The 60,948-nt window shown below is 32.0% G+C and overlaps 6 protein-coding genes across 7 annotated transcripts; 5 read left to right on the plus strand and 1 right to left on the minus strand.

Moving 5' to 3' along the window:
- The first annotated feature begins 9,526 nt into the window (after positions 1-9,526).
- LOC111318062 (uncharacterized) lies at positions 9,527-14,737 on the plus strand. Its single transcript, XM_022920696.2, has 10 exons — positions 9,527-10,004; positions 10,095-10,232; positions 11,076-11,264; positions 12,745-12,882; positions 13,006-13,124; positions 13,233-13,365; positions 13,463-13,592; positions 13,733-13,812; positions 13,928-14,062; positions 14,239-14,737. Exons 1-10 carry the CDS (start codon positions 9,546-9,548, stop codon positions 14,437-14,439), a joined length of 1,722 nt encoding a protein of 573 aa, XP_022776431.2. The 5' UTR covers positions 9,527-9,545; the 3' UTR covers positions 14,440-14,737.
- A 2,092-nt stretch (positions 14,738-16,829) lies between these two features.
- NDHL (inorganic carbon transport protein-like protein) lies at positions 16,830-18,151 on the minus strand. The gene is made up of 5 exons (XM_022920697.2): positions 17,949-18,151; positions 17,762-17,857; positions 17,555-17,662; positions 17,347-17,441; positions 16,830-17,169 (listed from the first exon to the last, which is right to left on the minus strand). Exons 1-5 carry the CDS (start codon positions 18,081-18,083, stop codon positions 17,019-17,021), a joined length of 585 nt encoding a protein of 194 aa, XP_022776432.2. The 5' UTR covers positions 18,084-18,151; the 3' UTR covers positions 16,830-17,018.
- Positions 18,152-19,083: 932 nt separating this feature from the next.
- LOC111318064 (ARM repeat superfamily protein) lies at positions 19,084-27,602 on the plus strand. The gene is made up of 9 exons (XM_022920699.2): positions 19,084-19,527; positions 20,609-20,959; positions 21,050-21,265; positions 21,884-22,530; positions 23,196-23,292; positions 23,382-23,435; positions 23,799-23,908; positions 25,084-25,274; positions 26,795-27,602. Exons 1-9 carry the CDS (start codon positions 19,246-19,248, stop codon positions 27,430-27,432), a joined length of 2,586 nt encoding a protein of 861 aa, XP_022776434.2. The 5' UTR covers positions 19,084-19,245; the 3' UTR covers positions 27,433-27,602.
- A 1,965-nt stretch (positions 27,603-29,567) lies between these two features.
- On the plus strand, positions 29,568-36,937 carry LOC111318065 (putative clathrin assembly protein At2g01600). Of its 2 annotated transcripts, XM_022920700.2 has the most exons (15): positions 29,568-29,841; positions 29,944-30,013; positions 30,159-30,256; positions 31,921-32,059; positions 32,209-32,336; positions 32,444-32,536; positions 32,664-32,714; positions 33,886-33,951; positions 34,057-34,122; positions 34,296-34,376; positions 34,472-34,552; positions 35,357-35,515; positions 35,595-35,676; positions 35,782-35,903; positions 36,330-36,937. In XM_022920700.2, the coding sequence occupies exons 1-15, from the start codon at positions 29,752-29,754 to the stop codon at positions 36,687-36,689; spliced, it is 1,686 nt and encodes a 561-aa protein (XP_022776435.2). In that variant the 5' UTR covers positions 29,568-29,751; the 3' UTR covers positions 36,690-36,937. The 2 variants fall into 2 exon arrangements, with proteins under 2 accessions (XP_022776435.2, XP_089610295.1); XM_089754169.1 differs by lacking the exon at positions 34,472-34,552.
- Positions 36,938-44,098: 7,161 nt separating this feature from the next.
- LOC111318066 (myosin-binding protein (Protein of unknown function, DUF593)) lies at positions 44,099-48,200 on the plus strand. Its single transcript, XM_022920701.2, has 4 exons — positions 44,099-45,706; positions 45,802-45,963; positions 46,037-47,450; positions 47,572-48,200. The coding sequence occupies exons 1-3, from the start codon at positions 44,290-44,292 to the stop codon at positions 47,413-47,415; spliced, it is 2,958 nt and encodes a 985-aa protein (XP_022776436.2). The 5' UTR covers positions 44,099-44,289; the 3' UTR covers positions 47,416-47,450; positions 47,572-48,200.
- Positions 48,201-54,530: 6,330 nt separating this feature from the next.
- On the plus strand, positions 54,531-59,636 carry LOC111318067 (cysteine-rich receptor-like protein kinase 43). The gene is made up of 6 exons (XM_022920702.2): positions 54,531-54,772; positions 54,879-55,018; positions 55,629-55,839; positions 58,014-58,248; positions 58,381-58,546; positions 59,062-59,636. Exons 1-6 carry the CDS (start codon positions 54,709-54,711, stop codon positions 59,485-59,487), a joined length of 1,242 nt encoding a protein of 413 aa, XP_022776437.2. The 5' UTR covers positions 54,531-54,708; the 3' UTR covers positions 59,488-59,636.
- Positions 59,637-60,948: the final 1,312 nt, after the last annotated feature.

Here is a 60,948-nt window from a genome sequence, read left to right on the forward strand (position 1 = left end):
AAGAGAAGTGTGAAGGCATTTAGAGAAAAAGGAGTGTGAACTTGTCAATAATAATATGATCATTGAATTTGTAGTGTCAATAATGAAATTTAATCTTAATTGATCTCAAATGCTAAAAGAAAAAGTGTAAAACTAAGGAAAATTATATAAGTAGAAATTATTTCATCAAAGGGGGCTCCTCTAGACTTAAGTTTTCACAAAGATTTGATGTTCCGAATGATTGTGAAACAAACCAAAGTTATGGGCTGTCACCCCACCTTGAACTCAGACAATTTCAAGCTGATATCTGAAGCTTTTTAACAAGATATGACCGCTGTTTAGCTCAAAATAGCCAATCTTTTCAATAATTTCTACCACTATCTGACGATTGACGACAGAGTTTGCTAGCCAATCTTTTCATGATTGCAATTCGTGATTAGAGAAATGCATGTGCATGTTGTCTACCTTCGTTTTGTTTACTCCCCAATTCCCCCACAGTTAAGTGCCGTTTGTTGGCCACAATCAAAATCCTACATACTTAAGATTGGTCGACTATTTATGTTGATTAAATGTCAATAATAACTATATTTACCTTTTTAAAATTTATAATATAATTTAATTAATTTATATAATTATTTTTAAAAAATAATACGTAATAATTTTTAATTTTTTTATTCTCACCCACTTTATAAAAAAATATAATCTACTTTTATGCTCACAGCAAACTAGCAATACTCAATGACTTTTATAACGGCCGGCCGTCTCCGTCAGACGGTCCCCCAACCTTGGACCGCATGTTGTTAACGGAAAATCAAAGGCGGAAAACTGCCGTTAGTAACGGCCTTTTGCCTTGTAATCCTCACAGTCACAGTTCAGGGGAAAAAAAGACACTTTATATTAAAAATATAGGGGCCCCTACAGCCCTACTGTTTTTTTTCCCCTTCTCTGCTCTGAGCACTGTAGTTTTTCAGGGGAAAAAACTAAAAAAGTCCTTTGAACAAAACTTAACTGACAAAACATGGCACCACGTGATTCTTACACGTGTGATGGCCCACATCTTGATGGGAATTGGTACTTGGTGATATTCTTGTTTGGTAGGACCCACCCACCATGTGATCCTGACACCTGTTAAGATCCCATCCTGAGTGGGGTCCATCCCAACCTTGGAGGTCGTTCACTTCTTTGCCTGGAGGGTCGATGTTTCTTCACTGACTCCTGGTTTCATCTTCCATTATGTTTGTGATTCGACTTATTCAATAATAATAATAATAATAATAATATCAACGTAGAAGATGTAGTTGCAAAACTGCAGATCATTCTAATAAATTTTACGTCATGTTTAAGGCTAGCTGCTTGGCAATTTCCTCTACGCCTTGCTTTTAGGTTTTGTTGCCCTTTTTCCTTATAAAGTATATCCCTTGCAAGTTGTAACTCATCAAGTCCAAGTCATTCAAACAATATTTATTTCCACTTTCCAGCCATATAGTTATAAAGGTTACATGAAAAAATGCCATAAATTTCGTAACTATATTTCCTTTTTATTTACAACAAATTTCCGCCATATTACTTTTTTTTTTATTATTTGTAAAAGGGGTGGAGATATGATACCCACCTTTGAATTAATGTTCGGTGCAATTTCAGCCGTAGTCCCAAACTGACAACAAGAAAATTTGGTCAAGATTTTCTTCTCTTTGCTGTTTAAACAAAAGCGAAAACAAGGCACCATGATCTAGTTGTCTGCGATAATCCTAAGTCTAAAACCTTCGTATACGGCTAAACTCTTAAACAATAATTCAGAAATAAATTTATGAATTTGGTTTTCTTAGCCAACTTAGGCATAGGCTTTCGTGATCTTGCCAACTTTGCTTAATCTCAATTAACATAAATTAATCCTTCTACTCAAATTGTTTAAAGTTAACATCAATAATGAAATTCCCATGTAAATATGATATTATGTCATCTCGTACTTTAATTATCAGTTGTCAATTTCATGCAAGTCAATTATTAAAAAATAAAACTTTAAAATTTAATTATATTATTTTATATAATTATTTATAAAAATTTATATTTAATAAATTTAAAATTATAATTTAACAGTATAAGGATCCTAATTAAAGCTAATTAATTTATGACTTGCGCTGGCAAGCTATAAAAACAATGTACAAGTGCAAAATTACGTGGAACGGGCTACCCTGTTCTCTCCTATTGGCTTCTCTACTAGAGAGGGGCAGAGGGCGGTTTACAACTTTATGGCTTGACGGGGTGCCACCTCGTTAAATTTAAGATCTACGGCTCTAAAACATTACACGTCATCAAACACGAACTACATTTTAGCTTCACCGTTTTCTTCTTCTGTTAATATGCTTCAAATTTTCGACTACATATTTTTTTCCTCTCTTCCATACTTTCTTTTCCATGATTTCTTTTTCTTATTTGAATTCATGCTTTCCCAAATATTTGAAAAAAAAAAATTTCACTTGGTAAATTCTGCCAGTGAAAATTAAAGTCAAACATAGAGTTTACTACTTCTCCAATGGGTTAGTAAAAGCATTTCATTTATAATTATTATAATATACTTAATTAATTAATTATAATTTAAAATTACGTGAAATTTATTAAAATTATATTTATAAATAATGAATTTTATATAAAATTTTATTATAATTAAATATTTATAAAATTATAAATAATTATAAACCATCCACGTCAGCCATCAATATTACAAAAAAAAAAAAAAAAAGGCCACAGTAAGTCTGTAACGAATAAAAACCAAATGCTTCTAAAAGGTGCAACGGCTGCTCCTTCGAGTGCTCTTTCGCTTCCCGCAATTGAGTACTGCTCAGAGTCTGGTGTTCTGCATTTTATCATGGAAAATGAATATGTTGTCAAATCAAACGCCATAAAAAAAAAAAAAAAAGACAAAAGGAGCTTGGAAATTAGGAACGTACCTTCAGCACCCACACAAAAAAAAGAAAAAAAACAACTTCAGAGTTCACAGTTGTTTCCACATAAATATCTTGAAGCTTTAGCAAAATAGGGAGTGTGGTGGTTATCAGGCCACCGAAAGTTGGTGGGTCAATGTAGTTTTAAGTTTGTGGAAGAAATTTGACAATGAAAATTCAAATTCAACATTATTAATATTATTCCTAGAATTCGATTGTTTTCAAAGTTTATAGTACATCAAATTAACACAAAAAATATTATGCATGTATATCACTTGCCCTACCCTAATTTTCCCGAAGAATAATATTAACCATATTATTTGCTCTATCCTAAAGTTTTGATAGATGTCCAATATAGTATATAAGCATTTTAAATTATCAAATTTAAAATAAATTAACAGTAAAAGAATAAGCTCGATTTAAATATAAATTTATAAAAATTATAATATTTAATAGATATGATATAAGATGATATTATTTTAATAAAAATTTTTCACGTGTAAACAAAGATAAAAAAAAATTATCATATGATAAATTTAAAATGAATGTAAGAACAATGAAACAAAACTTGAGCTTTTATATCATGTTAAGTATTTAATAAAAAATTAAATGACAATAAGTAAAAAAATTTAATTTAAATATAAAATCATAAAAAATTAAGTATTTAACAAATATAAAATAACATCATTTTAATATATACGAAGATAAAAAAAAATTTACCCCATAACAAATTTAAAAATGTTAACATGAATGAAATCTTGACTCTATAATTATCTTAAGCATTAAGTCTAAAATCAATTAAAAATAAGTAAAAAAGCTTAATTTGAATATACAATCATAAAAAAACTCAATATTTTAAGACATATCATGTAACATATCACTTTAACAAACATAATAAAGTATCTTACAATTCTAAAGCTGACTGGAAGAGGAATGATAATCAATAATTTTTATTTTTTTTGCCAATCACGGCATGTCTCGATGCCAAATAGGATGTTTTAGAATTTTAAGTCATAGGCTAAAGTTTGTATGTATGTTTAGTTTAATTTGATATAGATTTGTTAATTTATTTATCAGTCAATTGGTTATTTATTTATTTATTTATAGATGTTATATTTGATATCTATGAAATTATTTGATTGCAATGAAAATTTCTACTTGTAATTGAAACGAAAAAGGTGCCAAAATTATATTTATGTTGTGTAAATTATTGTTTTATCTTAATCATTCACTAAACTTGGATTAAGTGGGCGTTTAGCTAAGGGAAATCCATGCATTTTCTTTCGTAATTTTACTGTTGAGTATTTGATTACATTGTTTGATTTAAAGTAATTTGATTTTGAAAGAAAGTGACAGATTTTTGACAGTATCCAAAGTTTCGAAATAAAAAACTCACTTATTCTTGTGACATTCTAAAATTCTGTGGGAGAAAATTGTGTTATTTCTAAATTTGACACGAGTAAAAATTATGAAATAGCTATTAATATTTTGAAAAGTATATAAAAAATGATTGTAAATCAATTATAGATTTTTGTTGCTAAATTTGTTTGTTTATATTGCAAGTAATGGCGTTTGGCATGAAAAATCCTTAAATAATTATGTTCAATTTTTTTGGATTATTTAATACGTTTTTTGTCAATAAATATCTTAAATAATTATTTATAAAAAAATTGAATGAGATTATTTAATGCGTTTTCTGACAAAAATACTTTAAATAATCCACTAAAGATTTTGATTAGCATTATTTAAGGTATTTTTTTTTATAAAAAATGCCTTAAATAGTTCCTAAATAAATAAACATCAAAATGAGAGGTAAAATCTACAACCTTATAATTAATAATCATATGCTCTAACCAACTGAGTTATTATATTTTTTTTATATTTTATCTCTTAAATTTTATAAGTAATGAAATAGATTAATTAATGTATTTTTAGTAAAAAACACCTTAAATAATATAGTTTAAAAATTTGAAGGGTATTATTTAATGTGTTTTTAGTAAAAAAAAACCTAAATAATCATCTTAAAAAAATTAAAATGTTAAAAAAATAAATTAAACCTATAACTTTTATGATTAATAACCATATACTCTAATCGACTAAGCTACTAAATTTTTTTTATAGTTTATATTTTAAATCTTATAAGTAATTAAAAGAATTATTTAAGATATTTTTTTATTAAATATACCTTAAATTATTATTTTTAAAAAATATTAGAGATTATTTAAGATGTTTTTGACAGAAAATACCTTAAATAATTATTTAAAAAAATAAAAAAAATATTTAAGACATTTTTTATTGAGAAATACATTAAATAATCTCTACTATTTTTTTATTGATGATATTTTATAAATAAAAATAACAATTAAATAAAATATTTATCTTCTTTTATTATTAAAGGTATCATTTTTTCTTTTGGTATTTATTATTAATAAAAGCTAATAAAATGTTATTTTTATATATGTTAAAGAAATTATGATAATTATGTAAGAATTAATATATATGAATTTTTTTTAACTAAAAATGAATGAATCTAAATACAAAATCTTTTTAAAATAAAAAAAATTGAATATTATATATTTTCAAAAATATTATTTTTTTAAAATTTAAAATTTCACCAATTAATTACCTTAAAAATAAAATTGTAGAAAGGCGGGAAACTGCTGTTACTAAAAATTTACAATTTCAAAAGCGCGTTACGTGCACTTATTTGGAGAGAGAGTGATGTTGGACAGAACGACAGCCTGGTGCTGTAAAAATAGGAGCATTGAAACATGAAAGTTAGGGACCCATTGAAATAGATGTGGTCTGCCGGTTTGTACTGAGCTACAGGACGTGGGTGGAGAGTGGAAGCAACGCGTTAAAATGATTTGCACAATTGCACTTGTCTGACTAAACAAGAGTGGTCCATTCCAGCATAGACTCTGGTTGGGCCCATAACTTTTTCGATGGGTCATCTCGATCCATCATCTTACTTACTATTTTTCTACACACTTGCACCTTAAAAATCTGAAAAGGACGCTTCATGAACAAAAGATTTATAAGTTCTTTTACTAGGTCCATGCATATGCTAGATTTTAGGTTCCAAACTCACCGCTGCCCCTCCCATTGCCTATATAATTCTTTTTGTATTGCCTTCCACTACTCCTCTTTCTACATAACTTCAAGTTTTTTTTTTTTTAATTTAAAATTATTAAAAGGGAAGAATCGAATAACATAAAAAAAAATTTCACATTTTTTTACTCATTAATTTTAATAAACCATAAAAATATTACATAAATATAAATTCAAATTTATATATATCTTACTGGATATTTACAATATTTCGACGAAAGATTTGAATGTTACATTGTTAACATACTATATTACAAAAACAACACGTACTACTGATATAATTTACTCATTGATCAGTCTTCATTTACAATGTTTTCAAGTTACTTCGGTGGTCACAAACTAATTAAGACTATTGTTATATATAAAATGTTATGAAAATTAAAATTGAAGAATAGCAAACAATGGGTATAGTAGACGATGCATTTCAAAGATTGAGATATTTTATGAGATGAATAATTTGCAAGAACGACAAAGAGAGTGATGGGACAACACCAACAACAAAACAGCACTTGAAGATTCATTGTTCACTTGTAGACTATTAGTAAATAAAGCAGAAAAAAAAAAAAAAGAAAGTTTTTCACTCGAGCTGTCAGGATCCATCATCCATGCACTATATCTCACCAACATGATGACACCCTAAGTCTATCCACTAGTTTTGATTTAACTTCACCTTCTCCTTCAGGATAAAACCAGACTGTAGCTCATTATTATTTGAGCAACGACCAGTAAAAACAAGAGATTCAGTTTATATGATATATTTACATGTTAGATACATATTAGTTTTGTTGTTTTCTAAGTTATTATCAAGGTTCGAATTAGACACCTTCAACGAAACCGAGTCTAATATATTAAATTAAACAAGCAGCTGATAAATATACGTTGAAATATTGTCGGCAATGGCGTTCCATTTTTATACTAAGTCGAAAGAAGCAAGATCTCAAAAAATATGGAATGATGGTCCATCACACGAGCCTCAGCACATGATAGCTGTCATAATTTCAAAGGGGGACCACCTTTGCTCAGCTGCGATTTCAATTTCGAATTTCTAATATTCCGTAGTGACCATGTGCATTATATCCCCACGAAATTTTTTTGTGGAGGGAAGATTGCTAATGCTTGGTGTGTTTGGGGCAGGCTTTGCCCTCGGGAAAGGGCTGGCTGCCTCTTTCTGCTTCAGTTTATGTTTAATCCACAGCATCTCCCACATGCCTTTGCATGTGACTTTGGGACCCCGATATCTTGCCCAACACTTCCTAGGTTACATGGCTAGATCATTGTAAATGTGGGAGAAATCATATTACTTCTACGGCAATTGTTTGATTTTTTTAATATAGGAAAAAAAATTCAACTCAAGTAGTTAAAACACATTTATTTATTTCACACCCATGTCAAATTTTGTGAAAAATATTCAACCTAAAAATAATATGGTATAAAAATATTCATCATTTTTTAATGTAAAAATTTTATCATAATAAATTTAATTTATATAGATAAAATGTATATATTTTTACTCTAATTCTCTTTGATTGATGAATATTCATTTTTTTATTTTATTATATAAAAATTTAATAAAAAAATGAAATTTTGTGTGATTAGAGGCTGTTTAATGATATAATGGTTCTGTTATTAATCCAACTGTTATTTTCGCTTAGAAAAAAAACAGTCTGCTGAGTTGCTGACATTCATGGCAAAGCAAAAGCATCCCAAGCTCTGTAATAATAATCTAAAATTCCTTGCATCCATTTAAATACTGATGGGATCTTTGCAAGTTGATAAAAGAATAAAAATTAAATATAAAGAGATTAGTCAAGTTTCATATGCTTGCTTGCAGGTGCAGAAAACATGGCATCACATGGAGGTAGAGCTATATCCCATTGGAACTTCCCAAAAATATTGTTCGGTAGTTGTTGTTGGCCTGTAAAATGTCAGCCCCGATTCTCTCCAACTACTTCTTCAACAATCAACACCAGTCAGCCAGCAGCATAGGCCTTCTTGCATCGAACCCTTTACCTGCCCAAGGACGGTCTAGATTCAAAATTTATGATTATGGGCCTCCTCATGATACTGAGCAATCCTATCCACGATCTGTGCCATTCATATTCGGCTTGGTTTTTTTAACTTTTGGTGCGAACTGCAAAGTGATAACTAGACCTATTGGTGGAGAAATCGCAGCCCAGCCACGGTGTCTAGGATGGGTTTGGATCCATTAAATAATTTGATCATACTTGAGTCCAAACGTTCATTTCCATTGGGCTCAAATTTCATTCATTATGACTTTTGAGTATGAAATTCCAACTCAAATTAAAACTGAAATGAAAATTTAAATTATGTAAGTAAACGTTTGTGTTTTATTAAACATGTATAAAATATTTTAAAAAATTCAATGATGTTAACATAGCATTACAACATTCAAATTCGATTTGATTTAATTACTTAAATTACTTTCAACTTATATATATATCCTCACTATTATACCTCATTTTATAACATCTTTATTGTAAATAATTTTATATTACAATAACTCATTGTCATTTTTAATCTTATCTCATTCAATAGAATCCTAAGTATTCAGGCATAATCTTATGTATTTGATAACATTAAATAACTTTTGTTGTGCCTATATTTGTTTTAGTTGGTATGAGATTTCTAATAATACTTGGAGGTTAAAATGATTTTTTACGCTTAATATCTTCTTTGATCATATATAAATGTAAAAATATAAAAAATTAAGGGTAGATTATAAAATTTTTAAAAAAATTTTAGTATAATTTAAAATATTCAACCATTAAAACAAAAAAAATCAATTTTGTATTTAATTTAAAATATTATATATATATATATATATATACACGAAATAATAATTTTTTGTAAAAAATTAATCATCATATTTAGTGTAAACAAATTAATAAAATAAACTTATAAAACAAACAAATTAACGGGTCAACATATAGCTAAACTAAACACAACATAAAATTAAACCAAATTTGTTTTTATAGAATCTGAATTTTTTACCCAAAATTTAAAAGCATAATTACGAAATTTCAAACATTGAACGAACCTTAAAATAGGAGAAATTGAAGTTTTATCTATACACTAAAAAAAAATCATAGTTTTATATGTTTTTCTTTAAAAAGATCTACGACTGCTATTATTTTTACATGAAAAAATTAAAAAATAGTTGAAATTAAAATGAAAACAGTGTCAATTTTTTTTCCTTTTATATGAAATTATATAATGTAATTTGAAATTGTATTAATTTATTTTTAATAATTAAAATTATTAGATATCGAATCCGGATATATTTTCAATTTAGCAGATGACTTAATCCGGAGAAAACCTTTTACCAAAGCGATAATTATGTCAAATAATGGTGGTTCGCATCCCTATGTTCAGCAAAAGAAATTTACGCGCTTTGAGCTGCTTTAATTCCTAATAATCCAATTTCCAACCCTTTATATAGTTATTATTGTTATTATCCTCCGATTTTCCATCCTGTCTCCATCGTTTCCCATAATGGAGTCCGTCGATCTCAACGAAACAGCGATTGCCAACGCCAACCACATTGACCATGGCTGGGAAAAGGTTACATATCCTAAACGCCAACGCAAGACTAAGCCCAACACCGATCCGGAAAAGGCTAACCTTATCCGTTCCAACGGAACCCTAACTAACGGCGCCCCTAACGTTTTCCTTTCCGTAGAGCAACAGTCTGAGGATCGTCGCCGTCGGATCATCGAGGCTCAAAGAGCTTACGCTGCTGTCGTTGATTCCAATACGAAGGCTAAGCATAACAGATCCGACCTTGATTACGACGATGATGACGACGACAGTGATCTGGAAGGCGTTAAACCTAACGGAAAGCCGGCAGAGGGGGAAAAGAAGGTGAAGCAAAAGAAGCCGAAAAAGCCTAAGGTTACGGTTGCAGAAGCCGCATCAAAGATTGATGCCGCTGATCTCTCTGTTTGTCTCGCTGTAAGCGCAGAATGATGATAAATTTCATTTCTTTTTTGGGTTTGATAAATTGGTTGATTAAATAATTTTTGATTGGTTTGGGGAAATTAGGAATTGAATGGTGAACAGCAGGAAATTCAAATGCAGAAGTTTGCGAATTACTATGGCAAGGCATTTCAGGAAGTGGTAGCGGGGCAGTTTCCTTGGGTGAAGATGTTTAGGGAGACTACCGTTGTCAAGCTTGCTGATGTGAGTTTATGTTGTTTATTTATTTTATTTTGTCGCAATTGGAAGTTTTAATTTGCACGCTGGATCGGTGAGAGGAAGGAAATTTGGAAACATTACTTTCTTAAATGTTTGAATGTTCAAATTGGAAACTTTTACCAAAGCTTGGTTTTTGGATTGACTGGATTAATGCTCTATCATCCATGATTTTTCTAGGAAATTTGATTGGAATTTTTTTTTAGCTTTGTTTGCATGATTGTAAATATTTGGAACTGATTTGTTGATTTTCCATTGCAACATCTCAATTTCGTTGTCTTGTTAATTTCACATTTTAACTTATCCTACACCCTTTTTAAGGGAAAAAACCTTGTCCTCCTCTTGAAGTGAAACTATTTGAATTGATTTAAATACGAGTGATTAGCATTTTGCAAAATTTTGTGCATTTATTGTGGCTTTCAATGCTTTGTAAGGAGGTAGTCAAAATCCTTTTCTTGGTTACTGGTTTATATTATTTTCATGTATTATAAATTCGTAGAATGGTATTGAAAGGATCCTGAATCAGCAGCTTGAGATAGTTCTTTGATTCCTATGCTGATGATATAAAAAATTAAAGGATTATTTAGCAGTTCAATTTAGAAACAATGAAGCAGTTAAATAAGGCAACTATAATTTGTGAGTAAAATGACTTTATATATGTTTAATTGTTTATTAACTTGGTATAAGAAATAGAAAATAGCCGTTCAAGGTGAACAAGATGCTGTTTATCCTTCTCAGATGTCAATTAGATTCCTTTTGGTCTCTGTTGATCTTTGCAGAACTTTCTAATTTTTTTTTTCTGACCAAACTGTTTAATTTCTCCTTTGACAGATACCTCTTTCGCATATCTCTGATACTGTTTGTAAGACATCAGCAGATTGGATCAGCCAACGATCCCTTGAGGCACTTGGTTTCTTTGTATTATGGTCTTTAGACATCATTCTTGAGGACTTGGTGGCCCAGCAAGTAAGTTCTAGTGGCTCCAAAAAAGGTGTGCAGCAGACGTCATCAAAGTCTAAGGTAACTTTATTGGCAGTTTTGCTGTTGAATTGGTTATCATCTTTTGCTTTTCATCCATTATTTTGATGTCTGATGCTGTTGACTTAGTTATTTGCTTTCAGATATCAGATGTCTATTGCTTTTTTTTTTTTCTTATTTTATGCATCATTCTGCTGGAGTATAGCCCCTTTGAGGTTTTAGTAAGATTACACTTAAAAATTAAACCCCTATTAGTTTTGAAAACACAATGCCCCCCCCCCCCCCCCCTCAAAAAAAAAAAAGTAACAGTGTTGTTGTTAAATATCATGTTAATATTGAATGAAACTAGAAGTATACCCTTTGTTATTTATTTCTCTACTTATTTTGTTTCCTTTTTTCTTTTGCCTGGGTCTTTTTTTTTAATTATAAAATTGTAAGATTTAGTTAGTTATAAATTAGTTTGTAAGATTTGACTAGTTTTAAAATCATTTTTAATTATTATCAAATTAAATTTTAGTTAAGCTAAATCATAATTCAATTAGTTAGTATTAATTTTGAGACGAATATATCATCTTGTCTTGGGTTAAAACAAATTATCCTAATTGCTATCAAATTAAAAAAAAAAAGGTTTGAATGACAAAGGTCAAAGAGATTGATTAAAAAAAAAGGGAATGAAAAGGACAAAGAGAAAAGAAAAAGGAAAAAATAATAACAAAGTGGGTGCTATTAAGTGTGTCTGGTATTTGAAGCTAATTTTGACCAAACATTAGTTTAAATGATAAAATCTTAACTTCCATTACTTTTTGAAGGTGGATAGAGGGTATTTTTCAAACTAATAGATGGTAAGGGTATTTTCACTAAACCCTCAGGGGTTAACAATTATTTTCCGGGGTAACCTTAATCTGCTTTTAGTTGTCATTGGTTGGTTTCCCATGAAATTACTTCTTTTCATTTATTTTAATAATATGCCTAGGTTAGGATTTAATTTGTGCAGGCAAAAGTTATGGGTTCTTTTAATTTAAGTTTGATACAAGAGAAACAAACAGATAATCTATAACATATAATACCCTGTGAGTGATTCTAACATGTCCATGGAAAGAATTGAATATCATGAAATTGTGAAGGCTTCGGTCTTCTTGTTCCATGGAGAGCAGGACTATTTCCTCTTTAATTTGTCAAAACAATTTTAGATGGGAAGTTTCCCTTACTGATGTGCAAGCTGAGCTGCACTGAGTATCTATTATTTTTTTAATATCCTGGTATATGATAGATCTGGAAGTAAAACTGTTTATGCTTTGACAATTTCTTTTATTAACTATTGGGAGCTTGAATTTCATTTCATTCAATGAACTCTAGAAGCCTTTTCTTCATTTTTTTTTTTTAATTTCTTTTGCATGTGCTCCATAGAGGCTTTCATATCATGCATAGTTTTGTAAGTTCAATAGCATCTATCTACGTCAAACTTTTGGCAAGAATAGGTATCCACCTCAAATTGGGTTTGATGTAGAAACATGTTATGCAGGCTGGAATATTTGTGGCATTAGCAATGGTATTGTGGCGTAAACCTGATGCCTTAATTAGTGTATTGCCAAAGCTGAGAGAAAATTCGAAATATCAAGGACAAGATAAGCTCCCTGTTATTTTATGGATGATAATTCAGGTAAGTGGATGGCAAAACATCGCAAATCTAACTGATATATGAATTTGGAAGGCAGTTTACCTTGTGTTATTCTTTCCTATGTAATATGCTTCTTATTTCATACATCAATGTCGAACTGTCTAGGCATCCCAAGGTGATCTTGCTGTGGGGCTGTACATGTGGGCACATCACCTCTTACCTATAGTTGGTAACAAAAACTGTAACCCACAGTCCAGGGATCTAATTTTACAGCTAGTGGAATGGTATTAGAGCTTCTATAGTTTGTGCTTTTTTCCTTTCTGGTCCATTTTTCATTATTTTCCTTGACTTTCATATTTGTAAGGCTTATTGAATTCTTTTCCTTGGTGAAGGATCTTATCTGCCTCAAAAGCTCGGTCAATTTTAGTAAATGCAGCTGTTAGAAAAGGGGAACGTTTGGTGCCACCAACTTCATTTGAGATACTAATGCGAGTTACCTTCCCTGCATCTTCGTCTAGAGTAAAGGTAGATTAAGAGTTTGACTGTATGCATTGCTGTGTCAGCACTTAGATTTAAATCGTTATATTTTCTCACTTTCTTGTAAGTCATGTTATTGGTGCAGGCAACCGAAAGGTTTGAGGCCATATATCCTGCAGTAAAGGAAGTGGCTCTTGCTGGTTCTCAAGGAAGCAAAGCAATGAGACAAGTGTCTCAGCAGATATTCAACTTTGCTGTCAAAGCAGCAGGAGAAAGTAGGTTTTGTATTTTATAACTTCTCTGTTTTGCAGTTACCTCTCCTTCCCCCTCCCCTTTCCCCTTCTTGCCGCATTCCATTGTCTGCTCTGAATGGCAGTTTGGACCTCAATGCTTGAGCTTTATCTTCTTTAAACAGGCTATCCTGAGTTATCCAAAGAAGCAGCTGGAGTAGTCATATGGTGTTTGAACCAGAATGCTGACTGCTACTTGCAGTGGGTGAGCTATTTTAGTTTTTTACCAGGCCCTTTTATGACGAAGAACTAGGAGGAAGGTTTAGTTTTCTAATGGACTTCTTACTGATTTATTCTCATCTTCTGTTTGGTGTGAACAGGAGAAGATTTATCTTGACAATCTAGAAGCAAGTGTTGCTGTTCTTAGAAAACTTTCGGAGGAATGGAAAGAACACTCTGTAAAATTTACTACCCTTGACCATTTGAGGGAAACCGTCAAGAATTTTAGGAACAAGGTATTTACCGTGCTACAAATAAACCGAGGCCATATGACTTTTAGGCCGACATCCTTCTAGTTATTGACAAAAATACATGTTATGACATCATTTTTATCCCAAATTATTAGAGGATTTGCCTGGTCATATGGTAGGCAAACATTTCAAGTTATATATTTCCTTTTGGTGATTTTCAGAATGAGAAATCAATGGCCAGTGGATCAGATGCCGCTAGACAGGCAATGTGTCAAGATTCAGAGAAGTATTGTAAGCATATATCTGGGAAGCTATCGCGAGGCCATGGGTTGATGAAAACTTTGGCCATTGTTGTCGTTGCATTTGCTGTAGGTGCTGCTGTTGTATCTCCCAACATGGACACCTGGGACTGGAAACTTTAAGATATTTTGTTTCCTCGGTCAAGAGTTCTTTTTTAATGTAGAGTTTCTAACTGGAAAGGAAAAAGAAAAAAATGTCTTTTAATATGGGATTTAGGAGGATAGTATCAGAATACAGGCTGCCGTCTTAAAGAAGCGAAGGCTGGAAGAGGAAAGTCTTGCAATGAGTTGGGTTTACTACATTTACATGTATTTCCAGTAATTTGTTTTCATGACTTATAGATTCAAATAATTTGAGGATTAATCTGCTTGGTGGAAACCATTAGAATACTTTTGAGAAATGAGAAGTTTCTTCGGTCAATTAGTTTTCCTTATATTTGCTTGTGTTTTTTTTTTTTTTTTTGACAATAAAAGCTTTAGTCTGAGGATATAAGGGGGAAAAAAAAAGAGGTAGTTTGGATTTGAATTTCAAAATAATTCAATGGCATGTGCTTAAAAATCTAAATTCCCTAAATAAGGTATTTTTATTCTTATTTCTTAAAATAAGGTTTTTTTTTAACACATAAGCATTTAGTTGCCACATCAGCCATCCGCTTTCCCCATGATTGGTTTTTTTTTCTTTCTTTCCATCCTAGTTCACTCTCTCAATAGTTTCTTTGCCCAGTCCGATGAAACCCCAAAAAATTAACTCCTTTCACGCCCTCCCCAAGGTGAAATAAATCTTATTTGACTAGGTCCTGCGATCTCGTGGCTGAACAATCCGCATCCCAAACTCTAGTTACCTTTGCAAAAAAATCCTTCGTTCGAGTAAGAAATGACAAGCGAAGCATGCCCATAGGACTTGAGATCGAAACAACGTCAATAAGGGAAGCATCCCATAGCTGAAAATTTTTTACAATTTTATAAAAAGGCTCTGCATTTACTAAATCATTTGCATCAAAAGGTTTTTTTTTTATCTTGTTCTTTTTCCTAACAATCGAGTTTGTATACAGAGAACCACGGGCCCCAGGAACAACCGGAGCCGGAATGAAACTAGCCAGAGATGAAAGATGCGCCCTGATCTTATAATCAATCCTCGGGCATTTCCTTGAAGAATGAAAATTGCAATGCTTTTGGAATCTATTGCTGCTAAGGTACTAACAATTAATGAAAGGAATGAGTTGTGATTAATGCATGGTTGTGGCATTGAAACCTGAAGATTGATAAACAATTAAATTTGTGATTAATGCTGTAATCTTCAATGGAACCTTAAAATGCACTAAGGAAAGTTCAATCCTCAAATTGGGTTTGTTTTCTTAGAATTGGTGGCGCTTTCTTTTACATTTTTTTATTCTTTACGATAACAATAGTAGTTGAGTCCAAATTATCAGAGTTCATTATAAACATGAGTTTTTATGTTTGCAAAATATAGTGCAGGTTGCAGATGGAGTATTGCAATAATGAGGATCAAAATGTTCAGAAATAGGAGACCTGGAAAGGTGATCCCTTTAAGTATAATATATATAACTTTGCTCAAGTCCCTGATGTCTGCTACCGTTCATTTTAAGAAAAGAATTCATTTCAAAGTGTATATCGGTCAGACTGTCTATAACTACATTATAAATTTGCCGAATCTGAATCATCCGCCGAAACGGCCGCTGATGAGGGGAAGATTTCTAGCAACCTTGTTCTCCATTTTGAGTCTTTTGGCTCGTTTAGAAACGAGGACTCTTTCAAATCTAAAACTTATAAAGCATCAAATGAATTTGGACTGTCAATTCCTTCACAAAGCCAACGATCATCATAATTCACCCAAATTTGGTTAAATCCCATTTGAATCCAACTAGCTTTTTCAAAATGTTATTCACTAAAGCACCCAAAACGACAAAGACGCTCTTGGAACAACGCCTCTGAAACAGCTTGGCTCCCTGATGACATCTCTCCTAAGAACAGAGCTATTTGGGAAGCTTACGTTAACTTTCCTTTCAATGAGAAGTTAACCAAAATGGTGCTTTTATCGGATTTTAATTGATTTGTTGAATTAGCGGGATATCTTCGTTGGGTTTTTAGTTCGTGATATATTTTTTAAAACTAAATGGATTACTTGGCATATAAATTTTTGAAATGTGGATGAGTGTTGATTTTTATGTTAAAAAAAATTACAATTGAATACTTATGGTTTAATTGCTTAAAAAGGTGTAATCTGCCAATTTTGTTTTCTTGGAGGCTCAGTTTTGGTTTAATTCGCTTAGCAAAGTTTGAGTTGTCGAGCCTTTAAACTTGTATGGGTAAAACCAAAGTTCAATAGATAAAAGCAGAGAGAAAAGAAATGATGAAGAAGAAAGGAAAGGATGGAGGGGGAAAGAAAACAAAGGTAGAGAAGAAATTAAATGCCTACATAGCTAAAAAAATACTCTGTTTTGTGAAATAAGAATAAAAGTACCTTATTATGGGAATAAAGATATTTAACTATATTATTTTAAGAAAAAACTCGCTTTCTTTGCCATTTCGTTGCAAGCCCCTCTCCATGTATGGAATTGATATCATCAACAAGTCAGTAAAGTTAAGGTTCAAACTGTTTACAAACTTAAGAATTAAATCTGGAGGAAGCTATATAGGGTATAAGCAAGACCCAAGGTGAATATTGGTAAATATTTCATAAATTACAAATCATAATCTTCAGGCTTGGCAAAGGGATATTTGAGATACGCATTTTTAACTTGTGAGGGATCTTTAGGTGTGTCCCAGGGATACTTCAAGGATGGATCCCGAGGGAATTTCCTGAAGTTCAAAAATGGTGCCCAAAGCATTACTCTGCACGTAGGAAGGGGAAGAAAAGATGAATTTACAGTTGAACAAATTCAATGAAAACATGAAGATTTCCTGAACCTAGCATGCCCTAGATTATAAGAAGACATTTTTGGCTTAGCATATATATATATATATATATATTTAAAAATGACAAAAGTTGAAGAGAATGTCCAGACTCACCCTGGAAAAAACAAGAAGACACACATAAACTGCAAATACATCTCCAAAAGGTTTCTTCTGTACCATCTTATCCTAAGCCAATTCATGATGATTGGCTGCCATTCATCAAACCACAATCACATGGAAACAAATATTCACAAATTAAGCAAAACCAAAATACAGAGTATTATCCAATTCAGATCAGAGAAGGAACAGCGGTTCTACTTACTGGCATGATAAGGAAGTACCAAAAAGCAATAATTCCTAGTTGAATTATCACAGTAATAAGATCTGGCTCGTTATTAACCCCTGTAACAGCTAATGCTGGCTGCTCAAACTGGTAGAAAAATCTCCATTATCATTTACATATATCTCTCACGGTTAGATAACTATGGACTAGAACAGAAGATAAAGGAAGGAAGAGTAATATTCTTACAGTGGCAAGAAGGGCAGCAACTTGAATTGCCAAGCTGGTCTTCTTTGTAGTAAGACAATCATTTGGTTTTATGTCGATGTTTGTAGCATTGTGTTTCTGAAAAATTTATGATTGAATGAGAAATTTCTGAAGCAAAAATTGTAAAAACGAAATGTTAGAAGAAAATAAAGGAAAGCTGTTTCATTACCTCATCAAGCTTGGGATTGTTGATTGGTTTGTGTTTGGATGTAATATTATAGAAAGGAAACGTTTTGCAGTGAGAACGGGAATGAGAAATGGAAGGCAAAGCCTTGGGGATTTGGAAGCTGAAAGAGCTGCTCATCTTTCACCACTGTAACTCTGTTTGTGTTTATTTTCTTATCGGTTTGAGTTAAGAGTTTCATGGCAAGCAATGCTTGGATTTTCCCAGAAATGGGAAAAATGGAATTCTCAGATTTTTTGGGAGCTGCCACGTGTTATAATAATGTCTGAAGACCACCACACATACTTTATATCCTCACTATATTAAAGCTTGTTTTGTTTTATTTTGTTAATTCCAATGCAAAGCTTTTAAAATATTTTTTTTCGTAAAAGACAGTAAGCGTTAGATTTTAAATTTATATTTATTGAATATTAAATTTTTTAAAAAAATTTTATCAACCAATTGAATTAAAATTTAAGTTTCAAAATTTTATATTATTTAAAATTAAAATATTTTGTTTATTTTATTTTTATACACATTTTTAATATAATTATTTAATTAAGACTTTTTAAATTTTTGCTTTTTCAAGAAGATGAAAAATTAGCACAGGTATTCCCTTCCTTTCTCTTCTGTGAGAAAAATATAATTGTGGGCATAGATATACATATTTATTATTGTTATTTTTAAACTCTAAAATTACATTATTGTATTTACCATGAAACATATCATTTATAAATTTTTTATTATAATGTTATAATTATTTAATTATATTAAAATATTATATAAGAGTTTATCATTTATAAATATGAGTTTCATATAAAATTTTTATGAATTTTATATAATCTTAAATTATAATTAAATAATTATATTATAATAATTATAAATAAAATATTTTCATTTATCATAATTAAATTATATGAATTATTTAATATAAAAATTCAAAATAAAAATTTCCTAAACAACAATTTTATAATAAAAAATTATAAATATTAAAATTTAAACTCGTCTTGTTATCTGTGTATCTAAAAGATAACCATATAACCACAAAAATTTAATCCTACTTAACAAAAAACTTTTCTTCCCTCGCCAATTAAGGTTAATTCTTGCGAGTATTTATGGTATTTTCATATATGAATTATTTAATATTAAAAACCAAAAAAAAATAAAATCCAGACGCCAAAGTCTAGTACATTCCATTATCCGGCCGGTGAAGAGCGGCACCGCCACTTTTGTGGGGGGAAAAATATAAAATCCCCACGCTCAAAACGCTGGTTTCAAACTCGCTGGTTTAGGCCAAAAAAAAATGATGGCCTCAACTCTCTCAACTCACTTTGACTTTAAGCTGCCCAATCCCCAGCAGATGTTTACACCCACCAGCAGCCTGGTCGCTATCACGGTTATTCCCACAAAACCCAGTAGAAAAAACCCTTCCTTTTCAGCAAAGTTTCACCATTTGCATCATTACCGTCATCTTTGGAACAGTTTCTTCAAAACCAAGTCGTGTTCCCTCCGTACGGTCCTTAGGAAAGTTAGTGGTGATGATGGTGCCATTGATGCCAACTCTCTGGAGCCTGCTGCTGTTTCTGTAAGTTCTAAAGTCTAAGCTTCTTGGTTTCCCATCTGGGTCCTCATAATTTGATTTCGAGAGTTTGTTCTGATTGTTGTTCTTTCTTTTATTTTGTTTTGTTTTGATTTTTTTTTTTATGGAAACAAAGATGTGTGTCAATTAGAAAGTAGAAACTTTATGGTTGCAAAATGTGAATGACTGGTCAATTTTAAGTGTGTTTGAAACTTGTTAATATCACATTCATATTGGAATACGAATTGGGGAATTAGACCCGATATTTAAAGGAATACAAATTTCATTTTGGATCAAAAATTGGAAATTTTAGTTTGTTTTCTATAAAATGCAGTACAGAGCTATGAAAACAACAAAAAGGAAGCCCTTTACCACCATGGACGGTCGGCTATAATAATATTGTGCCATTGTGCCCAATTTAAGACCAAATCCTCAGCATGTTGCATAGAGTTGTTACAAAAAATGGGGTTTGGGGAGCGTTTGCCAATATCCCATGAAGAATGGAAGTCCATTTGGTTCCAGCTTTTGAGGGAGATTTAAGAACAATGATTGAGCTTGACGAAATGTTCTACATTAAAGGTTTGTAGGTTATTTAAGCACTTTTTGAATCAGGATGGAAGGATTCAACATTGGATAGGTGTTAGATGGAGCTGGCTTATGCTTCAATGCTGAACAGATTAAATGCTATATCATCTCATTGTTGCATTCTAACAATTACAGGTTATGCTGGTGCGTAATCTGGAGAGACTTTAATTGCTAATCCTCCTGAGCTTTGCCGTTAGATACATGTGTCAGCTCTCCAACTTCTTAGTCATATCATATGTTTAAAATTGAAAATTTTTAGATGGACCCCAAAAACTTTAAGATGGTTACTTTTGGTCTTCTAATTTGTAATTCTTTCTTTTTTATTGTCCTCTTTTGTTTTGGAATGTACTTACAATTAAAATCAAAATTTTATTCTTCCCTTACCCCCACACTCCCCAAACTCCTGTTTCTTCTTTTTTTTTCTTTTAATTTATTTTTTTAGGATAAGAAATGTCTATTAATTTAAGGCTTGGAATAATACAGCTTGTTCTGCTAATTTCAGGATGGTGAAGGGATAAACAGTAGCTCGTCTTCTTTAGGTGACAACTCTGTGGCCTTATTTGTACGGATGCTTGGGCTAGACCATGATGCTCTTGACCGGGAACAGGCAATAGTGGCACTATGGGAATATTCATTATGGGGAAAGGAGTGCATTGATGCCATTATGCGGTTTCAGGGTTGCATAAACTTAACTGTAAACCTTCTTAATTCCAAGTCTAGTGCTACATGTGAAGCAGCTGCTGGTCTTTTACGGTCGATATCTTCAATCAATTTATACAGAGATTTAGTAGCAGAAGGTGGAGCTATAGAAGCAATAACTGGTTTGCTGAGTCGACCTTCTTTGACTTCTGAGGTACAGAGGAGGTGTTTCACCTTTGAAAATTTTCACCTCATTTATCATGTTTGTAGAAATTTGAAATATATCATGAACTCACTTTTTCAGGTTAAGGAGCAAAGTTTATGTACTTTATGGAACTTGTCTGTGGATGAGAAACTGAGAGTGAAAATTGCAAACTTAGACATCTTACTGTTGCTTATCAATTCCTTGGATGATGATGTAATTAAAGTGAAGGTAGCAGCTGGTGGGGTTTTGGCAAATTTGGCCTTGAGCCATTGTAATCACAACATAATGGTTGAAGTTGGTGTCATTCCAAAGTTGGTGAGGATTTATGTTCTCTTTGCAGAATGGGGATGGTTGTTTTCTAATTAAGTTACTGAACAACTTTCTAGTTACATGCTAAAATGGTACATGAAATATAGTAACTGTAATTATGCTATAGCAATTGTTTTCCTTGAACAAAGTTCTCTCACTCTCTCATGAATGGATGTGGGTCACTTGATTGAGTCTTGCATTCTTATTGATGGGTTGACCTGATTTCTTTTTATTGGATTGGAAGGCATAGGGGAGAGTATGGCACTTTTCTGTTTTATAACCTTATGATGTGTTTAAAAACTTGTTCATTCTCTTATTTGCAAAACTGTTTATTTTTGTTTCTAAAATAAAAAATGATGTGAGTAGCATGTAAAAAATTGTCAATCTAATTGTTTATATAAATGATGCCTTTACCAGGGAAATAATATTTTGTTTGCTGACATGTAGTTACATTCATGTTTAGTTATGAATCTTCTTGCTTGAGAACTGGATCCGTTGTTTTTGACTCATTTTTAGGTTATGGAAGGCAGTGCTGCCTGATTGACACTGGAATGAGTAAAAAATAGTACATAAGTGAAACTAAATTTCAATGGGACTTGTGAAACATTCGTATTTTAAATGCAGGCAAAGCTCCTAATAACTGATGTGGAAGGATCTAAAGTTATTCGGAAGGAAGCTAGAAATGCATTGTTGGAACTTGCTAAGGATCATTATTATAGAATTCTTATCATAGAGGAAGGTCTGGTTCCTGTGCCTCTGGTTGGTGCTGCTGCCTACAAGTCTTTCAGGCCAGAATTACATTCATGGTCTACTATGCCAGATGGTACAGAGATTGAGCGGACTTCAAAAGGTCCTTCCACGTTTGGTGCCTCTGAATCACTTCTTGGGTTAAATGTTGACAAGAATATGGACATAGAGGAAGCTAAGATGAATGCAATACTTGGACAGGCACGGCAACAATTTCTTGCTCGTATGGGTGTTATAGAATTGGATGATGAAAGAAAATCTCAGACGGAATCCCCCACTGATCAGCGATTTACTCTTCTCCCATGGATGGATGGTGTGGCTCGATTAGTTTTGATTCTTGGGCTTGAAGATGAGGTTGCCATTTCGAGGGCTGCTGAGTCAGTTGCTGATTCATCTATCAATGAACATATGCGGGCCTCATTCAAGGAAGCTGGTGCCATCCAGCATTTAATTCGGCATTTAAACCACAACAGTGCTGCTGTCCGATCTGCTGTGACCAATGCTTTGGAGAGGTTGTCTGTCAGGTATTTTAGTCATGTTGTTCAGTTTTGCTAGAAAATGCTTTTGGTTCTAAATAGGGAAAATTCTACCAAGGAGCAGACATTTCTTGTAGTTCTCATTGATCCAGATCTTGATCCTTCCTTTAGCTCTATAGACAACTGAGTCATCATTTTGTTTCTATGGTTTAAATTTAGACTGCTGATGTGCGTTTTTAGTGAGCCTTCTTGTTCTCTCCTATATGCTTCTTGAACCCTCTCTATAAATCTAACTACCAGGATTACTGTTTGGGTTTGAAGGAAGCTTTCATTTTTAGTCCTACTTGATTAACTAATGAATTGTCTATGTGTATCCATCATCTATTGATTGCCCACCAGAGTAGGTTCCAATCGTAAACATATAATAGTTTGTAGTGAAGTTGTGCTCTTAATATCTGTTACAAAGTTTTCTACGTGATTTCTCAATTTGCTTATAGGCATTGATGCTGGTATCCATTATCACTGCCACAGCTTTGTGTTATGGAATCTTTTTTCTATTGAACACCGAACATCAGTCCAATATCCTTGACATATATCCTTATGTTCACTTTCATTTTCTCTATTTTTGTTGATAGGTTAAGTATTATCATCTCTGTGCTTTATATCTTAACTTTTACATAAGATTAAATGTTTTCTGAAGTTTCTTGCTGCAGCCATGTTGTTTGTCAGGTACTTGAAGCTAAAGGTATTTTACACCCTTTAGTTTGTAATCTGAAGCACCCAGAGATCTCTGAGAGCTTGATGGAGAAGGTATAGACTGTCCTTGTTTTCTCAAGAGTTAACTTGGAATACATTTAGTTTGCTAATGGTTATGACATGGATTTTTGCTGCTTATGCAGAACTTGGATATACTTGCTAGGATTTTAGACCCTAGTAAAGAAATGAAGTCAAAGGTTAGTCAATCCTCTCTTGCAGCATCATATAGGTAAAATACAATTTTTCATCTGTTGTTTTGTTTTTGACACTTGGATCCCTTGAGTTATCCTCTGTTACTGGCAGGGCTTATGTTGTACAACTTTTTAATTAAAAGATCCTTTTTGCATTCTTTACTTGTAATGCTTTTGTCTTAGTAAAAATGTTAACATCGCAACTCCTTCCGGTAACAAAGCAACTTCAATTATCCAAAGTGTTTAAAATGCAGATACACACACAGATAGAAGATGGTTTTTATAAAATGAGACAGCCACAGGTAGTGGAGATGTACTTTTCCCTGTATTTTTTTTTATTGACTTACCTAGTGTACTGTTGTGTTCTAGTTCTTTGACGGACCGGTCAATGGTTTAAGAAAAGGTCTAGATGCTGCAAGGAGCCTTAATGTTTCTGTTGGATTGACTGGAGATAGGGCCATGTCAATAATGGAATCCAGGTTTCTCCCTCTTCTTCCTGGTGTCTGTTTCTTTAAAACCTAATGGTTCATCATTGTGGCCTCTTTCCCTTCTCTTTCTGGTGTTTACTATTGGATTCTTGTTGTTTGTTCCTAAATGATTGCTTAATCTGGATGAGATAGTTGGAAAGAATCAATTGGGTAACATATTGATGTTTACGTCTTGTTGTCTTCTCTTTCTATGTAGATCCTCTTCTCATGGTTATCTTGGGTTCTATCTCTTTCTTCCCAGTTTCTTCTACTTTTTGCCTAAGTTGATTCTCTCCATTTCCCTCTGTTTTCTCTCTATTCTCTACTTTCTTTCTCTTTCCCCCCATAAATAAATGGTTTGATGAAAAGTAACTAAAATTGAAAATAAAGATGGCTATTTTAAGGGTGCTGGTGGTTCTGGTCAGTGTTTAGGCATGCACCTAGGCACTGCACCCTAGCCCAGACAACAAAAATTTCTCAGATCCTTTCAGATCCTTTCAGGTGAGGCCAATTTGATCAGGTGCATGCCTGGTGCACTTTTCTGTAAGGCGGTAGGCACAAACAAAAGCCCGTCTGAGTGAAGTTCTCTCTAATTTAATTTATTTTTAATTTCTTTATCTGTACCTTTAATAGTAAAAAAAGGGGACAATATCAAATTCTTTAGTTCTCAATGTCTGAGCATTCAACATCATTGGACCATAAGGATATCATGCATATTGGCAAACAAAAGAAAAAGAAGATTTTGCATGTTTTTGTATGATAAACTGGATTGCTCTATGTTGTTTATTATTATAATGATATATACATAAGCACATACAAAAACACGCACACATATACATGTTGCACCTTCACTCAGGCTAGTGCTTTTTTTTTTTCTATCCTTGTGCCTCAAGTAATATAAGGGTTCTAACACCAACAGCGTGTGTTGCACCCTTGACAACACTGATTAAGAAAATATACATCTATGTTTATTTTGTTTCTTGAAAAGAAAGGGAAAAATAATAGTTTAGGCTGTTTTCATCCCTTCTTCACCCTTTTTGTCTTGATGCTTTATTTTTAAAGAATGCTTGACAAAAGGTGTCATATATGGCTACTGATTTACTGTTTTGACTGAGCATATTCATGATGAATCCTTAGGTTCTTGAAAATTACACTGACCAGTTGTACATATTGGAAACTTATTATAGGAAAGAATTGCTGGACTCAGCTGTGATTACTCGCCTTGTTGAGATTCTGAAGACATCACCATCAAACCTGCAAAGAAAAGCAGCTTCTATCTTGGAATTCATGACAATTATTGAACCAAGCATGGAAATGATAATGACAGTAGACATATTATCTGGTCTGGATGCTGTTTTTCAACAAAAGGCTCTAAAAGGTAATGGGGAATATTCTTTTAGTTGAAACACTTGAGCTTTAGAGAAGTACCTTATTTGGAATTGTTACAATATAATGCTTTTGAAAGGAGGATATCTCTTCATCCTATCCTTCTTTATGTGCATGTGTGTGTTTTCGTAGGATGGGATAAAAGGGAGAAAAAATGTTCTAGTACCATAACAAGCAGTTTAGCTGTCTTGGATATTGAAGGTCCACAAAAATGAGAATCATTTTTAGGTGTTTTATGTGATGTTTAACCATTATACAATTAAGGCTGAGTCTCATTCCAAATTTAGCTCTTTCCAGTTATGTTTTTCTTGTTTCCATTACATTCAAGAAAAAAAAAAAGAAAACATTTTTCTAGTTCCAATGATAAACAGCTCAGCTGCCTAGGACAGTGAAGGTCCACGGAAAAGAGAAAAATATTTGATGTTGAACCATTATACAATTAAGTTGGATTATGATTCCTAATTTAGCTCCTCTAGCTTAAGTTTTTCTCTCCATTTTAGATATGAACATTCAGAGCAAATTGAACCTCCATGTTAATTTTCTGTTTTTGTTGCTCAATCTTCGACTTCCTTATGGGTATTATTTCGTGGTTTTAATTAAAGCCACACAGCTTGAATGTCTAAATTTCAAGCATCTTTCTTTAGATTTAAATAACAGTTGATAGGACTTCTTTTGGGCATTTCTGGTAGCTGATTCTTCACAACTAATTCTAATGCTCCTCTTTTAACTCTTTTTGGAAGTTTTGAATTGCATCTTGCCATTTACTTTTGAGGGAGTTCTCTCTCTCTTTCTCTGTGCACATGCATTTTGCTTCTTCCTGTCAAAAAGGATTTTGCTGTGAGCCAGTTACCCCACTTATTAAAGAAAGAGAGACTGGTCATTCCTAAAACATGCCTTTGACCTTTTAAATCAAGTGGTAATTGCAGTTCTTTTTCTATGCATTTTTCAAGTTTGAGTAATATGCTCCGAAGATGACTTTGCAAAATGGCAACCTTCGTATTACTCACATTTATAATGATTAACTGAAATTTCTCTTATCATGTTTGCCTGTCCACAGTTTAACCCTGTGAAGGTGCATACTGACCATAATGGTGTTGCTGTTCACTTCTACATGTAATTGAGCCCCATAGTTCATAAAAGGATAAAGAATCTGATAATTAGGTTAATTGAAATGAGAGTTTCTTGGTTTCTTCTGTTTTTACTCTATTTAAGTTTCTTGCTTTCATTAATTAGTGCTTTACTTGTCAATTCATAACCAAAGAAATATTTCTTGCACTTGTTCTTGTAAACAACACTCTACACTGAAATGGAATAATCCTTTTTAACTTCCCATTGCTTTTACTTTTAAGTTTCTTTGAAATGATTTGGAAAGTATCAATTAGTTTATCCAGGTATGTATCTGGGCCTAGTTTAAATGTTTATATGCCTTTGCCCAATAGCATGGAATAATTTTCTTTAATAGAAAATGTGTTTATTGATTGATTATTTTAGCATACCTTTGATATTTGGCAGAGATGGAAGCTGATTTAGAAGGTCAGGAACCTGACAAATATGCTCTTGAACTTGAAGAAGCTGGCCTAGCGGTCTCTGCAGCATCAAGGCTACTAACAAAACTTCTTGATTCTCGGCAGTTTTGCCAAAAAATAGATTCTACCCATTTCACTAAATTACTCCGAAAAATTCTTAAGTCAGATATCCCACTTCACAACAAAGATTGGGTTGCTGCTTGCCTTGTTAAACTGAGCTCTTTATCTGGTCCTAATGTAGATTTTGAGAATCCAATCAACATGGAGGTAACTCTTTATGAGACAATCCCAAGACTTATAGAGCAGATAAATTTGTCTCTTTCTCCAGAAGCACAGGAAGATGCTGTTGTCGAACTTAGCAGAATAATTTCAGAAGGGGTGGTGGATTCCACTCTAGCTGTCGCATCTGAGGGGGGTATGTATCCACTGGTGAACCTCATTAAAGAGGGCAGTGAGAGGGCGGTCGAAGCAGCCTTATCGATATTGTATAATCTGAGCATGAACGATGAGAACCATTCAGCAATTATAGCTGCTGGGGCAGTCCCAGCATTGAGGAGGATTGTTTTATTGCAAAGATCACATTGGACAATAGCACTTCGCCTGCTGAGGAATCTGCCCGTCTGATGGCAAAACGAATACTAGTTTTTCAGGGCTGTTATACCGATCTTGTAAATTATTTTTGTTCTATTCTGGAGCCGGTGTTATGAACCTACAACGACACTGGTATAATTTCATAGGAAGTCCTTGCTGTTTTTGTGACAGGTTTTATGCTCAATTTCTTGCCATTTAACGTAGTCCGTCTCGACTTAAAAACTCTTTCAGATCTATTCAAAGCCCTTGCTGGTAAAAAGATTGTCCTTAAGAAATCAACTGATTACAGCTTTACCAAAGAGCATTTTTAAGCTATATATGACACTAAAAGAGTCATTATCAGTTGTGAAGAATTTACATTATGTTGACAACATTTAGCAGTGACAATCCTATTGAAACAGGGTTTTTAGTGTAGCTTCAACGCCTCAAAAGATTCCAAGAGACCAAATTTTCTGTTGCTAAGCATCTTTTCATTGCTATCACAAAATTTATTGCATTAGATCCTTTGTTTAATAACCTTCCAATTTATATTGCCGGTGAAAGCTATGCAGGAAAATATGTCCCTGCTATTGGGCACTATATTTTGAAGCAAAATACTCTATTGTTACTAGTGCTTTTGTCGCAGCTGTTGCTTTGTAACAAATGTTCTCCCAAATTTGATACATGTTTGCTTTTTCAAGGGACTGAAACTGAAATTCCATGTGAGACAGACAAATTCCAGAAACCCAGTGTAAGGAAGTGCAAAATTTGAGAGACTAATACCGTATACTCTCTATTAAGCAAGCAAAAGAGAAATAAAAAGACAGATTTTGTTGCATTTCATTTCCCCACCACTTTCCTGTATTACTCTTTCTTTGAATGGAAGTCGTGCCCTGGATGATTGGTTGGGCGTAAAAGTAACTTTATGGCGTCCAAAAGCTAAACTGGCATCAAAGCCAATTGATTTCCCTACCATCAGACAGCATCGACATTGATGAAATAAAAGATGATAAGTCAAGTCTCATGCATTGTTTGGGGCAAGATTCATAGAGTATTTCCTAAGCAGATTTAGCTTGTAAGTGCTTGTTAAATATTTGTTATTCTCTCCTAATTTTGTTTATCCATTTTTGGGTATCTTACTAAAATTATGCTATTTTTTTAGACACCAATATTTTTATGTTTTATATTAAAATTATTGTTTATGGTTTTTTATTTTTTGAAATTAAAAACTAAAAAATCTAATATGTAAAAAATAAAATTTTATTTGAAAATATACCAAAATCAAAGTTTTTGAATAATATTTTGTACAATTCAAATAAAAAATGGGATGAATAAATTATCGTGTGTTTATTATCCTCTGCCAATAAAATTGGAAATAAAGATCATAGCTCAAACTTGTTGAAAACAATTTTATCATAACAAGTCCGTTATTTTTGAAAATAGAATTGGCATATTAAGCCGGTTATTTGAACGAAAAAATATGTATTAATTTTATAAAATATTTGAATCAAATATTAAATGAGTTTTATTTCATTAAAAAATCTAATAAACCAAATTATTTTGTTGAGTCAAAGTTGACCAATATTAAAGATTAAAGAAAATGTTGACCAATGTATTTCCCTTTGTTTAGCAATAGCGGTAGAATTTATTTATTTATATATATATTTTTAAAAAAAGATTTGAAATAGGTAAATTATTTAATTTTTTTTTTTAAAAAATATTATATATGATAATTTAAAATAAATGATTAAAAATTATATATTTTAAATAATTTTAATAAATAATCATCAATATGATTTGAATTTAAAATATTTTTATTAAAAAAAATAATTTTAATCAATTGAATAAATTATTTGTTGATATTTATTTATATTTTTTAAAACAATAATGATAGTATTTAAAATTGGAAGAAATGCAAAAGATGGCGGTCCATATAATGTAATTTAATTCAACGTATTAAAAAAAATAATGACAGCATAACCAAAGCAGAGCCCCCAAAAGGCCGAAATTAGTTAAACAAAAAAAATTAACATACTATTTAGGAAATTAGAAAGAAAAAAAAAAAGTAGAAAAGAGAGTCTACTGTTATCAGAGAAGCGTCAATCAAGAACGATTAGCATTGAGTGACAGCTCATCTTTTGGATACTCTCTCCCTTTCTCTTTCTTCCCTCTGATCGATTCTTTCCTTTGTGGCTCTCTCTGAGAGAGAGAAAGGTAAGGAAAGGAAAAGAAAATAAAATCCCAAGCAAGCAACACGTAGCGAATAATAAAAAAAGAAAAAAAAGAGAAATTGAAGATCAAGGAAGAGGGCGAAGCATTTATTTATTTATTTATTTATTTTGGTAGAGCGATCTGAGCGGTTAGAGGGTACAAATGGGGACTCTTCAAACATGGAGAAAAGCGTATGGCGCTCTTAAAGATACCACCAAAGTCGGTCTCGCTCATGTCAACAGCGATTACGCGGTATATTTATTTTATTTTTTTCTTTAAATACACCTCTTTTTCTATATTTAGTATTTAAAATTTTTATTGGATTTGATTTGTTACGTGTGAATTTATAATTAGGATTTGGATGTAGCAATAGTCAAAGCTACCAACCATGTCGAGTGCCCTCCCAAAGAAAGGCATCTTAGAAGTGGGTTTCTTTTTTTTTTGGACTTTTAAGTGTGAATTTACATATCCTATTTAATTTCCTGGGGTTTTCGGTTTCTGGGATTGGGTATGTGAGGATTTGGGTTGATTTTTTGTTTTGTTTTGTTTTTTTTTTTTTTTTTTGGTAGAAATCTTCGTTGCCACTTCAGCGATTCGGCCTCGAGCAGATGTTGCTTATTGCATTCATGCGCTTGCCCGCCGATTGGCCAAGACTCATAATTGGACGGTAATATATACCATTTTTTCATGATTCAAATCACACTAATTAGACTTCTGTTTTTGATTTGATTTTAAATCAATTGTAATTGGATGATGATGCTTTTGCTTTAAAGTGAAATGGGTTTCCAATTGTTTTACTTGATGTGCATTTACACGGATGTTTTGAGAGTTAAATTAGTTTCTTATCGCTTTGTGGCTTGTTTATGTGTTAGATTTTCAACTATCTGTTATATTAATGTGAATATGAAATTATATGAGGTTCTACTGTGTATCGTCTGGAATATTTTGCTGTCATATTTTTGGAAATGTGCAATGTTCAAAATGTATACTAAATAGTGGTGGGAGATTTCTATTCAATACCTTTGCACTTAAACATTTAGAAGTTTTGGTGGCCGTGAACCTGTTTCTTGTAGTTGAGCTTTATTAATCAACTCCTGTATGCTTTGTTGGCTGGTTCTTTAGAACTGCAACTAGAATTGTCATTTGTTTTATGTAATGTTTTCATTCTCACCTTTGATATGACAAATGAGTCCTGTTTTTCGATGGTTGATAATTATCTTCTTGGGCATGTCCTGAATCAATTTCAAATATAGAATTTTCTAAATATCATATGCTAAAAAGGATTTCACCCCTTGGAACCTTTTAGGCAGTGCACATTTTCAACAGCTTAACTTGTTCAAATATGTTCACTTCATTGCTAATTTTCCTGAAACATGTTGTCTACTTTTGATAGTTAGAATTGGAGCTATGGTATGAATTGTAGGATGGAACTGGGTAGCAAATTGCAAAATCCATTTTATATAAAAATTCCAATTGATGGTACGCTGCAGAACACAGAGCTGTGTGTGTGGTTTGTTCAAGGTTTACTGGCTGAAGCCTGAAAGAGAGGATTTGTATGTGCAGCTACTGGTTTGGAGTTGCTAGCATTATTAGAAGTACACAATGCTTTAGAATTTAATAATCATACTTCTTTGGTCCAATGCTTTAGAGACTTTACGTGTAGGCTAGTTGGGGCCTCTTCACTGGATAAATAGTCCTCTTCTTGTTTATATTTTCAACCTTTCAATTCACTAAAGATGGAGGTTCTGCTTAAAACTGTCTGTCTGATGAACTTTTCTTCCTTTTGTCTTTTGCTTATGAGTAGTGAAGGGGAGTAAAACAAAATGGAAACTTCCTGATGATCGATAATAGACATTTTCACCTGTGTGTTTTGTTTCCTTGACACCCTTGGTATTTGCATGAGCTTTAGCCTATGCAAGAATGTATGATACTTCATCCAATTTTCTAAAATTTTCATTTTTTCCTTCCTGTTTTCTTTTCTCATCTTTTATTCACCTCTTTTTTGTATTATATTTTTGACTATGCATTGATTTTCATATGGGTGCTTTTGATCATACCTTTTTCCCTGCTTAGTTCATTGGAGAGAGAGAGAGCGAGAGAGGGGGGGGGAGGACATTGATGTATTGGTTTACGCTGAAAAGTTGTTAAACTGATGGGAATGCATGTTTATGGTTCTTGAATTGCTTAAGTCTTTCTGTGCATCATAATTAGCAATTATGAATTGACAAAATAAGTTTCATTGATGTTTTACAATTTGTCAGTATCTAGTTCTTGTTTTAATATGGGTAAATGAACTTATATTGTAATTTTCCTTTCTTCATTATTCAATAGGTTGCATTGAAAACACTTATAGTTATCCATAGGGCATTGAGGGAGGGTGATCCTACTTTCAGAGAAGAGCTTTTAAATTTCTCACAAAGAGCACGCATTCTCCAACTTTCTAATTTCAAGGATGATTCTAGCCCTATTGGTGAGCTTTTAATCTCTCTTTCTACTTGCTTGTGTATGGGTGTATGGATACGTGTGCATGTGCTTCTCTATTCTCTTTCAGTTGCCAGTAATAACTTCCAATTAATTTGCTTACTCCCTTCTCCACCCTCTTTTATATATGCCCTTCAGCATGGGATTGCTCTGCCTGGGTACGTACATATGCATTATTTTTGGAAGAAAGACTTGAATGCTTTAGGATTCTGAAGTATGACATTGAAGCTGAGCGTCTCCCAAGACCTGCCCAGGGGCAGGATAAGGTATCATTCTGTTGGGAATATTTGTTCATTGAATTACACAAGTGTTTTTGTTTTACCCTTTAGTGGGTTCATTGTCTGCTGCAATTTTTGTTCTCGTTATTGGGCAGGGTTACAGCAGAACCAGGGAGTTGGACAGCGAAGAATTGTTGGAGCAATTGCCTGCTCTGCAGCAATTGCTTTATCGTCTCATTGGTTGCCAGGTATTTTATTTTATGCTAATCTTGTAGATTTTGAGTTTTGTTTCCTCAACATGTTTAGATTCTGTTATTTGTTCGTATTGTTTCATCATATCTGGGACGTTAATAGACTTCTCTGCTATCTTTGCAGCCAGAAGGTGCTGCCATAGGCAACTACGTTATACAGTATGCTTTGGCTCTGGTATGTTTGCTCTCTCTTTCTTCATAATGTGTATGTGTCATCTTATCTGGTCCTGAAATCTTATTTCAAATTTGTCATTAGTTGTGTCTGGATGTTTTCCTTCGTTTAAATTCATTGTTTGAGTGTCTCATGAAGAGTTGAATCATATTCTATGTACGCATCCAAAATATATCTTTCAAGCAGTTCTTTGCAAATTTATCAAACTGGTGTAGTGATTTTGTTGTTAATGAGCACCATACGTATGATTCTTATCGAGTTTTAAGCTTTTGTTCTGAAATTTCTGGTAGTGGAATCTGGGTTCACCTTCTGTTAAATTCAAAATTTAAATGTCTCATTAAAGAGTTTTTCATTTTCCATGTGCAAGGTGTACAAAGTTCACTGAATTATTTTCCACTGACAAGGAACAATTAAAAAGCAGGGGGAAGGACAAGCAGTCCTCAAACATCTCAACCTAGTGTCTAAATTTTTTTATGGATGAACAGCACAAATCCATATTCCTCTGATAACTTTGACTCCCTTGAGTCTATGAACCCCTAACTTTCTCCTCTTATTTCAAGTTTGAGTAAATCTCTTGAAAATACACTTTAATTTGGCTGTATTAATGAAAAGATTAGGGCCAAAATCCAAACTTTCTAGTCTTCCCCACAAAATCTTTATAGTTGAATTATGTTGTGAATAGGTCATATGTGAACTCATCAGAAAGGGTCATTACTGGGAACATGTCTGCTAAATTTTGCTACCTATAGAATCATGTTAAGCTGCCTGCTGAAAAGGAGGGAGAGCGGGAAAGAAGCTTGTTTGTTTTACAGAAATACATGTCAAGCACTGATGTTAATAAAAGATATGATTGCAGGACCTCTTAATTTTAAAAAACTATTTGATTGGTTATGGTGTCTTTTTTTTCTTTTAGTGTCTTCTGTGTACAATTATAGATTTAAGAAAAAGATTTTGAAACCCCAATTTGTATCTGCACTCCTTTTCTCTGCACTATAAAAAATTATATGAGAGTTTTCTCTATGTTAAGAACAACATGTGGGAAATGTATTTTTATACTTCCTCCTAAGGATCTCTTTACCTCCCCATGGGAATAAGTAAAATGATTAGAATCTGCCAATGGCAGCTGCTTTATTTTTTAAATTATTTTTTACCTCTGCAATATTACAACTTACAGGTATTGAAGGAGAGCTTTAAAATATATTGTGCTATTAATGATGGAATTATCAATCTTGTTGACAAGGTAACACTATTTTTTATTATTTATAAAAGAGCTCCCTAGTTTGAGGCAGGTGTTTTTCTTTTTTCTTTTTTTAAAATGGCTGCTCAAGTTGTGATTTTGTTGCAGTTTTTTGAGATGCCAAGACATGAAGCTGTCAAAGCTCTTAATGTATACAAGCAAGCTGGTCAGCAGGTGAAGATATAATTGTTTTTAATTACATTTGTGTCAAATATTTATCTGTTTAGTTGGTTTTTATGATTATTGGATTACCTTCTCATTTGATTAGTAATTGTGGCTGGTTTGATATCTCCATGTCAACAGTTAAATATAATGGTTGTAAAATATATTTAATATTTATGTTGCAGGCTAATAGCCTTTCTGATTTCTATGAAGTTTGCAAAGGATTGGAACTTGCTAGGAACTTCCAGTTTCCTGTTCTCAGGGAGGTATGCTTTCTATGGAGGTGATCTGTTGTTTTAATTGTCTCTTTTGTGAATTTTGTGTTCATTAGTGTTGATGTTAATTCAACACTTTGTTCCAGCCACCACAATCTTTTCTTACTACCATGGAAGAGTACATTAGAGAGGCACCACGTGTGGTTTCTGTTCCAACAGAACCGTTGGTTAGTACTCTGTTTACTATACTCCAACACTCACATAGACATGCACACTCATACATACATAAATCTCCAACGTTTTATAATCACTACAACTGATTCCAAGACTAGGAAGGGATATTATGTTTCTTTGAAAACTATGACACTGACTGCAGAAAGTTGATATTTTGTTAGTTGGAGTTCATTATCCATAATAGATAGGTGAAAATAAAAATATCTTGTAGAATAAAATGTGGAGGAGTGAAAAAGAATTATTAGTATTGTTTTATGATAAGAATATTCTAGCTGTGAGTTAAGAGAAAATTGTCTAAGTTCGGCTGTGCTTTAATCAGTCAATTATTGGCTGTTGTGTGAAAAAGTTAAAGATGAGTGTCAATGCATCTCTGCTGTGAGAATGCAGAGGCAAATGAGTGATTACATAGGAAAAGAAATGTGTGTACCTATTAGAGGATAGAAGTAAAATAAACACTGGGAAATATGAGGAAAATTGCTTGAGATGCTTTTCTAATCTTTAAAAAAAAAAAAAATGAAAATATGCTATAAAAGTGGTATCAAAGCTAGAGGAGCTAAAGTCAAATATAAGTTGAGATGGTAAGTGCAAACATGAATAGTTGCAAATGTAATGGAAAAAGTCGATTTATATAATTTGCTTCTCAATATTGGGATCCATAAAATGGAAGACCTTTGAAACTCTTTCCCTCCTCTTTGCTCTCTTTTTGTGTCTAACTAATAATTCTGAAATTACCTTGGAATTCAGCATTTTTTTTGAGCTGATATATGCTTTAGAACTAATTGTATCATTCTATACAGCTTCAATTAACATACAGACCTGAGGAAGGTCCTTCAGAAGATAGTAAATTATCCAATGATGAACCTGAGCCATCTGCACCTGCCGATAATGCTGGAGTTTCTGGTGTTGAGACTGCTCCTCCTCCATCTCAGACCAACATGGACACTGGAGACTTACTGGTAATGTGTCCTTTGGAATTTCATATTGTATCCTATTTGTCTACTTCATTTTTTGTTGATTGCCTTTTGGTGGGTTCAGGGATTGAATTATTCTGTACCCAGTGCATCAGCAATTGAGGAAAGTAATGCTTTAGCTCTAGCCATAGTTCCAATTGAATCTGGTAAACTTTGTTTCTTACGCCTTTTTTCCCCTTGTTTGATGTCTACCATTCTTGTCTTTGGTGTTGCCACGATTAGCTAAGAAGGTGCAATTTTTTATTTTGCAGGTACCGCTCCAACATTTAATTCTAGTGCTGGTCAACCAAAAGATTTTGATCCTACTGGATGGGAACTCGCCCTTGTCACCACTCCAAGTACTGATGTTTCTGCAGTTACTGAAAGGCAATTGGTATGCCCTTATTGTGCTTTCACTTATTTTGTTCTTATGTATTTTTGTTGTCTGGGAAATACGACAATATATTGGCTAAGGCTTGGGATGATTGAAGGTGGGGATATGGTTGAAAAATTACCAGTTATATAAATATGTATATTTGTTCAAAAGAGACACCTGCTTACTATTTTCTTTTTTTCTATTTCTGGACTTATTTATTTTTTCTAGAATTAGGGCTTCTTACCTATGGTTTTAGTTCAAGTATCTTCATTTCGTCCAGCATTTTAAGATTAGGTTTTCGTTTATCATTCAATTTTATGGATACCATACATGTAAATTGAAAGACAGATCTACATATCTAAGTGTAAATACATCAAGGGCTTTCTGAGCTGCTAGCAAACTATCTTAATTGTCTAATTAACTTGTTTTGCCTATAATTTTCAGGCTGGTGGGTTGGACTCACTCACTCTCAACAGTTTGTACAATGAAGCAGCATATAGAGCTCAGCAGCCTGTATATGGTGCTGCAGCTCGAAACCCATTTGAGGTACAAGACCCATTTGTCATGTCAAATAACATTGCTCCCCCTACAGTAGTTCAAATGGCAGCAATGGCTCAACAGCAAAACAATCCTTTTGGTCCATACCAGCCTACCTATCAGCAGCCATTACAGCAGCAACATTTGATGATGAACCCATCAAATCCATTTGGCGATGCAGGGTTCGGAGCATTTCCGGTGAACCAAATGGCCCCTCTTGGTCAACCACATGCCAATAATCCATTTGGAAGCACAGGCCTATTGTAATGTTAAATGTTAGGAGTTCAATTGGTGTATTTTGGTTGGTGCAGTTGTTTCGGCGTCTTTTGGGGGTGAGAAAAGTGTGTAGGTTGTTTTGCCAACAGTATGAATGGCTTTCAGCACCAGTCTTACATTTGTACGGTTGTCAAAGTCATTGAGTGAATAGTTAAAATGTAACAATGACTAGTTGATACAATTCAGAAAACTACAAGTAATTTTGAAAATTTAATGACTCTCTGCCTCTTTTTCTTTAATTCTTGAGTGACTGGCTTTGGCTCCTTTGGCTGCGTCGAGATCTCACTGCGTTGCGCTTATTGTCATTTTGTGACCAGATGCTTAGGGGTTCAGTCGTAAAGCGAAGTTGTCGTGTGATGGGCGTTTCGGAACACAATTGTGAAATGGTGAGTCTCTCAAATCATGTTGCCAACCCAAAAGATCACCTAGAAAAAAAAAAAAAAAGAGAAAAGGGTGAGGAAGGGTGTCGAGGGCAACTAAATATTTGTCCATAAACTAATAGGTATAAGTCCATTCAAGTTTAATTTAGCTAGATTTCTTAAGGTTGAGATTTATTGGCATGCTTTAGCTCTTCTCCGATCTCTCTTTCTCACCAAGGAAATTTCCCTTTTCCTTTGATAAAATGACATGCAAGAACAAAATCTGAGCCTTCATCTTCATCTAAAGAGAATCAAGTTTGTCCAACCCAGGACTGCGAATCATACCAAAGGATAGCATTATCATGATTTATCCAATTAAAAGTTAATATGTGGAGCGCAAAAACAAAGACTTGAAAAGAATAAAGAGGCATTTGTCATGTTTCGTGTTTTTCTACGTGGAACTAACCAGTCAATGTGTGGGTCCAGTAGCACGTTGCAAGTTCTGCATGCTTTAGCAGTGAATGTTCCGCTGCTTGAAATTTGATGACTACAATTGGACTCTAGATATCGAGTCACTTTACCTGCATGCCTCAGTCTGAACTTTAAAGGAGCATGTTCAAGTTCAGTACACTTCATTGTCTAAACCTGCATTCATAGTAAAAAAAAAAAACTCCAACTATAACCCCAACCTACAGGGCAGCATTACACAGTTTAAGGCGAAAATTAGATCTCAAATGATTGAGATTACTGACGTGATTTTTTTTTTTTGGTGGGAATATGAAGAAGTGAAAATTAACCATTAGTTTTGCCAAAAACAAGCGAGGGATGGTGGTGGAACGTTATCATAACTCATAAGCCCGTGCAACATGTGCTTTATGTGTGCATGTTTGAGGGTTAATGATGCTCTATGTTTCTCATTGAGGAAAACCCTTTTGTTGCGCATGTTGTCTATCCTTGCCATGTACTCTAGGTTCACATTAATATACATATTCATTCAAGTTAAACCATTATATATTGGGAGCACACTATATGCAAAAAAGTCTAAAACCCTGTAATCTCTTTCTTTGTTCTTGTTAATGCAAATTTAGTCAATCTTCACTGCATTTATCATTTGTAATTAGTTGGACAGTTAGACATTTTAGTATTTCTATATATATAAGAAATTATTTCATCCATGGTCAATGATTTCACAAACCAGATTAGGGTATATTATATATATTGCTTCTGCTTTTTGAGATGGAGAAGGGGTAAAAGATTGAAAGAAATTTCAAAAGGTGAAGCAGATTGGAAGAAAAAGCAAAAGAAGAGTGAGAATAGCAGGGGAAAAGGGAGGCAAAAAAGCAAAAGGAAATAAGGGGTTCTTGCCCCACCTCTTCTAATCGCTCTCAATTCACCATCATTACTATCACTCTTCCCATTTGTGTCTTAATTCTTTCTCTACTACCTTCTTTTTCTTTAATTTCTTCCTTTTTTTTTTTTTTTTGTATCTTTACTTGTACTTCTCATCGGTATCATATTGTTTATTACAGCTAGTTTTCTTTAATTATGGAGTGCTAGCTTTTCTTATGCGGTTAATCATAGAATCCAAAGTTTCCAATATAAAATACAATACCTCTATTTTCATGGATGGGGCTTTTTTGTTGTTAAAAATACCGATAAAGCTCAGAATCTTGCAGAAACCTAAGACTGATGAATTTTTCTTCCCATATATGCCTAGAAATATTGTATACATTAAAGAACAAAAATGCAAGGGGGGCCAATTATCTAATCTTCTCCAGGCACGGCCATGGCCTGGAATACCAGGAATGGTCTTAGACTTCAGATGTAAGCGAGTTTTGTGAGGGCTATGGTTCATAAAGAGAGGACAAATTTGCCTTGGATTTTGAGCAATGGGGTTTCATTGTTGTTGGTAACAATTTCTTGGAACCAATTTTCTGTTTAAATCAGTCCCAAATTTACTATTTTCTTCTCTTCCAAAGATACATTCTGGCCCCTGCCATTGATTTTTATTTAATGTCAACAGTTTTAATTTTCCTCAATTTGTCGGTGAGAGAAAATGCTTGCACTTTTTTTTTTTTGCATATATATTTCCTTTTCTGAGAGAGGGTATGCTGCGACACATTATTAGAGGGTGGATTAAGTAATTTAAAATATGATAAAGTAACAAGATATTATTAAAATATAAATAATTTATAAAAAATAATATAATTTAAATTTTTAATAATAATTAAATATAGATTTAACAAAATAAAAAAATATATATTTTATTTTTTTGTATTGACATAAATTGTGATATGTAATTTTTATATAAAACATAATATAAATATATAATTTTTAATATTTTATATGATATAAATATACAAATCATCACATTTAAATATGATACTCTTTCTTTTTCTTTTTTTTTCTATTGTTTATTAATTCCTTTTAAATGATTAGTTAGATTTTTTCTTCCATAAATTTAAAAAAACATAGATTTTTCATTATTAGAATTGAAAGTGCAAATCAAGACGATAACAGCAGTTGATATTTGGTCAATCTGCAATTTGTTATATAACTAAATCATAGGTTTGGAAAGTGGCATGTCCAAAATGAATAATTTCCCCAATCAGTGAACCACTGAAACAGTGAAAAGATACTCTATTGTTTAGTATCCTCGGGCCTTCTTTTAGGGGTTTGGTTAATTATAGTAAATTATGTATCACTTAATTACTTGGCTCGAGAGAAAACTTTATATTTCCATAATTATTATTTTATGAAATTATATTGATAAATGCAAAATTATAATCAAATACATTTTTTTTGAAATTAAAATAAAAAAATTATAATTATAATTAAACATTATATTTGTATAAAAATTATTGAATTAAATTAAATAAATGAATTAACCAATAAATAATTGGATAAATCTAACCTAAAGTTGAATAAAATCAGCACATTATAAAACTTGAACATAAGATTTTTCATATTTTAAAATCTCTCTTTATCACTAAATCAAAATTTCATTGACTATAATATATATATATATATATAACATTGTAATTATTATATTCAACAGAAGAAATTAATCAGCAAATCAAATAAATCAGTAAAATAGTATGAGAGAGAGAGAGAGAGCTTTCAAGACGAAACCCCTTCAAAAAATTGTGCCAATATAATCTACTAACAACAATTCTATCCCCAATTAGCCGCTTCTTCACTAGAACTGAATCCATTTTTTTTTTTAATAAAAAAGGCAAAAGCAGGACCATTTTTAGCATTATCCAATCAAGTTGGTCGAGGAGCAGGAGCAATATCCAAACCAAGTGTGTAGGCCTGGGGCCGAAGGCTGGAAATCAAGATTCTTCTGTTTCTCCACATAATTTAATAACCTGGCATTTTGTTAAAATCAAGGAACTGCGACTCCAAATCCAAATAGATATTTCTACCTTGTACATTGTAATGAAGTATAAGTTATTGTAACTAATTGGGTAGGTGAATTTTATAATCAGTCAAATTTTGGCCCATCATTTACTTCAAATTTATATAGCTATTCATATTTGCATTTTGCATCATGACTTTTTCCTTGTCCTCCTTCAGTTCAGCTTGATGTCCATACATGCACCTCAGTGTCTCATTATTATATCCATTCAATTTAAAATATCACAGTTTTAATTTTTCCCATCAATTTGAATTCAAGACTTTCCTTTTCATCAAAAGGAGAGAAATGTACTCAAAAGATTTTTAGTGTAACATAGGATGAAACTAAAATATCACCAAAAAATTTTGCTTCAAATTCACGTTCCTTGATAGTTTGAATAAAAAGCAAAAATGAGGAAAATGATCCTGAAAAATATTTAAAATAAGCTAATTAAATTAAGCTTGTGCAGCAGCTAGTACTTGAAAAATCCAAGAAGTCCTTGAGGAGAAGCAATTTGTCTGTACATTGGAATAGTTGTAGATTTGGACAGTTCAACTATCGCTGATGCTTATCTCAAACTGGAAATATATGCTAATATGATGCTTCAGCCCTGCTCCTATCTCTATTCTCTACTTGACTGTTTATGAAACCTTCCTTTTGCTCCATTTAACATTCTTTTTCTTATAAATAAAAAGAAGAAGAAATACTGTTACATCAAGACCGTGTTAACCAATGGTGACTATGATACAAAGAATCGCATATAAAAAATAGAGTACTGTTCTATACAAAGATTTTTGTTAACATAGTCTGTAGAAACATGCTTCAATCCTGTTAACCATGGCTTCTCTCCTAAACAATGCTTAAAAATAAATTTTATTGATTATCATTTGGAATGAAGAACAAGGGACCTTAACTGATTATCGTACAAGATTAAGCAAAATATACTTTCACATTTTCTTGGTTGATGAATGTCTTGGAAACCACGGGAACCGTGTGGGATGATGCTCAAAGGGTCCCTCATTCGATTAAGACGATATCACAATCGGATTATCTCTTTCTAATTCTATTATAATCCTCTTTTTCTTGTCAAATATTAGATTTTTTTTTTTGGATTAAAGAATTCAACAACTTGAAGTGTGGTGTGGCTCATGATTTTAGACAATTCGAAGTTGAGCTTAAGCTCGGACTGTGGAAAGATGCAGGATTTCATGTGAAAAACAAGTCCAATTCTTTTGATTGTTTTTAAATAATATTCCAAACAATGGCCTAAGAGTAGAGGCCTTCAACAATGAATGGCAGCTTATTTTGATTGCAGAAGTAAAGGGTTTACTAGAATTTTTCAGCTCCCCTTTGTGGGATCACCCCTTGCTGCCCTTTTGGTCAAAAAAACTTAAAATTGGTTTGTTAAAAAATTTCAGCCAAAAAGTGTATTTTTGTTTTAGTTTACTTTATTACGAGTTCTCCTGTGAGCTGGAATCCCATAGCCTTTAAACTGAAAATTTATTTGTCTGATCATACAATTTAAAGAAGAGAAGAGGGAACAAAATCATCTTTAGTGGTTAAATTACTTGTTCAATTTTAACTTGGAATTGGGATTTTGAGGAGTTGAAAGCCAGTGGGGGCAAAAAAAAAGAGACATTTAGCACTATTTGTGTAAGCTTGACTAAAGCAAAAGCATGGCAAAGTAGAAAAGTTAGGTTCCCTGGAAAAGATTAAGGCATTATAAAATATTGACCTAATTAATTTACATCTAGAAAATAGAAATATGCCTTGTATTCAGCGGTTCGTAATGCAAACCTGAGGAGGCCTTGGCCCCCAAATGTTTTAAATCCTCTTTAATATGTATACATGTTTGTATTAAATACATTTAAATGGGCCTTTTAACCAAAAAATGTTAATTTTATTTTTTTTGTGTTTTAAAAATTAAATTTATGTATTATAATTTAAGACATGTTCAAATCACACATATATTTATTTATTTATTTATTATATCTAATAATTATTACTTATAAATTCTCACATTTATATTTGTTAACAACTTTTTTTTTGTTATTTTTTGTTATTTTTATTTTTATTTTAAATAATCTCTATCACACGTTATAATTTTTTTTTCAACAAAAAAAATCATATTTGAACTACTTTACAAAAAGACAAGAAAATACCAAAATTTTAGTCTCAAAATTTCATCTTCATTCTTTTAGAAGTATATATATAATATTCTTATTTTGACAAAATATTTAATGATTAATTTATTCACATTTTTATTTCACTGTTAAATTGTCAAAAAATTAAAAAAAATTGTGTAATTAATAATTCAATAGTTAATTGTAAATTATATTATTATTAAAAATATAATGTTATCATAATAATATTTTTATTTTATAATTTTATGCTCGTATCATATTTTTATTGATATATTATTTGTCTATATATATATATTAATAAGTATGATAAAATACATCTTAAAAAATAAAATAAAATATATTATGTATTAGTAATTTGTCTCTCTAAATTATATTTTAAGATCCGTCACTATTTGTATTGAATACATGACTATGATTACAGATACATGTATTCTGAAAATGCTATTAATAGTCTTAAACGAAATTTATAAGATTCAATTTCAATGGTAAAAAGCAGATATAGGAATGGGGTGGGTGAGGACGGTGCAGCCTTGGCCTACCAAAGAAAACTTGAGGCTTTCTAATTTCATGAATAAAGATCAACTCAATGCGTAATTCAGTGAGAAGTTTTTGAGGAAAATTTTCTTAATTGGACTTGGTTGCTTTAATGCAGGTCAAAAAGTTAGTATTATTTTTTATCATTAAATTAGATGACAGGGTTTATTTTTTATTTTTTAAATAAAAGGACCTTAAATAAACAAAATTATATGGTAAAATTAGTACTATTTTGTAAACAGAAGAGAAATCTACTGAAATAAGTACAAGGAAACAAAGGCAAGAAATTGAGTTTGTTAGTTTATTTGTTTTCTTATGTAGGGTAGGAATAAGATGGTACAGTTAGGGAAAATAAAAGTTTTACGGATAAAAAAAAAAGCACAGTTACACACACAAAGATTTATGAAAACAAGAGAGTTGCATAAAGCATGATGAAGCTGGCAACCTGGCTTCCAAAATGGACCCCACACTTTAACTTTGAGGGCGGTCCAGCAACTAATTGGTAAGGTTGGTAGGCCACCCGATTTTGTTTGCCCAAACAAAAAACCAGACTAGAGGAAAACTGGGGGTGGCCTTGCTCTCTACTCTCTACTCTCTACCCTTCCATCAATCCATTAATCCTTTTCAATCAGGCTTAAGATCGAAAAAATTATCACCCAAAACATTTAGACTGTTTTTCCTTAACATCAAATCTGCTTTCTTTCCACAAAATTCCATTTTAGTTGTTTGAGATTCTAATGGTTACTTGATTTCTGTCAAAAAGTATTTGATAGATTGATGCTTCGGAAAAAAATATTCCTTTATTTACTGTCTCGATGCCTCAATTTCAATGGTATTTTCTTTGGTATATGGGAAATGTTTATTAATTATTTTCGTCTTCTTTTAGTCTCCTTAGGCCGTCATTCCTATTCAAACTGCCTTTTTTAGTCTAAATAAAACCACATCCCCATCTGCTTCCTCTCTACTGTTCTTCATCTCTCGCTTCTCTCTCTTATTGAAAGCCATTTCAATTACCCTTCTTTTTCAAGCTCCAAACTCTCGCTTCTTCTCTTTCAACTTGAAAACGTCCTTCATATTTTTCTTACCTGACAACTGGCTTTTTTTTTTTTTTTTTCTGTTTAGTCCCTTTTGACAACTCCTAAATCTCTCTGTACATGGCAGGAAACAAAGCATCATTAATGGCAGCCAACAAGTTTGCAACTATGTTGCATAAAAACACAAATAGGATCACTGTTATTCTTGTCTATGCATTACTAGAATGGATTTTGATCGTTCTTCTCCTTCTCAATTCTCTGTTTTCTTACCTGATCATCAAATTTGCTGATTATTTTGGTCTAAAAAGGCCCTGCCTTTGGTGTACTAGGCTTGATCATATCTTTGAGCCATCAAAGTACAAGAATTCTTGTAGGGATCTTGTGTGTGATGATCATGCCAAGGAGATTTCTGAATTGGGTTATTGTTCAAATCATCGGAAACTAGCAGAATCTCAAGATATGTGTGAGGATTGCTTGTCCTCATCGCGGTCGGATTGTTTTGACTTGTCAAAGAAGTTCGCTTTTTTTCCATGGATGAAGCAGGTTGGTTTGATCCAGGATGATAGTGATAAAGTGATAGAAAATGGTGAAGAGAATTTCAAGTGTTCTTGTTGTGGTGTCACGTTCGAGAAAAAGTGGAATTTTCCTTACCTCCTTATTAAGCCTTCTTGGGAGGTTTTGGATTATCCCCAGAAAGGAAATTTAATTACTGAAGCTGGAGGAGTTGATGATATTGCAGATGAAGGTAATGCTTTAGATGGAATCAGATCAGATTTTGTGGGTGATTATCAGGAAAATGAACGGAGGATTGAAGAAAACAATAGAGTTGAGATCATTTCTGATGGTGATAATGAGGGTGTTAAAGGAAGAGAATTGGAAAACGAGGACTTTTCATGTTTTATTTCTAGTTTTGATTGCAACCAAATGGCTGCTAATGAAGATGGTAAAGATGATGTGGTTATAGAGAAAGATCAAATATCAATGGAAGAAGAAGAAGAAGAAGAAGGAAACTTAAATGTGTCAATGGATGACCAGGTGTTGACTCAAGTGGCTTGTAGGAAAGAGGAGTCTCCTGAAATCCTACATAAGCATCTGGAGTTCTACATCGAGGGGGATGACTGTCATTTGATTCCAATTGAATTGATGGATTCTACTACTGCAGAAAGCCAAAGAATATACAAGTTTAGAGAGGAAGATCAAGGTATTTCTGGTAATGGAGATGTTATTTTGGATTTTGGTTTGCATCGTGGGACACCGGTGGAACTGGTTGTGGAGAATAGGCGCAGTTCAGCAGAGAAAGTGACATTGCTTTCAATCCGTGAGAGTGAGGATGAAACCAGTGTTGCAGTAGTTGAATCACTGGAGTCCAATGAGAAGAAGCAGAGCTTTTCAACACATGCAGGAGAGGAAGAATTGACGGAGGAGGAAGTCGAGCAAGTTGCTAGCACTCAAACAACTCTGACCCCTTTGAATGAAGCTGATGATCAAGGAAATGCAGTAACAGGAGAAGGGGAAATGGATCTAGATGTTAATCAAGGTACTTGTTTAATCCAATTTAATATGAGTTTTACCTAATGTCCATTGTTGAATTATTAAGATTAAAAGTTTAAACAATATGTCAATTTTATGCAGTTTCCGATGAGCAAAATGATGAAATTGAAGCAGAGATCTCAATAGGTACAGATATTCCTGACCATGAACCGATTGAAGATATTCAAATGCAACATTTGTATGAATGCACACAAGAAGATCCCTCCATCATTTCTTCTCAATTGCATGCAGATGCTGACCATGGTAAACCTTAATTTCAAATTTAGAATTGTCTTTAACTTTTAATCTTTTATTTGATGGGTTCCTTTTACATTAGGCTCCAAGAATGCTGATGAGGAAACTATACTGTCTAAAACTATAACAGTTGAGACATGTGACCAAGCAATAAAAAACAATTTATCACTATCTTCAGAGCTTACTGAGATTGAAGAAGATAAAGTTCCTGATACACCCACTTCTATAGACAGCCTCCACCTGCTGCATAAGAAGTTGCTGTTGCTTGACAGAAGAGAATCAGGAATGGAAGATTCATTGGATGGAAGTGTTTTTAGTGACATTGAGGGCGCTGATGGGGTACTGACTGTTGAGAAGTTGAAATCCGCATTAAAAGCTGAAAGGAAGGCTTTAAATGCTTTGTATACAGAACTTGAGGAAGAAAGGAGTGCTTCTGCTGTAGCAGCGAACCAGACAATGGCAATGATAAATAGGCTTCAAGAAGAGAGGGCAGCAATGCAGATGGAAGCCTTGCAGTATCAGAGGATGATGGAAGAACAGTCTGAATATGACCAAGAAGCCTTGCAGCTTCTGAATGAGCTTATGATCAAGAGAGAGAAAGAGAAGGCAGAGCTAGAAAAAGAGTTGGAGATATATCGCAGGAAGGTGCAGGATTATGAGGCCAAAGAGAAAATGATAATGCTGAGAAGAAGGAAAGATGACAGCACTAGGAGTGCAACTTCTGCATCTTGCAGCAATGCTGAGGATAGTGATGGACTATCAGTTGATCTGAATCATGAACCAAAGGAAGAAGATAGCTTGGACAACCATCTAGAGGAAAGCAACCAGAATACCCCTGCTGATGCAGTTCTGTATTTGGAGGAGTCATTGGCTAATTTCGAGGAAGAAAGGCTGTCAATTCTAGAGCAGCTCAAGGTCTTGGAAGAGAAATTGGTTTCATTGAATGATGAAGAGGAACAACATTTTGAGGATATAAAATCTGTTAAATATTTGTATAAAGAAAATGGTAATGGCTTCCATGAGAGTTCTGATTTCAGCTATGAAACAAATGGGATTGCCAATGGCCATTTCAAGGCAGTCAATGGGAAACATCAGCAAGAGAAAAAACTCGTGGCTACAAAGGCAAAGAGACTTCTCCCACTTTTTGATGCCACTGATGCAGAAACTGAAGATGGAATATTGAATGGACACAAAAATGGCTTTGATTCTGTTGGCTTGCAACATTACTCACCGGCCAACTCTGAACTAGAGAGCAAAAAGCTTGCTATTGAGGAAGAAGTGGATCACGTTTATGAAAGACTACAAGCACTTGAGGCAGATAGGGAGTTTCTAAAGCATTGTATCAGCTCCTTGAGGAAAGGAGATAAAGGAATCTATCTTCTTCAAGAGATTTTACAACATCTTCGTGATTTAAGGAGTGTGGAACTCCGAGTAAGGAGTATTGGAGATACTGCAATATAGTTACATTTGGCAGAATACACTTGGAATGCTAATCGGTAAATCTTAATCTACTGTTCTTTATATTAATATCGCAGAGTTATATTTTCTTGTTACTTCTATCTTTAGGTTGTAATGGTACTTATTTCTTTATTGATTTTATGTTCTTGATTATTGCAGAATGTTCAATTGGAGTTGCTTAACCGCTGCAAATTTAGGACTAATAAAAAAAACACCAACTTGGGCGATGTTCAACAATATAGGCGCCAATACAGTTCCACATTTTCGACAATTTTCAATGGGAAGTCCTTTAATGGAGAGGGAGGCTTCTGCTGTTGTCTGCTTGGTGATCTTGGTGGACTGAAATTATGAAAGTCTGTCATTTTCCCGGTTTCAGTGTCCAAGTAATCCCAAAATTTTTGTGGGTTCAGTTCTTCATCACCTTTTTAAGGAAAAGGAGGATGGTGAGTGTATGTGTGTGCAAGCTAGTGTGGTGAAAGACAAGCTGCATTTGTATGTCGTGAGAAAGGGCCTGGCCTGCAGAGCTGGAGTGATCCAACAAAGATTCCTGTGCCAGATGCATAGCATTAGTTTATTCAGACGGTTAGAACTAGGAGGCTCTTTTTGTCAGTATATTTTTATAATCTTTCTAGGGAAAGGAAAGAAGGGGTAAGTAACCTCATTTTCCTTCTCATCTTTTGCATCATTTCATCATCTGGTGGGTCTGTCTATTATTTTGAGGAGAAAAGTTGAGTTACTTGTATACTACATGCATCCATCTGTAAGTATATAAAGTGAGTGTTTGTTTATCCTGTTTGGGTTCTGTTATTTATTGTTGTTGTATGTACATGTTCCTTGTTCTAAAGTCTATAACAGAGTTTGTCTGGTAGATGTACCAAAACAAAAGCATAAAATAACAGTGAAATATAAGAAGCAAAGATGCTTTAACAATTGATTTTTCTTTAGGAATAAAACAACACATAACAGGCCAACAACAGCTGAAACTATATCCAAATAGCTTAAGGCTAAGGGTACTGTTAGAACATGATGCAGGCTTTCAAATTGCACAAATTTTATGTTATAAAAAATGCACTGGGATTTCTCTTTATGCAATTTTATGCAAATCAACTTTATCAATTATCATCCATTCATCATCCTGTAATGTTTCTTTCTAAAAATAATGATAAGCAACCTGATGTTGCTGCGCCGTAGTTGTTCACACTAAACTTTTGTGCAGCCAACAAGTTGCCATTGCTATCCTATCAGATCACTATTAATCGTTCAAAACTTTGTGCCCTCTTTTCTAATTATCATATGCTAAGCAGCTAAGCCTCATCAATCAAGCTGTCATGAAATAATTTCGGTGCCAATTGAAAACATCAGTGTATAAATTCTGTATGGCCAACTGCACGCAGGGAATGGGTTGAAGAGAGTGATCTGCCAGAGTGAAGAAAGTGTAACTAATGGCTAAACCAGGACTAGCCTAGTAAAGCCAGGATTCAACTTTGGGAGAAGATGCTCTCATCATAGGATTTGCAGTGTGTTACACAGAATATCGGTTGATTACTTTATAAAAAGTGCCCCTTGTTTATGCTCCTCGCATGTGTTAATTAATGAAGGCAGCATTCTATAAAATATTATTTCCTTCACCTTTCTGGTAGAAGAAAGCTATTGCTATTCTCTAATCATTCTATCAGCATCGTTTAACGGCTTTCGGCGCAGTTTAAAAGCTTAATTATGATGATGATCAAGTTAAGGTTAGGTAGCTGTCATTTTATTAATGAATTGGAGCTTTGATGTAAAGATGATCTCAAGTTCATGAACCAAAACTTTAATATTTGAGCTAGTCAGACCAGAGTTGGAATTATTGGAGCCTGTGCTTGAGGAACCCTTTAGGAGGAACCAATGTATCTGACATGTTCAATCTGCCTTTCAGTTTTTCAATCCAATAGGAATTAAACAATTTACTTGAAATGTTCAGCAAGAAAATAAAGGACTATAATTGAAATGTGTTAAGGAAAATTTCAAAGGATGCTATGGACAACGTGCTTGTCCATCTAGAATACTTTACATAAATTATTTATAGAGTAGATTGATAAATTTGATCTGGAATTTTCAATTTAAATCAAATAGCATATAACCGAAATCATGCAAATTCCATTGTCCTTCCAATTAAGTTTCTCCAGCAAACTCAGGAATACATCATATAAAGTGAAGTCAAACTACTGCTTAGCTAATAGGCTACATAAATACAAGAATTTGATTTCTTCTCTATCAAATTCAACTTGTCCTCATTTCGATTTAAATTCAAAATTTAATTCAATTAATTGATATAATTACTTTCAAATGATAATATTAAATTTAAAATTAAAATATCAAAATTTATAATCTCTTTTTCTATTTCAAAACTATAACATTTTTTATTAAAAAAATCAAACTTGAGCTCGTGTAGTTGCATAATGAAGGGAGTCAAGTTAAAAGTATTTTAATATTAACTTTAGATAGTTGATGAATTGAATTATGCATTTAAATTAGATGTGTAAATAATATATTAGTATTCATAAGCTATTCAGGTTCGATTTGAATAAAATTCGAATTCGATTCGATTATTATCAAATCAAGCTCGAATAGTTCAATTCATCGATTGAGTTAAATTTGAGCATTCTTATACTCAGTTCGAATAGCTTGTGAACCTAATCGAGTTTTTTTATTTAAATATATTTTTATTATTTTAATTAATAAAATATATCGAACTCGAGCATAATTATTTTTATATATAAGAATCAAACTTATTTTTATATATTAATTGAGCTTAATCGAACGAACTAAAGTAATTCAATTTTTATTTCGAATCGAGTTCAAATTAAAAAAAAAAAACTCGATCAAATTTGAATCAATTTTCGAGCTTTTAATTTCGAATCAAGCTTGAGCTTGAGCTTAATATTATATCGACTTGAATTCAATCGATTACATTTTTAATTTAAATGTTTAAATTCTCAATTTTAATTTTATGAGTATTTATTCGGTCAATTTGATTCATTTTAAATTTAATTACTTAAAATCAAATTAATCGAATTATTTTATTTTATTTTTATTAATCAAATTAAAATTTTTAATTTTAAAAATTAATTGACTGAAATTAATTCAATTAATTTTTGGATTAATCGAATAAAAAAATATATTAAGTTAAATTATAGTTTAAGTTTTTAATTTTTCATATGTAAAACAAATTAAATAAAATTATCTAAAAAAAATATTCATACACTAAAGTATCAAGTTAAAAATTCTAATAATTTGAAATGAAATTAATCATTTCATATATTTTTAGTTTTATATATGAGTTTTACTAAATTTTGGTTAAAATTCAATTAATGCATTTAATTCAGTTTTTGAACTGAATTAATCAAAAATCAAAATTTTTAAAAAATTATTTTAAATAACTTATTAAAATTAATTAGGTAACCAACTAATTGATCAAATTAAATCAATTTGATCGATTAATTAAGTTAAAACTAAATTATGAACACTCCTATTAAATTCTACTTAAATTTTTTGTTTTTTGTGTTCATATTGATTGGCTATGAATTATAATTAAGTATTGAGTTATAAAATGAAGTGATTAGAGAATTAAAAAAATATATGTTTAAAAAATTATTTTGAAGATATAAAAAAAAATTATTTTTTATTTTTCAAAGTTTGAAGCGTCTATATATAGCCTACATTTACATTATCACCCTTCACTAAATTCTATACATTAGTTTATCATATATTGATAGGTTCATCTTCGTTTAGTAGTTAATTAATTTATTAATTTTTCTATCTAGACACACATGTTAATCACATAATTTTTTTTAGTTTATTATAATCTTAAAATCATGTGTATTTTTTTAGTACAAAGAATCAAAGAAGTTTAAGAATAAAAGAAGGTTCTGTTTATTTTATAGAAAATGATTTTTAAAATTTAATTTTTGTATTTTTAAGTATCTGTTTGGTAAAAAATTAACTAATTAATAAAAAATAACTTACTAGTAAATGAAAAATAAAGTCCTTTTCTAGAGATAATTTCTAAAAAATAGCTATGTATGAGTAAAATTACTTATGGATATATTTGAGCATAATTTTATTCAAATCAGATCATGTACATAATTTTTTTTAAGCTCAAACTTAATTTGATTTGACCCAATATGTTATTATATTAATAAATAATATTTTTGTTTAATTTTACTTAAAATTTTAAAATATTAATATTAAAAGTTTTTTAATATTTTTTTAGTTTTACTCAAATAAAAGTTTGAACAAAATATTTTAAACTTGAACTTGATTTGATTCGATTTAAAATATTATTATATTAATAAAAATGTTTTATTTAATTTTAATTAAAAATTAAAATATTAACATTAAAAGTCTTTTGATATTTCAACTTTAAATATTTTTATTTTGTATATTATTAAACATAAATTTTTTAGTATTTCAATAATAAATAGTATTATATTATTATTTTAATAATAAATAATAACATATATAATAATATTTTAATTATTTTAATTATTAATGTTAAATAATCTAATAATATTATTTTCTTAATATGAATATTTTTAATAATTTCTTTAATACTTTTTAGTTTAAAATATATAATTTTTATTTTTATTTATTAAGATATTTATATTACTATTTTAAAAATAAATATAAATAAAAAAGATTTCTATTATGATTTAATAATAGATACTTTTAATATAAAATATAAGTATTTTAATAGTCTAAATATTTTAATAATAAATATTACTATTTTAATATTAATAAAAATAATATTTTAAGAATAGTAATACAAATTTAAATAGTTTAAAATATTAATATAAAGAATAATAAATAATTTTATTTTAATTATTTTTATATTCATATGATATTTTAATATTTAATAATATTATTAAAATATAATTATTATTGAATATTAATAATTTTAATATAATTTAATAGGAAATAATTTTAATATTTTAATGATTATATTAATATTATTTAAAAAACAAAATTTTCAAAAAATAATTAAATAATAAAAAATATTTTTTATTAACTTATCCAAATAATAAAAAATTTTTATTTTTTCAAAATATATAAATATATTTTAAAAAATATTTCTTAAAAATCAATTTCAACAAAATAAAAAGTTTCTAATAGCTGCACGTGACAAATTCATCGATCAATTCCAAGGCAAGGAATTCTTTAATCCCCAGACTTTTCTTGCTTCGACTATTCATCATCTTTTGCCCTTTATTTTATTTCTCCACGCCCTCACTTTTTATGACCATAAACACTGACTTATGGCAACGTAACTGAACTTTCTACTTTGATTCTCAATTTCTTTAATAAACAATTCATCTGCCTATCAATATAATGGCTTAAACTTTCACTTTTTTTTTTTTTTTTCTCTTATCATCCAAATCGAATGTCAAGTGTGTTTCGTTCGTTTCTGCCCAAGTCCGAGCTTTTATTTATTTTTTAAATAGGATATAACGTTAATTTAAATTAACAAAAATTCTCATATAACCTAAGCATACACCCAAATTTTGTCATGTAGGAAGCTTGTTCGATGCGAGACCTGAACACCACTTGATACGTCCATACTTCACCTTTGGTTGGGACTACCATTGGCGGTTTGTTGGGGCAAAAAAACTCTCCTCTTAGTCTTGGATACCATCAAACCCCAATTTTTTGCCCAATGAGACAAGGCATGATTTAAATGTGTCTTTGGCATTTCAACTGTTAAAATCTAACATAATTTTATTTAAATTTATAGTTTTTTTCAAATATGTCACGTGTCAACTTTATAAATAAACTATTCTCTTATTTTTCAAAAAATCTTTTTATTTTTTTGATTGTATAACTCCATAAATTAATTTGATTTTTTAATTTATAAATTAAAACTCTATAATTATTCAAAGTATGTTCAAATCATTTTTAATTGTTATTATTATTGAACCGCAACAACGCATAAGATACTACCAGTTATGATTATATTTAACATTATAAGATGAGAGACGGCTATTTACAATAAACAAATGTAATCTTTAAAAAAAAAACCTTAAATTATTTTTTTTCTTAAAAATTACTAATAATTAGAAATATGCCATAAAACTTCTATTAAGAAAATTTAAAATTTCGATTATTCATAGAAAAAAAGTGTTTTAATAATAATTCAAACTTAATCCAAATAATTCATAAGTTACTCATTTTCATTAAAAATTGAATTTCAACAATATTAAGGTTCAATTCCTAATTTCTTTATATTATATGCTTGTAAACATGAACTAATATAAATCTAAATCATTACTGATAATTATAGTAAACATTTATAGTAATCGGAGATAAATCAAAACCATCAATTATACGTCCATAAATTTATAGACAGTGACAGAAGCTAATTAAGGTCACCTCACTTAGACCTATGTAATTTTGGAGAAAATTTATTTAGACCTCTCGATATGCCCAAGTTTCTCTTTCCCATCGAAATTACCAAAAGACATCCACCGGCTGTCATTATCACTTCAAATATTCTCCAAGGAAAGCAAAATTTTCCCATATGTTTCCGTGATGAATTTGCTTTGCTTAACGCGTAAAGAAGATGACTGTGCAATGAATATCCGTAGCCCCGAATCAAGCTCTTCTAATTCTAAGATGGTCAAATTGCGTAATTAGTCTCTTTACTCATCAAATATGCAATTCAATTTTTCAATATAATTTATATAAATTGAGTTTTTGATTATGTCAATTTGTTAATTTTAATTAAGTTATTGAAGGTGTTAAATTTGTTTCGATTATAGTATTGACATGACCCTTAACTTTATTTATGTATCATTGATTATCCTAACATGACATTTTTGATAAATTTTTAAATGCAAAAAAAAAAAAACTCTTAACTTTATCGGTAAATCATAACATATTACATATATCAGTAACTATTGACGTCTTTTGCATGCAAAAAAATGCCCTTGTGTTTTATCTTTGCATCATAAATCACAAATGTCGTTTGACCATAGAAACAAAAGAAATGGACAGATGCCAACCACTTAGTCAACACGCTCTATTCCTTGACATATCTCTTTTCCCACTTCTAACAAAAGGACGAGACAAACAAATAATATGGTACCTCAAAGTCTTCATTAAAATTTCAAAACCAATCTTCCACCTTCCTGTCTGTCTTCCTCCGAGCTCTTCAAGCTCCAATCTTTTCCCAAGATCGTATTAGTTCCACTCTTCAGATTTTTTTTTTTTTCATTTCACGGTTTATTTTCTAAACTTCACAACTACCAAGTTTCAAAACCCATGAACAAATCCAAGAATTTCTTTCATAATCTAATCAAACCTTTCAAGTCCAACTCAGACAAAGGTAAATGAAAAAAAAAAAACAGTTTTTATGAATAAAACTGAAAAACAAAGTTCGGTGCTTTTCTACGTGTTTGATGATCTTTGGGTTTTTTTTGGTCTGTGATCAGGGGGCCAAAATGACGAGGACTTGGAGAAAATGGCACAACAAGAGCAAAAGCACTTCCCTTTCGAGATTTTAGCTGCTGCTACCAGAGATTTCCACCCTCATCACAAGCTTGGTGAAGGGGGTTTTGGGCCTGTCTACAGAGTAAGCTCCCATTGCTGAAACTCTTGTTTGGTTACCTAGAAAATAGAGGGAAACTTTTGCTGAACTTGATTGGCTTTTTGATTCATCGAATAGTTCTTTTGTTTACAGTAAGAATATAATTGAGATGATACAATGGATTGTTATAGATTCTTTTAGGGAGAAATCTCCTACTTTTCTAGGTATTCAAAGTTTCAACTTTTGCATATGAAAAACATGAACAACCGCAAATAATGAAGATGCCTTGTCCTAAAAATACTTGAGAATCCCATTTTGACTATTAGCTTTGATAAAGAATGAACAATTTGTCTAATAACTCAAGCCAGTCAAACCATTGAGTTGTTTCCCCCTTTGGATTTATCTCATCTCAGGTATTAGAAAAAAGTAGGTGAAGCATACAAAATTTTAATTGAAATTTCAAAAGAAGCTAGAATTTTTTGTTAGTGCAGTTGGTTTTTTAAACCTGTCTTTTCCAGTTATCAGAACTTTCACCAAGCTTTATGATCATGTTGTTGTCAATTAGTTTTCTGGTTTCAAAATGCTGATGTCTTCTGTTAATCAACCAAGAAAGTGAGGAATTTCTCCAAGTTGATGGCTGTTCCTTAATTTGTAGGGGAAATTGGATGATGGAAGAGAAGTTGCAGTGAAGAAGTTATCTCATAGCTCAAATCAGGGTAAAAAGGAGTTTGAGAATGAGGCCAAGTTGCTAGCTCGTGTGCAGCACCGCAATATTGTGAATCTTTGGGGTTACTGTGCACATGGCATGGAAAAGCTTTTGGTATATGAGTATGTCACTAATGAGAGTCTAGACAAGCTTCTCTTCAGTAAGTTGCCATAATTTCTTTGTTGTTTTCCGCTTTTATTTTTCTACCATTTACTCATCTATGCTTCATTGCAGATTCGAGTAATCAGAATAAAGTATAATTGAGTAATTCCAATAATTTTGAAAGATTTTTATTAGCTTATGTTTTAGAAACTTTTGGGCTTGTTTCTCTTTTGTTCCTCCTTTTTGCTTGGTGTTTCTTTTCTTGGCTCAGTTGTGTATGTGTGTTTATGTTGTAGCTACCTCTAAAAAAAATTGCTTGGCCTAGTCAAGTCACCAAATGGAGATCGAAGGTGATTGTTGACATGCCTGTATCTAATTCATCAAAGTAGGATGAGTTGGCAGATATTGATACAACAAATACATTTAAGCATCAGAACACTCAATCTTGAAAATTAATATGTATATATTTGAAACCTAGTAGGATAGTAATGAAAAGAAAACATTTTTATAGAATTAAGATGGTTAACTTTTCATTTTGTAATGTACCATGATAATTCTGTTATCAACTTTACAAAATTACTATACTTTATCCTAAAACATGCACAGAAAAGGGTAGCAAAAATTAGTTACAGAGTTAAACATTCTGAATGCTGGTTGCAATTATGGTCTTGGTTACAAAACTAGGCTGAGCTATAGGTTTTTTTTTTTTTTTTTTCCTTTTCTTTTCCTCCAAATTTGTAGAAGTTCTAAGATGAGTCACTTGCCTTAGAACCTGAAACGGATTAATAAGTAACCATCTGTTTCAAACATTCCTCAAAAGAAGAAAATAAGGCTAGTGTAATTACTCCAAATGCTCATTTCAAACATCTTTAAAACAATATGGATTGAGCAATAGAGACACGGCAGAACCTTTGTTCTTAAAGGAGAACTAACCCTTATAGGAAGGAGATATTGTTAAAATTTTAGTTTGAAAGGGTGTTAGATTAAGAGAAATCAGCAGTTAGATTGAGTTGGAAGGCTTTGACTCATGACTGCTCAGTCCCGACACCCATTGGCGGAGGTCAAGACTAACGTTTCAACGAATAGGCAATAGTTAATTTTATTTCTCGCTTTTGAGTTTTGAAAAAAAAAATCTGCATTAAGTTCAGAAAGATGTGAAATGTATTTGGAAGAACTTTATCCCAACATTTTTGTCTATTTTGTTTGTTTTGGTGCATATGATCTTGGTCTACACAATAGGAAGTAGTCCTCTCCCATGCCATTTTACCCCACCCCTCCCATCCCTGGAACTTGAGACCTCCAAATTGAAGCCTAAAATTATGACTTCTGCATCCCCTTGGTGACATCTAGTATGTACCTAATTGTAATTGTTGAGTCCACTGTAATTGAAATTCAAACCCATATTCTAGAGGAGATGATCAACCATCATTATTGAAAGGCAAAAATATTTGTATATGATCTTATATATTGAGATCAATGATAGTTCTGCTAGACTCCCTTTTGTGAACTTAATTTCAAGATTGTGTGTTTGAAACTGATCATTTACTATCGAATTATTTATTATTAACTAGTCAAAAGATCTATTTCATGAAATGCTGGTTTTATGTATAATGTAAAGATAACGAGACTGAACGGTTTCTGTAAAGTTATTTGAAACAGATCTGGATGGAGTCCATCAAGGCTGAACCTTGAGATGCTGATTTAATTTCCCCACCCCTCTTTTTCAACACATGAGCTTGATCTATTCTTTTATTATTTTATATTTATGGGTTTATTTTCATCCCAGTATGTTGCATCTCTAGCCTCAAAATATAAATCTTGGTATTTCAGTGTTGCTTTCTAACCTCCAGACCTTGTGCAAATATGGCGGATAAATGCCCATCAAGATTCATAGAAGTTTTCATTTTCTTCTAACATCTAAAGTGGGCTTTCTGATTTTCCTTAGAAGCTTCCTTTTCATTAGACTCGACCGAATTTTATATTATGAATTTGGATTTTATACTCTAGGCAAAGCAATCTGTTGACCAATTCTAACACAAACTTGGCGGCTCTGAGTGGAACTGATCGCCAGTTTTTAACCACATTAACGTGAAAACTAAATTGATTGTTAAATTAAGAACAGAGACAAATAACATCATATATATTGCTCTTATTTCTTTTGGGTGGGAATAGAATTAATCATTGCGCTTTTATGGTCATAATAATCATGATGGTGATGGTCTTTTTTTGTAGAATCAAATAGAAAAGAGGTGCTTGACTGGAAGCGGAGGTATGAAATAATTTCGGGCATTGCACGGGGTTTGCTCTATCTTCACGAAGACTCATACAAACGCATCATTCATCGGGATATCAAGGCAAGTAATATTTTACTCGATGATAAATGGGTCCCCAAAATTGCTGATTTTGGCATGGCTCGTCTCTTCCCTGAGGATCAAACACATGTCAACACCCGTGTAGCTGGTACCAAGTATGTTGTCTAGCATCCTCTTAAATGATAATATGCAAGGTCTACATTCTTGGGCCTTGTGGTAATTTCAAAATGCCCATTCATATGTCTTGAAGTGTTGATTTAACAAAGTTCTATAATATTTGGAAACAGGGGATATATGGCGCCGGAGTACATAAGGCACGGACATCTATCAGTGAAGGCAGATGTGTTCAGCTTTGGAGTTTTGGTTCTGGAGCTGATAAGTGGCCAGAAAAACTCATCCTTCAATTTAAAAGTGGATGCTGAAAATCTACGTCCTGAAAGTCTACCTGATTGGGTAAGAACAAGATTGTGATCTGATCATTCAATCTATTGAGATAACTTTTTGTGATTCATGGCATTCAAGCTCTTAAATGTTTGCGTCTCGTAGGGCCTCATGTGGGCTAGAGTCCTTTTAGTTTTTATGCTGTACTTTTAGTTTTTGCATTTCTGCTGTCCTGTGGACTTTTTCCAAACCAGAAAATCATCTTCAGGGAGACTTTTGATGATCTTCAAGTGGAAATAGCATCGTGCCATATTTTACCCTTCAATCTTTTTGAGTATGTTCAAGTTAGGTATACAAGGACCCCACTACATGTGTGAGAGGGACTTTGTCAAAAATACTGAGCCAAGAAATTTCAGTCCTATGGCATGCATCAGAAAATAGCAGTCAAGGTTCACACCAATAACAATAAGAAAAGTTTTAGTGGCGGAAATTATTCAAACATTTAACTTTATTAGAAATTAAAAAAAAAAATCGAGGTTCGAAAGAAAGGCATATTAACTGGCATTTGGGGTTTGTTGATGTTGCAGGCATATAAGCTTTACAAGAAAGGCAGGGGGATGGAGATCATGGACCCTGCCTTAGCCCTATCAGCAGTCCCTGAACAAGTAGCTACGTGCATCAAAGTAGGGTTACTATGCACACAAAGCGATCCCCAATTACGACCTGATATGCGTCGGGTGGTTATTTTGCTGTCAAAGAAACCTGACACTCTAGAAGAGCCAACGAGACCTGGAATTGCAGGTAATAGATACAGAACAAGCCGCAGGCTTCCTGGAGTCTCATCAACAGCGGGAACTTCCAGTGATTCAGATTCTCGTGCATCTGAATCAACCTTTAATACCAACACTGCTACTGCTTCTGCTTCTGCTTCTGCTTCTGCTTCTGCTTCCACATCAGCTCTTGCTAGGCCCTTGAGATCAGACCCGCGTGGGAAGCGCCCAATGCGGAGTTAGTTCTGCGGAAGATTTTTGCTTGCTGGTTATTCTTTTTTGTTCAGTATATTATGTAAATGTTAATAGGGGATTAGTTAGCAAAAGCAAAGGTGTAGAGTTGAGCTATGATTCTTTTAAAGCGGTATATAAGAAATGGCATTATTCATGAATTGTTCAAAATTGCAAGTATCATACGAGAGAAAGTATCTAATGGAATTGGAAGGACGATGGGGTTGCAATTGGTTAGAGGTGCCCATGATTGAGACTAGGTATGGTATCATATATATTCTGATCTGACAATTCAGATCTCAAATTTTATTTAGATTCATCCAAATTAGAAATGCTATAGCTCAAATATGTCCTAAATTATTTTTTATTTGATTTCTAATAAGTTTTAAAACAGAAATAACTTGATATATATTTTTTAATGTTTATACTATAATATTATATATTTATCTTTTATATAATATAAATAATATATAAATCTATACCATATATTGAGAAGAATCTCTTGGGGATTGTTTATTTTGACATTTGGCCGCAATTGATTGGTTATCTTTGATAATTATTATTATAGTCTTATTAATTAAATGAATAAGAAGTATTGATGCTTAATTGGTTTTCAAATCTTCATTTATTTTAGATGGGCTTTAACAGATGGGCTATGGGTTTTCAATGTGGATTTTTGGATTTTTTTTTATTTAATTAAATGCTAAAAATCAAATAATTTTGTCTAAAATTTTTCTTAGAAAAAGAAAGAAAAAAATAAATATTTGCTAATCCTTGTTCACCCTTTCATTTTTTTTCTTAAAACTTAGTAGCAATTTTATTTTATGTTCAGTTGTTAGGGATTGTAAATAATCCTTCCATATTTTTTCTTTTCCCTTAATTCTTCTCTCTCCTACTCCATTTGATCTCTCCCCCCTCAAAAACCCTTACCCCTTTTCTCAAGCTTTTAGAAATTTGTTTATTTCAATTTGTTTATTATTTTTGTTTGTAATTGGTTTTTTTTAACAGAAATTTTTTGTCTTTCTTTTTATTACAAGCTTCAAAATTTTGGAATTTTGTTGGCAATATTGTATGCATTTTTTAAGGGTAAAATTTTATTTTATTTTTCTTTATCATAAGATAATCTCTTTTTCTTTTATGATTTTGTGAAGGAAATGTAATTTGGATATATTTTTGTTTTTGCATTTGGTTTTAATGAAGGTCTTAAAGGTTAGATCTTTAAAAAAACTCATAATTTACGAGATGAAATTACTTTAATGTTTCATTTATTTCTTGATTTTTTAAAATTTTGGGTGTTATTGTTAATTACAATTATTGAGCTTTTTTGGACATCAGTAAATATGTTTTTTATTTATAATTATTTATCAATTAAATTCTTCTTTCTTTTTATGAAAATATATAGAATTTTTTTCTTTTTTTTGTATGTTTTAATTTTGTTTTGTTATGTTAATAGTTTCATTTTTTTTTAATAAG

Source organism: Durio zibethinus, chromosome 2, assembly GCF_047325235.1.
Source record: "Durio zibethinus cultivar Kanyao isolate XHJ-2024 chromosome 2, ASM4732523v1, whole genome shotgun sequence".
Classification (NCBI taxonomy): domain Eukaryota; kingdom Viridiplantae; phylum Streptophyta; class Magnoliopsida; order Malvales; family Malvaceae; genus Durio; species Durio zibethinus.

What these genes read in the sequence shown, in the direction of transcription:
- LOC111318062 (XM_022920696.2), top strand. Translation starts at nt 9,546, where the DNA reads ATGGAGTCCGTCGATCTCAACGAAACAGCGATTGCCAACGCCAACCAC. An exon ending in ATCTCTCTGTTTGTCTCGCT is followed by an intron (nt 10,005 to 10,094) that starts GTAAGCGCAGAA and finishes TGGGGAAATTAG; the next exon opens with GAATTGAATGGTGAACAGCA. An exon ending in AGACGTCATCAAAGTCTAAG is followed by an intron (nt 11,265 to 12,744) that starts GTAACTTTATTG and finishes CATGTTATGCAG; the next exon opens with GCTGGAATATTTGTGGCATT.
- NDHL (XM_022920697.2), bottom strand. Translation starts at nt 18,083, where the DNA reads ATGAGCAGCTCTTTCAGCTTCCAAATCCCCAAGGCTTTGCCTTCCATT. An exon ending in ACAATCCCAAGCTTGATGAG is followed by an intron (nt 17,858 to 17,948) that starts GTAATGAAACAG and finishes TAAATTTTTCAG; the next exon opens with AAACACAATGCTACAAACAT. An exon ending in GTCTTCTTGTTTTTTCCAGG is followed by an intron (nt 17,170 to 17,346) that starts GTGAGTCTGGAC and finishes TCCTACGTGCAG; the next exon opens with AGTAATGCTTTGGGCACCAT.
- LOC111318064 (XM_022920699.2), top strand. Translation starts at nt 19,246, where the DNA reads ATGATGGCCTCAACTCTCTCAACTCACTTTGACTTTAAGCTGCCCAAT. An exon ending in TTGGAGAGGTTGTCTGTCAG is followed by an intron (nt 22,531 to 23,195) that starts GTATTTTAGTCA and finishes TTCTTGCTGCAG; the next exon opens with CCATGTTGTTTGTCAGGTAC. An exon ending in ATGTCAATAATGGAATCCAG is followed by an intron (nt 23,909 to 25,083) that starts GTTTCTCCCTCT and finishes AACTTATTATAG; the next exon opens with GAAAGAATTGCTGGACTCAG.
- LOC111318065 (XM_022920700.2), top strand. Translation starts at nt 29,752, where the DNA reads ATGGGGACTCTTCAAACATGGAGAAAAGCGTATGGCGCTCTTAAAGAT. An exon ending in CAAAGAAAGGCATCTTAGAA is followed by an intron (nt 30,014 to 30,158) that starts GTGGGTTTCTTT and finishes TTTTTTTGGTAG; the next exon opens with AAATCTTCGTTGCCACTTCA. An exon ending in TACAGTATGCTTTGGCTCTG is followed by an intron (nt 32,715 to 33,885) that starts GTATGTTTGCTC and finishes TACAACTTACAG; the next exon opens with GTATTGAAGGAGAGCTTTAA.
- LOC111318066 (XM_022920701.2), top strand. Translation starts at nt 44,290, where the DNA reads ATGGCAGGAAACAAAGCATCATTAATGGCAGCCAACAAGTTTGCAACT. An exon ending in GGATCTAGATGTTAATCAAG is followed by an intron (nt 45,707 to 45,801) that starts GTACTTGTTTAA and finishes AATTTTATGCAG; the next exon opens with TTTCCGATGAGCAAAATGAT. An exon ending in GCATGCAGATGCTGACCATG is followed by an intron (nt 45,964 to 46,036) that starts GTAAACCTTAAT and finishes CTTTTACATTAG; the next exon opens with GCTCCAAGAATGCTGATGAG.
- LOC111318067 (XM_022920702.2), top strand. Translation starts at nt 54,709, where the DNA reads ATGAACAAATCCAAGAATTTCTTTCATAATCTAATCAAACCTTTCAAG. An exon ending in GTTTTGGGCCTGTCTACAGA is followed by an intron (nt 55,019 to 55,628) that starts GTAAGCTCCCAT and finishes CTTAATTTGTAG; the next exon opens with GGGAAATTGGATGATGGAAG. An exon ending in ACCCGTGTAGCTGGTACCAA is followed by an intron (nt 58,249 to 58,380) that starts GTATGTTGTCTA and finishes ATTTGGAAACAG; the next exon opens with GGGATATATGGCGCCGGAGT.